The 55527-nt window shown below is 35.6% G+C and overlaps 3 protein-coding genes across 3 annotated transcripts; all 3 read left to right on the plus strand.

The window, feature by feature from the left end:
- The first annotated feature begins 26371 nt into the window (after positions 1–26371).
- LOC115960630 (12-oxophytodienoate reductase 2-like) lies at positions 26372–31764 on the plus strand. The gene is made up of 5 exons (XM_031079569.1): positions 26372–26578; positions 28897–29037; positions 29149–29279; positions 30635–30811; positions 30992–31764. Exons 1-5 carry the CDS (start codon positions 26508–26510, stop codon positions 31582–31584), a joined length of 1113 nt encoding a protein of 370 aa, XP_030935429.1. The 5' UTR covers positions 26372–26507; the 3' UTR covers positions 31585–31764.
- A 2013-nt stretch (positions 31765–33777) lies between these two features.
- Positions 33778–36585, plus strand: LOC115961387 (probable disease resistance protein At5g66900). Its single transcript, XM_031080378.1, has 5 exons — positions 33778–33967; positions 34141–34299; positions 35486–35679; positions 35953–36314; positions 36549–36585. The coding sequence occupies exons 1-5, from the start codon at positions 33778–33780 to the stop codon at positions 36583–36585; spliced, it is 942 nt and encodes a 313-aa protein (XP_030936238.1).
- A 9438-nt stretch (positions 36586–46023) lies between these two features.
- On the plus strand, positions 46024–48831 carry LOC115961388 (F-box protein At4g22390-like). The gene is made up of 3 exons (XM_031080379.1): positions 46024–46164; positions 47380–47474; positions 48363–48831. The coding sequence occupies exons 1-3, from the start codon at positions 46024–46026 to the stop codon at positions 48829–48831; spliced, it is 705 nt and encodes a 234-aa protein (XP_030936239.1).
- The last annotated feature ends 6696 nt before the right edge of the window (positions 48832–55527 follow it).

Genomic DNA, 55527 nt, shown 5'->3' on the forward strand with positions numbered 1-55527 from the left:
ATTCACATGATCATACGCCTTCTCCAAATCCAACTTACACAACACTCCTGGAATCCCAGTCTTCAATCTACTATCAATACATTCAGAAGCAATTAACACTGAATCCAAGAATTGTCTACCTTTCACAAAAGCATTCTGTGAATCTGAAATAAGCCCATGTGCTACCCTTCGAAATCGATTAGCCAACACCTTTGAAATAATCTTGTATATTCCACTAGCTAAGCTAATTGGACAGAAATCCTTAATCTCCACAGCATCTACCTTTTTAGGAATTAGGGCAAGAAAAGAAGCATTAAGGCTCTTCTCAAACACAGCTTGAGTATGAAAGTTTTGAAACACTTCCATAACTTCTTTCTTCAAAATACTCCAACAAGACTGGAAGAAAGCCATGGAATAACCATCCGGGCCAGGAGCCTTATCACCATTAAAACCATTAATCGCTCCAAACACCTCTTCCTCATCAAAAGGCCTCTCTAGCTAAACAGCATCTTCCTCTGAAATTCTAAAGAATTCCACATCATCTAGGACAAGTCTATGAGCCACATTTTCTTAATAGAGTTGCCTATAGAACCGAGAAATACACTCAGCTATATCCTCCGAATCCGAAGACAAAACTCCATCCACTATAAGACTATCGATGGAGTTAACTCTTCTGTGAGAATTGGCTACACGATGGAAGAATTTAGTATTCCTATCTCCTTCTCTAATACAAAGGATCCTAGATTTCTGCCTCCAACAAATTTCTTCCAATAGAGATGCTTTTTCCAACTCTCCTCGGATTCGATCCAACTCCAACCTTTCCTCCACCGTTAAACCACGACTTTCTTCAATATTCTCTAAATCACCAAGTTCCTTCCACAATTGTTTTCCCCGTTCTTCAACATTTCCAAAAACCTGCACATTCCATTTTTTCAAATCCATTTTCAATAGCTTTAATTTGTTTGCCAAAACAAAACTCGGAGTGCCTTGAAAATGATAAGAATCCCACCAACATCGCACCCTATCCACAAAACCCTCATCCTTAAGCCATATGTTTTCAAATCTAAAAGGCCTCCTGCCCCTTTGATGAAAGGAACCACCCTCTAGGACAATCGGAAAGTGATCCGATAGAAACCTAGACATTCTACGTTGGCAAACAGTAGGAAACTTATCCTCCTAATCTGCAGAAAACAAGAATTTGTCCAGCCTTGCCTTCGACTCAACTTCTCGAGAATTAGACCAAGTAAAAGTTCCACCTTCCAAAGGGAGATCAATCAGACCTTTCTCTGAAATAAAATCAGAAAACTCCCTCATAGCAGCAGTATAAACAGTAGAACCAGCACGTTCAGAAGGAAATCTTGCCACATTAAAGTCACCGCCCACACACCATGGAACATTCCACCAATTGCACAGACCAAATAATTCCTCCCATAAAAGCCTCCTCTCCCTCACTGAATTAGGACCATAAACTCCAGTAAACGCCCATTCGAAATGATCGACTACACTTTTAAATTTACATGACACTGTAAATCCACCCACTGCCTCCTCCACTTTGTCTACAACCCGAGTATCCCATATTAGCAATCAACATGTGGTCCACCCCACAAGCTGCCAATCACAATTCTATTTATTAACTCCATTTTAGTTTCTTGGAGACAAACTATATCTGGCCTCCAATTTCTAATCAGATTTCTAACCCGAAGCCTTTTATCCCGTTCATTCAAACCTCTAACATTCCAAGAAATAATTTTCAGATTCATTGACGCACCACAATAGCCCTCTCACTACTGGCACTCATTAACTTAGCTGACCCATAATCCACATTGAAAGAGCTTATCAAATTATTCAATTCCCATTGGCCCTTCTGCCCTGATTTAATTAGTTTCTTCGGACTACCTACCATAATCTGTTGCTTTTTATTTTTATTTTTTCTTGCCTGTAAAGCTAAAAACAGACCCGTTATTTGTTCCTCAAAACCTTCTAATGAAGTCCCCATAAATTTTTGGAAATCCTTAATCTGTTTGGTTACCCATTGTGATAATAGTTTGCTGTCAATATTTTCCTTACACCCAACCTCTTCCCCAGAATCACCCTCAATTTCCAAAGGAGCTTCTGTGGCCAATGGTTCCACAACTAAAGGCTCACCCCCTTTCTCCCAAGTCATCGATCTCTCATCAAATTCGCATATCTCATCCTCGGACCCAGTAGCAACAGACAAGGAATCAACCACCCCATTGCACTCATCTGCCTAGCTAACAATTTGCCCCTTGGTGACACAAGAAAAATTACCTGTAGTAGCTTCATTCTCCATGACTGAGTAATTCGACTCACTCCCTGGAGACCGATAGAGCGAAAGTGGAATCACAATCTGCCTACCATCCCTCAGTTGTAACATCCAATCTTTAGAATTACCCCATGATTTATCCAAATCTCCAACCAGTTCTCGAATAGTGGGGTAGCAATTCTGGACCCCCTCAAGGTATGAGCTCTCTGGACAATCAACAAGGGACATATCCATGCCTACCTTTTTCTCACCCCATCATTCTTCACAACTGGAGATACTATAGAAGCCACCGCTGGCGGTACTAGCTCGGTGGGTGATTGGGACACATCCGCTACATGCATCGACTCAGGAAGAGTGTGGGTATTCTGGTTCACACTCATTTGCACCTCGGGAAGAAGAGTCGATGCCTAGATGATCGCTGTGTCCATCGTAGGCTTCACATGCACCTCTGGTGGCAGAGAGGAATCTTCAGAACACATGGGAATCATCGCAGAAGGCACAACATCCTTTTCTTTACCTGGGCTTGAGGGGCACACAGCCAAATCACAGTTCAATTGGCTTGGGCCTAGTCCAGGGTGACTAGTCTTAGAGCAATCACCAGCCTCAAAGACACTTAGGCTGCTGTGCTTGCTTCATATCCCTTCTCTGCACAGGTCCTTTTAGCGTTTCTACAAAGGTCCGAGAAGAGTGAACCTCAGAGGAAAGCTTAAGCCTATGAGGAATGAACTTCGGATCACCCATCGCATATTGAAAAGGATTTAATAATCTACGTAATTCAATCCCAAACACCCTCCAACCTTGTTGCGTCCTTCCCGCCGGGATAATAATAGTTCTCCTAAGCCCACCGACCTTGATTTCTGTTACTGATAAGTACTGACCAAACTGATTGGAACCCCGTTGCACTGTGTATGCAGTGTCTCCTTCTCTAAACGTGAAGAAGAGCTTAGGTTTAACCCCAATCACAGAGTGTTCTACAGTGTGCATGAGCCATTGTGCAGCATGTTTGCCCATAAAAACAGATTTCATAAAGTATTTTCCCTGCTCAAAAATCTTGAGAGAGAAAAAGTTTCCCCTTCCTCAACCACCAATTGAAAGAATTTAGATTCAATAAAAAAACTGCGAAATCCACCCATGTCGATCTGAAGATACAAAAAAGCAAGGAAAAAAACAAATTTTCTGACTAGTTTGAGGTAGCCGGGCCTCCCATTGCTAGGATGACTATTCACCCATCCAAGAATAGATATTAGTACAAAAACTGACAACAAGAAGTCATATGGAATGAGATTAGTATTCAAGTTAAATATAATTTAGATGTAGCAACTTACATGGAGAGCCTTGCTTTACATGATGGCGCAAATGTGGTATCTTACTAAGAAGATGCTGCTATGTGGTATAAGAAGTGATGTCATTACAGGTATGAATGAATTGAAACCCCTCTTGCTTTTACTTATTGCAGTAGGCATGGTAACATTGTTGAAACCATATTTTTTTCCCTGGACTATATTATCCTTTTGTGGTCGGGGCTGTTATATATTAGAATTTGATATTGTTTGCCGATGCACTCACTCAAAAAAAAAAAAAAAAAAAAAAAAAACCGTAATTGGTCAACATAACCTTTTTTTTTTTTGCTTGTGTATCTCTGCTGTAGTGATAAAAAGAACTCAGTAGAGCTCTGCAGCTTTTTTTTCCCCGCCAAAAAAGAAAAAACAAAAAGAAATGACAAAAGTGATAGAGCGAAATTAATAATAAAAAAAAAAAGGAAAAAAAGAAATAGTTTAGGAAACAAGGAGGCATTCCCATTGTTGTATCGCATTGCACAAAACACCCACTTACCTTGCAAGTGCAATATTAAGATCAGGACTGACTTGAGTTTAGATGATTGCCTAGTTGCACGTCAGATTCAAATGCAAGGAAACTTCATTTGTTCTTCTGTTTTGCACATATGGAAAGGATTTTGTTTTAATAGAAATTTGAAGAGAATCTCTCTGTTAGTTGTTGAGCATGAAACTAGCATAAGTGCTTCCTTTGTTCCCAACATGTATGTTATAATCCGGACTGGGGGTAGAAATTAAATTTAAAATGTAGGAGAGCATCACAATTGAAAAGAAAGAATTTTTGCTAGAGACAGAAGCAGAGCAGGAATGCTTTGAAGAGGAAGTGGACTCAAAGATGGAAGGTGGTGAGAGCTTTAATTAGATGAATAGGGTATTTTCTACAGAAGACATTGACAATGGTGGAAGCTCACCATGAAAGTAGCAGAAACATTAGAAGGAGAAGCCTTTGCTCAGAATGTTCGGAAGCCTACTCACGAAGATGGTCACTAGCAACCATAAGTAGAGAAATAGACCTGTTTGGCTTAACTTGTTTCCTACTAGCAGGAAGGTATATATGGTATTAATTTGCACCTAAATGTCTTCGCTTTATTGTTTATGCTTCCTGAAAGCAGAATAGGCTAAAGAAGTGAAGAGGCTTGTATTAATTTTTTAGTTTTTCCTTCTATCACTTTTGTTTTTTCAATGCGATTTCTCATGTGGGACAGTATCTTGTATGTGATGGAGTTTTTTTTTCCTTCATTTTCATTTGTGGTCATTGCTCTTCTTATCTTAGATTTTTTAAGAGTGGTGATTTCTATCTGTATTTTGTTGTGCTGCTTCCCGTTCTCTATTCTAAATGGATATGTTAGTCATTGCAAAGGGCTGCAAAATTCTATCTTGATGTGTTAGATGGATATATCACACATCACTGTCAAATGTTGCAGAGTTAAAACATCATTATTGCCTGGGAAAACCGTTTGCAAAGGGAACTACACAAGTTGATGTCTTTTGCTGGAATTGAATTTCAACTGATTTGGAAACAGTCTTATAAATCTAGCCAACTTTACCATTTCATGTTATTTTATGTTTCCAAGTTCTGATGTGCCATGCATACCTTAAATCAGAGGGAAATAGCTGCCTCCTTCTGCAACTGGTTAACATTATCACAGGTAGAAAACACCCATTTACCTTGCAAGTGAAATATTGAGATCAGGACTGACTTGAGTTTAGATGATAGCCTAGTTGCATGTCAGACTCAAATGCAAGGAACCTTCATTTGTTCTTCTGTTTTGCACATATGGAAAGGATTTTTTTAATAGAAATTTGGAGAGAATCTCTCTGTTAGTTGCTGAGCACGAAACTACCATAAGTGCTTGTTCCCAGCATGTATGAGATAATCCTCGGACTTAGTCTTGTGTCAGCATTTCAATGTATTGAAATTGCTGATTGCCTATGTATTGGTGTATCAGACGGCTTATTTCATAAATTGTGGTGATTCCAAGAGCTTGCAACATTGTGAATGTTGCATTTACAGTTTGTTGTTACATTGAAATTCCTCTGCCCCCGAGTGGCTTTTTGCTGCTTGGCCGGGCGGGGGGCCACTTCACCTTCCTCAGGAACGTCAACCAGCCTTTTCTTTTTTAAGTCCGGGTTAACCTTGAGGCCAAGGTCGGAAGGAACCTGAGGGGCGGTTGGGGGAGGGTCCTGGGCCTGCGACTTAGCAGGCGCTTTCGAAGATTGACCCTTTCCTCGGCTGGACATCAATTCTCGTAAGGATTTTCCCTTGCCAGCCATGTTGTCTACTTCCTCATCCGAAGAGTCGTCCGAGCAAGCTATAATAATCGGAGCGCCAGCCACGGAGTTTCGATCCTGCTCTCCTTCAGGGTCCGAGACCTCAATTAAGGGGGCTTTATCAACCTCCTCTTCAAAATAGAACTTATCTATTTCCTCCTCAAGGAAAGACGAGATGATTCGGTCTCTCCTTCAGCTGGCGCAGCAACTTCAAGGTTGTCTAGTGGAGGCAGTTGCACGGCCGGTGGAGGATCCCGAACACCAGGTAGCACGACTGGCTTAAGATCTTCTCGGGCCAGAAACTTAGGCTTGGACACGTCAATCCTAGCCAACCTGGGACTACCAGCTCTGATGGCGTGGCCAATGGCTTGGAAAGCACAGGTTAGTGGTCGATAGCCCAAAACCAAATGACATGCGCGTAGTTGCCCGTCCTCGGCAACGTAGATTTCTGACCTTAGAAGATAGTTTAAGGCCGGAACGTTCACATGGCTCAGCCTGGGAGCAACCAAAGCTCTATCTGCAATACAGTTGAGAAGGAAATTAGAATTAAACTACAAAATTTATGTCTCAAGCAAAAAAGAGAGTAAATCCGAGGAGTTAAGCCCCTTCCCTAAAGGATTGGGCCTAAAGGTGTCGCACCTGGATTTCCTGCCCGAGTTAGACAATGAAAACCATCGCTCCATTCTCCTGAGGCAATGAGGAAGTCATCCTTCATAGTCTTATTTGATATGGGGAGACAGGAGATTAGCCTAACCACCTCGGATCGAGATTTAAGGTAATACCCTCCCTTCTCGACGTAGTGGCACTCGTACATGTGTACCACATCATGCCAGGTCAGGCCCAGACCCATTCGCTCGTTCAAGACATTTATGTAGCCTAATACCCTGAACATGTTTGGAGCGCACTGGTGTGGTGTCAACCTATGGTGGAACAAGTAGTCCCGTGTAATCCTACGCATGGGAAGTGTCATTCCCCCTTGTATAAAGGCAATCATAGGAATGACCACATAACCCACGTCTCTATCTAACAGTACTCCTTCTGGGGGACAGTACCGTAGAACCACTCCCTACGAGATATGGTATTTTGCCCTAAAGGCCTCCATGGCAGCCGGAGTGTCTACTAAGTCTTTGAATCTACCCATCTAAGCTGAACTGGAGGGATGGAAATAAAGACCGAGGAGAAAAGTAAAATCCGAGGAGAAATTCGAAGCGACGAAACGAACGGAACTTATGGGTATCTTCACAAATGACCGGTAAGATGATTGAAAATCTCTTCTAGGAAGGACGCTTCGCGGAAACGATTATGGAAATTTGAAGAACAGAGGTGCTCGTGGACTTCTGGGCGCTGAAGTTCTCTGGAGTTCTCTGAACTTCTGATGTGCAGATAAAAAAGAAAAAATGAGTCTTTCTGGCGCTTCATATAGCAGGAGGGAGAGAGAAAAAATCCCTCCCGCTCAAAAATTCAAGGAACAATGCTGGCCGTCAGATCTACATCTCGCCGTTGGATAAAGGAGACATAAAGCTACCTGGAGTAAATGGCCGCGCCTTGTAAATTGTGGCGCGTCAAAAGTAACCGCCCGCACGTGTGGACCAAGACCTCATTAATTCCATCCTTTGTAAATGTCAAAACCCCGCTTTTCTCCTCGGAAGGAGATTAAAACCGGAGTTTTGGGGGGTTATTATGGGGACCAGCCCAGAATAACAGGTTGGTTGGGCCTTGGGCCCGTCCGAGGACCATTCTGTCCGAGGAGACGTTGCAGCCTAGAATCCTTGCTTAGGCCCACGGGAGCAAGGAGAACACGTCCGAGGAGTAATTCCTCCTCGGACATTCCAAAGTCCAGGTCAACGATGCATCCCAGCTACTGTAGCCCTCACTCCAAACACGTAAAAAGAAAGGAGACCCAAAATATCCTAGTAAAGGCTGTCACCACCATATTAAATGCACCACAACTACTCTCCTGGCCGCATTAATGAAGAGAAGACCTCTGAACAGTGCTACCTTGGTCATTGCAACTCACAAAGAACTGGTAAGGGCGTCTGATGGGACAGGTGCTCAAGTAGGGGTTTGGATGATCAACAAGTGTAAGGCCCAGATGATAAAAGAGGGCCTATATAATATGTAAGAGTCCCTCAAGAGAAGGGGACGGAAGAAACTGGAAAGAGAGTGAACAGAGGAGCGAAGTTTCATTGTACGCATAGGTGCCCATGAATAAAATTCCCCCCTTCACATCCACTTTCTTGATTCGTGTTTCTATATCTCATGAGCCCATGCAACGAACCGTTTAATCCAACTGTGATCGAGTTCTTCAACCCACACTCTACAAAAATTCATTGTGTGGGACCTTTTGGGCCAAGGCCTGACCGTCCAGGACCGGGTCAACTAAAATTGTGTCCCTACAGGTATACTTTAAAGTAATTTAGTTTTTTGAATTTGGTTAGAATCGCCTATCATTACTACCCGAATCCCTCCTTTCTCCTTCAACCGCTAGGTAATAGACCATCTCAGTAGTCAACTCCTTTAGATGAAAGTAAACGTAGGCTTAAATAATAAATATGAGATCAACCAAAAAAAAAAAAATCTCCTTTATTTTACTTAAAAAATTACTTGAAGATTTATTCAACAAAAACCTAAAATCAAACATTTTAAAAATCTAATCTCCTTTATTTTCCTCAATTTTCTTAACAACCAAATAATAGGAAAACAATTCAAGATGAGATCAAAGCTCCAAAAAATTCAACCAAGTATATATATTTCTTTCCTTTCCTTTCCAACTTCCTTTTTTTTTTTCTTCGCATTTTTTTCCCTTCCACTAGTTAAGTACTCAAAGCATTATTTAGGGAAACACAATTTTTTAATGGGTGTTTGATTGTACTCATTAAGGAGGAATTGAGTATATCTGAAAAATGATTTCCTTCAATTCATAAAAACTAATGTGTCATGCATGACATTTATTTAAATTCTTAAATGGCACCATATTTAGTAAAATATGGCGCACACTGGACGAATTGAGCATACCTGGAAAATGACTTCCTTCAATACATAAAAACTAACGTGTAATGTATGATACGGTAAACATTTAGTAAAATATTAAACACATATAATACGGAAAACATATGGATGGATACAATTCGATATCTTTTAATAAAAATATATTTATAAAATTCGGCATAAAAATACAAAGAGGGTACCGTATAAAAGTTATAAAACATTTATATTTTAAAATTTTGTATGGAATCATTTACCACATATATATTTTTTTGAGATAAATACAGTAATCATTGTATTTAATTGATTCATTCGATTTAAAAAAAAAAAAAATACACGCACAAAAGGCAGCTTGAACAGTAGATATTAAACCCAAAATTAGTGTTGCTCACTGATTAAAAAACACAGTGTGTGTCTCTTCTTCCGCTGGAAAATGTCCCAAAGGAAAGAAGAACGAGGAGCGATCCTACGACGTAGGACGAAGCACGATGATGATCTCCCAGACGAAATCGTGTTGGACATTTTAGCAGAGCTACCCGTGAAATCTCTTCCATTGCCAACCCCAGTTTCATCCTCAATCATCATCACCATCACGGTTATGTCATACACATTCCTAGGAATATTCCCATACCTTTTTTTCTTGGTTCTTCACATTCTAGCGATCAAGTCTGTACTCTCGCTTGCGACCGCACCTTTGAAACCATATCCGAGTTTAGAGTTCCCTTCATATCTTTTGGGAAGAAAATATTGGTTTCATATCTAAAGTTTGTTTGAAATCAAAAAAACATGATAGAAAATCAACAGAAAGTAAAATTGTTTTTAATAATTTAAGGACCATACAAAATGTAACGCCCCAAATCATAAGTATTAAAAGTCTATTTGATCTGAATAATCCATAAAAAATATTAAATAAAAGAAACTAGCAACCTTAAATCTCATCACAAGAGTCAGAGCTCTAATTCACCAAATACAAAACATTCTCAAAATAATTCTCCAATACATTGTTTAATGCCATAAATTAAAAAAAAAAAATCCTCAGTTCTACAAAAATAGTTCATAACTTCCGTCTCCCAAGAATTTCTACTCCAGTAATCCCTCTAATGTATCTGTAATGGGAAAATAAAGGGGGGTGAGATAACTCAATAAGTGGAATTCACTAACATTGGAGTGTGGGAACAAACCTTTCAAATAAACAATTCTTTCAACAGATTGACAACTTATAACTCACCAATATTTTGTCATCAACTATTTCATGTAAAGGAAAATAATATCTTTATATTGTGAACCATCATAATATATATATTGATACCATCACATAAACAATTTCCTAGACTTTTCTCGTGATCAACGTTTACGCCCCGTTGACAGGGTTGTGCTGTCCCCTTTTAGGGACTGGAACCTCATTTCATCCCATTTCTTAAGGATGGCTCCTTTGGAACCTAAAGGTACACTCCCTTGCTAAGGAGCTTCCTTTTGGATCCTCAATAGTATGCTCCCTTGCTAAGGAGCTATCAAATGTGCACTATCCCCTTTTTGGGACCGTCCTTTGCTAAGGACTAGCTGCAGCATGATTGTCCCTTGCTAAGGACTAAATACCATACTGAGCTTCTAATCACGACTTGCCATAATTTTTCAAAACATATTCAATATGCTCACAAAATAATCCATTCATACTTCTCAAAATATAAAGACATATACACACATACAAGTTTAAATAAAATTAGGTTGTCCCACAAGTTTTTCATAAAACGAATAGCCAATGTGCACATCAAACATTTGTAAAATATTCATTTATATATAGAATATCAACATATTCTTTCATATAAAATAGTTTAATAATTAACACTGTTTTGGGAAAACCCCCAAAATTAGTAAACACCACTTACCTCTTAGTTGCAAAAATAAAGGAAATCAACCTCCCTTGAATCACAACAATTCAGTAGAATTAGAACCTAGCAATACCAAAAATAGGTTCATCAATATACAATTTCCCACTTCAAAATTTATTTTCACACTTAAACGGTTTTATCCTAAACAATATTAATATATTCAAAATCCTCCATCTATTCACTTAACTATTAAATTTACTATTGGAAACCACGTATTGTCTTAATTTGTTGCTTAGCATTCCCTCTTGATGCCACTAGATGTCCATTGACTCTAACCATTATGTATATAATTATATATATTCAACTTAACATTGAAGGCCACGCGAGATTGCTTTAATCCATCAATCTAGTGCTAGAATGCTCTCTTGATGCCGCTAGGCATCTACTGACCTTAATATTACATATATATATATATATATATATATTAAACCAAAGTGAAAGCTACGTAAACAATCAAGCTTGGACCATGCTTAGTAGGGAATAGCATGGCAATACTTGAGGTAGCATGTGTAGCATGGCAAACGGTCAGAGTTTATTTATTATTCTTAGTTTTTCAGCCACAATGTTGGACTTAGAACTACTAGATCAGTGCAGCTATGTAACCAATTGCTAATATAATATTGAAATCATCACTCCAAGGACCCAAAATCTATTACACGTTGAACTAGTGTGAATGCAAAATAACCGGTCAACAATTGTGGCTTAGTGTAACATAAGCATTCTTTTCACTTTAACATGGTGACCAAGTCCACACTTATTACTCTATTTGGCTCAATTTCAAGTCTGTATCTTTGCCTGACATATTGACCAAGTCTTTATCTAATATAATACAATTATAGGAAACCCTTTTCTATTAGTATAACTAGTCGGAAACTCGTGCAACGCACGGGAACTTACCTATTTATAATTGACTAAAATAATTTTATAAAATTTTAAATTGATTATGAAACTATACTATTGCGTGAATTGCTCCTATCTTTTTGAGTTACAATTTGATGAAATAGCCAAATTTAGATATTGAAAAAAAAAATAACTAAAAAGTTCTGATGTTAAAACGTTCGAAAGGGGAAAAAAAATCAGAAAATTTACTGGCACTGCCTAGAAATTATTGAAACAAAACAAAATATATGTGACTACCAAATAGAGAAATATAAGAGAAAGATAGGTTACCTTCAAGAGAATAATCCATAATTATAACAGTTGAAATTTGCTAAACTGTTTCAAATATTGCAAAAAATTGAACCCAAAAATTTAGATGGTCAAACTTTCAAAAGACAATAAAATTAAAAATCAAAACATTCAGAACCTACAAATTATTAAAAAAAAAAAAGTCATTATTGCGAGACAATTTCAGTAAGGATGGAAAGCTTTTCTAAGTTTTTTTTATCCAATTCTTCCTAATTAATGAAAATTTTGGTTCAAACATTGTCGAACACTTTGAAGGTGCAAATAATATAGGCTTCCAACATAATCTTTAATTAATAAACAAAGAAACATGACACCATAAGAGAAAACATAAGATAACATATAGTGCATATACCTTACTCCACAGCTGTGAGAAAATATCCACACAAAAGGAATTGAAAACTTATACATACGTCTCTATAAGGTAAAGCTTAAGCTTATAGAATCTAAAATAATATAAAATATAGCATCTTTGAACCACACAAAAAGTTAGCAAACTTACTACAATACTTGTCTATATATATATATATATTATATATTGTAAAGTACTACTCCATACAAAACAAAAGCAAAAAAAAACTAATTCACAAAAAAGAGAAAAAGCAATAGCAAGCGTACCAAAGAAATTGAAGTTTAGGGTTTTCTCTCTTAGTGGAGACGGACAGAGGAGATTGCTTTAGGGTTTTCAAAGATTTTGCCTCTTATATATATATATATATATATATATATATATATATATAAAAGAGACTCCTGTTAGGACTCTCTCACTATTTACTTTTAAAAATTAAATTTTTTTTAAATTAAAATGATGATGTGGAAAATTGTAGAAGTTTCAAAAGCTTAGGTTTTATATATATATATATAGATGATAGTCTATGTTCCAATCAATTGCAAGCTATTGACCATACAAACTTTTTAAATCTTGAGCTTGAGAAAAATCATACCTGAAAACTCCCACCAACGCCACAGTGGAGAAAGGCAGAAATTCAATTGTCGGCTGAAGCAAAAGAAATCCCATCAGAAAACACGTGTGACCTAAGAGGAAAAAGGCTAGGGTTTTCAAGGCCCATATATGTACTTATGTCACCTCACTTGGGCTTCATATTCCATAGAATTTATCTTCTTTTTAATACATTAGGCCCAAATTTATTTAATCCATTTTAATTATAGGCCACCTCCCTATCGCCTGCCCCCAACTGCCTTTCTATTGCGCCTGCCGTTAACTCCTGTTTACCTTCCTTTCGAAGAGTGCCTTACTTAGAAGTAATATACTGATTAGATTAAAGGGAGGAGATATCTTTCATAAAAGTAAATTGCAATTCTTTATTGAATTCAAAGAAGATTGCGCCAATGAAAGAGATAGAACAGCGGTATGACTAGGAGATAGAACAGCGGTATGACTAGGGCTGTCCAAACCCATCCGAGACCCGACCCACCCGGAGGATCCGACCGGAACCGATCCGAAACCGGCCGACCCGACTATTCCGGTTGTCGGCGGCGGGTTTTCTCCCCACAGAAACCGACTCCGACAGGTTGGTTTCGGTTTCTATCCCCCAAAACTCGAAAAACCCGAACCGATCGGAGAAAAACCCAGATTCCGGCAAAAACCCCAGATTCCGGCGAGAAACCCAGATTCCGACGAGAAAAATTCCAGAATCCAGCGAAAAAAACCCAGATCTCAGCCAAAAAACCCAGATTCAGGCGATATTTCACGTAGATCAGGCGAGATTTTGACCGGATCTGGTGAAATCTCATCAAATCCGATGAGATTACCGCCGGATCTGGCGAAATCTCATAGATTCCGATGAGATTTTTGCTGGATCTCGAGTTTTCTCACTGTTTTCTAGAGTTTTCTCCCCGTTTTCTCAGAACCCAGCGCCGACCGACCCGTCCGCCACCCGTTGAAGTTTGACCCGGACCGATCCGTTTACTCCGGCGGTCGGCGGCGGTTGAGATTTTTCAAGACCCGATTCCGTCGGGTCGGTTCCGGGTTGGGCACAAATCCGACCTGGACCGACCCGTGGACAGCCCTAGGTATGACAGAGCTCAACAAAGGAAAAACCCTTTTCTATTAGTATAATGATAGTCTAGGTTCCAATCAATTGCAAGCTATTGACCATACAAACTTTTTAAATCTTGAGCTTGAGAAAAATCATACCTGAAGACTCCCACCAACGCCACAGTGGAGAAAGGCAGAAATTCAATTGTTGGCTGAAACAAAAGAAATCCCATCAGAAAACACGTGTGACCTAAGAGGAAAAAGGCTAGGGTTTTCAAGGCCCATATATGTACTTATGTCACCTCACTTGGGCTTCATATTCCGTAGAATTTATCTTCTTTTTAATACATTAGGCCCAAATTTATTTAATCCATTTTAATTATAGGCCACCTCCCTATCGCCTGCCCCTAACAGCCTTTCTATTGCGCCTGCCGTTAACCCCTCTTTACCTTCCTTTCGGAGAGTGCCTTACTCAGAAGTAATATACTGATTAGATTAAAGGGAGGAGATATCTTTCATAAAAGTAAATTGCAATTCTTTACTGAATTCAAAGAAGATTGCGCCAATGAAAGAGATAGAAGAGCGGTACGACAGAGCTCAACAAAGGAAAAACCCTTTTCTATTAGTATAATGATAGTCTAGGTTCCAATCAATTGCAAGCTATTGACCATACAAACTTTTTAAATCTTGAGCTTGAGAAAAATCATACCTGAAGACTCCCATCAACGCCACAGTGGAGAAAGGCAGAAATTCAATTGTCAGCTGAAGCAAAAGAAATCCCATCAGAAAACACGTGTGACCTAAGAGGAAAAAGGCTAGGGTTTTCAAGGCCCATATATGTACTTACGTCACCTCACTTGGGCTTCATATTCCATAGAATTTATCTTCTTTTTAATACATTAGGCCCAAATTTATTTAATCCATTTTAATTATAGGCCACCTCCCTATCGCCTGCCCCCAACTGCCTTTCTATTGCGCCTGCCGTTAACTCCTGTTTACCTTCCTTTCGGAGAGTGCCTTACTCAGAAGTAATATACTGATTAGATTAAAGGGAGGAGATATCTTTCATAAAAGTAAATTGCAATTCTTTATTGAATTCAAAGAAGATTGCGCCAATGAAAGAGATAAAAGAGCGGTATGACAGAGCTCAACAAAGGAAAAACCCTTTTCTATTAGTATAATGATAGTCTAGGTTCCAATCAATTGCAAGCTATTGACCATACAAACTTTTTAAATCTTGAGCTTGAGAAAAATCATACCTGAAGACTCCCACCAACGCCACAGTGGAGAAAGGCAGAAATTCAATTGTTGGCTGAAGCAAAAGAAATCCCATCAGAAAACACGTGTGACCTAAGAGGAAAAAGGCTAGGGTTTTCAAGGCCCATATATGTACTTATGTCACCTCACTTGGGCTTCATATTCCATAGAATTTATCTTCTTTTTAATACATTAGGCCCAAATTTATTTAATCCATTTTAATTATAGGCCACCTCCCTATCGCCTGCCCCTAACAGCCTTTCTATTGCGCCTGCCGTTAACCCCTCTTTACCTTCCTTTCGGAGAGTGCCTTACTCAGAAGTAATATACTGATTAGATTAAAGGGAGGAGATATCTTTCATAAAAGTAAATTGCAATTCTTTATTGAATTCAAAGAAGATTGCGCCAATGAAAGAGATAGAAGAGCGGTATGACAGAGCTCAACAAAGGAAAAACCCTTTTCTATTAGTATAATGATAGTCTAGGTTCCAATCAATTGCAAGCTATTGACCATACAAACTTTTTAAATCTTGAGCTTGAGAAAAATCATACCTGAAGACTCCCACCAACGCCACAGTGGAGAAAGGCAGAAATTCAATTGTCGGCTGAAGCAAAAGAAATCCCATCAGAAAACACGTGTGACCTAAGAGGAAAAAGGCTAGGGTTTTCAAGGCCCATATATGTACTTACGTCACCTCACTTGGGCTTCATATTCCATAGAATTTATCTTCTTTTTAATACATTAGGCCCAAATTTATTTAATCCATTTTAATTATAGGCCACCTCCCTATCGCCTGCCCCTAACTGCCTTTCTATTGCGCCTGCCGTTAACTCCTGTTTACCTTCCTTTCGGAGAGTGCCTTACTCAGAAGTAATATACTGATTAGATTAAAGGGAGGAGATATCTTTCATAAAAGTAAATTGCAATTCTTTATTGAATTCAAAGAAGATTGCGCCAATGAAAGAGATAAAAGAGCGGTATGACAGAGCTCAACAAAGGAAAAACCCTTTTCTATTAGTATAATGATAGTCTAGGTTCCAATCAATTGCAAGCTATTGACCATACAAACTTTTTAAATCTTGAGCTTGAGAAAAATCATACCTGAAGACTCCCACCAACGCCACAGTGGAGAAAGGCAGAAATTCAATTGTCGGCTGAAGCAAAAGAAATCCCATCAGAAAACACGTGTGACCTAAGAGGAAAAAGGCTAGGGTTTTCAAGGCCCATATATGTACTTACGTCACCTCACTTGGGCTTCATATTCCATAGAATTTATCTTCTTTTTAATACATTAGGCCCAAATTTATTTAATCCATTTTAATTATAGGCCACCTCCCTATCGCCTGCCCCCAACTGCCTTTCTATTGCGCCTGCCGTTAACTCCTGTTTACCTTCCTTTCGGAGAGTGCCTTACTCAGAAGTAATATACTGATTAGATTAAAGGGAGGAGATATCTTTCATAAAAGTAAATTGCAATTCTTTATTGAATTCAAAGAAGATTGTGCCAATGAAAGAGATAAAAGAGCGGTATGACAGAGCTCAACAAAGGAAAAACCCTTTTCTATTAGTATAATGATAGTCTAGGTTCCAATCAATTGCAAGCTATTGACCATACAAACTTTTTAAATCTTGAGCTTGAGAAAAATCATACCTGAAGACTCCCACCAACGCCACAGTGGAGAAAGGCAGAAATTCAATTGTCGGGTGAAGCAAAAGAAATCCCATCAGAAAACACGTGTGACCTAAGAGGAAAAAGGCTAGGGTTTTCAAGGCCCATATGTGTACTTACGTCACCTCACTTGGGCTTCATATTCCATAGAATTTATCTTCTTTTTAATACATTAGGCCCAAATTTATTTAATCCATTTTAATTATAGGCCACCTGCCTATCGCCTGCCCCCAACTGCCTTTCTATTGCGCCTGCCGTTAACTCCTGTTTACCTTCCTTTCGGAGAGTGCCTTACTCAGAAGTAATATACTGATTAGATTAAAGGGAGGAGATATCTTTCATAAAAGTAAATTGCAATTCTTTATTGAATTCAAAGAAGATTGCGCCAATGAAAGAGATAAAAGAGCGGTATGACAGAGCTAAACAAAGGAAAAACCCTTTTCTATTAGTATAATGATAGTCTAGGTTCCAATCAATTGCAAACTATTGACCATACAAACTTTTTAAATCTTGAGCTTGAGAAAAATCATACTTGAAGACTCCCACCAACGCCACAGTGGAGAAAGGCAGAAATTGAATTGTCAGCTGAAGCAAAAGAAATCCCATCAGAAAACACGTGTGACCTAAGAGGAAAAAGACTAGGGTTTTCAAGGCCCATATATGTACTTACGTCACCTCACTTGGGCTTCATATTCCATAGAATTTATCTTCTTTTTAATACATTAGGCCCAAATTTATTTAATCCATTTTAATTATAGGCCACCTCCCTATCGCCTGCCTGCAACTGCCTTTTTATTGCGCCTGCCGTTAACTCCTGTTTACCTTCCTTTCGGAGAGTGTCTTACTCAGAAGTAATATACTGATTAGATTAAAGGGAGGAGATATCTTTCATAAAAGTAAATTGCAATTCTTTATTGAATTCAAAGAAGATTGCGCCAATGAAAGAAATAGAAGAGCGGTATGACAAAGCTCAACAAAGGAAAAACCCTTTTCTATTAGTATAATGATAGTCTAGGTTCCAATCAATTGCAAGCTATTGACCATACAAACTTTTTAAATCTTGAGCTTGAGAAAAATCATACCTGAAGACTCCCACCAACGCCACAGTGGAGAAAGGCAGAAATTCAATTGTCGGCTGAAGCAAAAGAAATCCCATCAGAAAACACGTGTGACCTAAGAGGAAAAAGGCTAGGGTTTTCAAGGCCCATATATGTACTTAGGTCACCTCACTTAGGCTTCATATTCCATAGAATTTATCTTCTTTTTAATACATTAGGCCCAAATTTATTTAATCCATTTTAATTATAGGCCACCTCCCTATCGCCTGCCCCTAACAGCCTTTCTATTGCGCCTGCCGTTATGCTCGCATGCTGATGTTGCGCTTCTGTCGCGGAGGAGATGCCTTACTCAGAAGTAATATACTGATTAGATTAAAGGGAGGAGATATCTTTCATAAAAGTAAATTGCAATTCTTTATTGAATTCAAAGAAGATTGCGCCAATGAAAGAGATAAAAGAGCGGTATGACAGAGCTCAACAAAGGAAAAACCCTTTTCTATTAGTATAATGATAGTCTAGGTTCCAATCAATTGCAAGCTATTGACCATACAAACTTTTTAAATCTTGAGCTTGAGAAAATCATACCTGAAGAACTCCCACCAACGCCACAGTGGAGAAGGCAGAAATTCAATTGTCGGCTGAAGCAAAAGAAATCCCATCAGAAAACACGTGTGACCTAAGAGGAAAAAGGCTAGGGTTTCAAGGCCCATATATGTACTTACGTCACCTCACTTGGGCTTCATATTCCTAGAATTTATCTTCTTTTTAATACATTAGGCCCAAATTTATTTAATCCATTTTAATTATAGGCCACCTCCCTATCGCCTGCCCCAACGCCTTTCTATTGCGCCTGCCGTTAACCCCTCTTTACCTTCCTTTCGGAGAGTGCCTTACTCAGAAGTAATATACTGATTAGATTAAAGGGAGGAGATATCTTTCATAAAAGTAAATTGCAATTCTTTATTGAATTCAAAGAAGATTGCGCCAATGAAAGAGATAAAAGAGCGGTATGACAGAGCTCAACAAAGGAAAAACCCTTTTCTATTAGTATAATGATAGTCTAGGTTCCAATCAATTGCAAGCTATTGACCATACAAACTTTTTAAATCTTGAGCTTGAGAAAAATCATACCTGAAGACTCCCACCAACGCCACAGTGGAGAAAGGCAGAAATTCAATTGTCGGCTGAAGCAAAAGAAATCCCATCAGAAAACACGTGTGACCTAAGAGGAAAAAGGCTAGGGTTTTCAAGGCCCATATATGTACTTACGTCACCTCACTTGGGCTTCATATTCCATAGAATTTATCTTCTTTTTAATACATTAGGCCCAAATTTATTTAATCCATTTTAATTATAGGCCACCTCCCTATCGCCTGCCCCAACTGCCTTTCTATTGCGCCTGCCGTTAACTCCTGTTTACCTTCCTTTCGGAGAGTGCCTTACTCAGAAGTAATATACTGATTAGATTAAAGGGAGGAGATATCTTTCATAAAAGTAAATTGCAATTCTTTATTGAATTCAAAGAAGATTGCGCCAATGAAAGAGATAGAAGAGCGGTATGACAGAGCTCAACAAAGGAAAAACCCTTTTCTATTAGTATAATGATAGTCTAGGTTCCAATCAATTGCAAGCTATTGACCATACAAACTTTTTAAATCTTGAGCTTGAGAAAAATCATACCTGAAGACTCCCACCAACGCCACAGTGGAGAAAGGCAAAAATTCAATTGTCGGCTGAAGCAAAAGAAATCCCATCAGAAAACACGTGTGACCTAAGAGGAAAAAGGCTAGGGTTTTCAAGGCCCATATATGTACTTAGGTCACCTCACTTGGGCTTCATATTCCATAGAATTTATCTTCTTTTTAATACATTAGGCCCAAATTTATTTAATCCATTTTAATTATAGGCCACCTCCCTATCGCCTGCCCCCAACTGCCTTTCTATTGCGCCTGCCGTTAACTCCTGTTTACCTTCTTTTCGGAGAGTGCCTTACTCAGAAGTAATATACTGATTAGATTAAAGGGAGGAGATATCTTTCATAAAAGTAAATTGCAATTCTTTATTGAATTCAAAGAAGATTGCGCCAATGAAAGAGATAGAAGAGTGGTATGACAGAGCTAAACAAAGGAAAAACCCTTTTCTATTAGTATAATGATAGTCTAGGTTCCAATCAATTGCAAACTATTGACCATACAAACTTTTTAAATCTTGAGCTTGAGAAAAATCATACCTGAAGACTCCCACCAACGCCACAGTGGAGAAAGGCAGAAATTGAATTGTCAGCTGAAGCAAAAGAAATCCCATCAGAAAACACGTGTGACCTAAGAGGAAAAAGACTAGGGTTTTCAAGGCCCATATATGTACTTACGTCACCTCACTTGGGCTTCATATTCCATAGAATTTATCTTCTTTTTAATACATTAGTCCCAAATTTATTTAATCCATTTTAATTATAGGCCACCTCCCTATCGCCTGCCTGCAACTGCCTTTTTATTGCGCCTGCCGTTAACTCCTGTTTACCTTCCTTTCGGAGAGTGCCTTACTCAGAAGTAATATACTGATTAGATTAAAGGGAGGAGATATCTTTCATAAAAGTAAATTGCAATTCTTTATTGAATTCAAAGAAGATTGCGCCAATGAAAGAAATAGAAGAGCGGTATGACAAAGCTCAACAAAGGAAAAACCCTTTTCTATTAGTATAATGATAGTCTAGGTTCCAATCAATTGCAAACTGTTGACCATACAAACTTTTTAAATCTTGAGCTTGAGAAAAATCATACCTGAAGACTCCCACCAACGCCACAGTGGAGAAAGGCAGAAATTGAATTGTCAGCTGAAGCAAAAGAAATCCCATCAGAAAACACGTGTGACCTAAGAGGAAAAAGGCTAGGGTTTTCAAGGCCCATATATGTACTTACGTCACCTCACTTGGGCTTCATATTCCATAGAATTTATCTTCTTTTTAATACATTAGGCCCAAATTTATTTAATCCATTTTAATTATAGGCCACCTCCCTATCGCCTGCCCCCAACTGCCTTTCTATTGCGCCTGCCGTTAACTCCTGTTTACCTTCCTTTCGAAGAGTGCCTTACTTAGAAGTAATATACTGATTAGATTAAAGGGAGGAGATATCTTTCATAAAAGTAAATTGCAATTCTTTATTGAATTCAAAGAAGATTGCGCCAATGAAAGAGATAGAACAGCGGTATGACTAGGAGATAGAACAGCGGTATGACTAGGGCTGTCCAAACCCATCCGAGACCCGACCCACCCGGAGGATCCGACCGGAACCGATCCGAAACCGGCCGACCCGACTATTCCGGTTGTCGGCGGCGGGTTTTCTCCCCACAGAAACCGACTCCGGCAGGTTGGTTTTGGTTTCTATCCCCCAAAACCCGAAAAACCCGAACCGATCGGAGAAAAACCCAGATTCCGGCAAAAATCCCAGATTCCGGCGAGAAGCCCAGATTCCGGCCAGAAAAATTCCAGAATCCAGCGAAAAAAACCCAGATCTCAGCCAAAAAACCCAGATTCAGGCGATATTTCACGTAGATCAGGCGAGATTTTGACCGGATCTGGTGAAATCTCATCAAATCCGATGAGATTACCACCGGATCTGGCGAAATCTCATAGATTCCGATGAGATTTTTGCTGGATCTCGAGTTTTCTCACTGTTTTCTAGAGTTTTCTCCCCGTTTTCTCAGAACCCAGCGCCGACCGACCCGTCCGCCACCCGTTGAAGTTTGACCCGGACCGATCCGTTTACTCCGGCGGTCGGCGGCGGTTGAGATTTTTCAAGACCCGATTCCGTCGGGTCGGTTCCGGGTTAGGCACAAATCCGACCCGGACCGACCCGTGGACAGCCCGAGGTATGACAGAGCTCAACAAAGGAAAAACCCTTTTCTATTAGTATAATGATAGTCTAGGTTCCAATCAATTGCAAGCTATTGACCATACAAACTTTTTAAATCTTGAGCTTGAGAAAAATCATACCTGAAGACTCCCACCAACGCCACAGTGGAGAAAGGCAGAAATTCAATTGTCGGCTGAAGCAAAAGAAATCCCATCAGAAAACACGTGTGACCTAAGAGGAAAAGGCTAGGGTTTTCAAGGCCCATATATGAACTTACGTCACCTCACTTGGGCTTCATATTCCATAGAATTTATCTTCTTTTTAATACATTAGGCCCAAATTTATTTAATCCATTTTAATTATAGGCCACCTCCCTATCGCCTGCCCCCAACTGCCTTTCTATTGCGCCTGCCGTTAACTCCTGTTTACCTTCCTTTCGGAGAGTGCCTTACTCAGAAGTAATATACTGATTAGATTAAAGGGAGGAGATATCTTTCATAAAAGTAAATTGCAATTCTTTATTGAATTCAAAGAAGATTGCGCCAATGAAAGAGATAAAAGAGCGGTATGACAGAGCTCAACAAAGGAAAAACCCTTTTCTATTAGTATAATGATAGTCTAGGTTCCAATCAATTGCAAGCTATTGACCATACAAACTTTTTAAATCTTGAGCTTGAGAAAAATCATACCTGAAGACTCCCACCAACGCCACAGTGGAGAAAGGCAGAAATTCAATTGTTGGCTGAAACAAAAGAAATCCCATCAGAAAACACGTGTGACCTAAGAGGAAAAAGGCTAGGGTTTTCAAGGCCCATATATGTACTTATGTCACCTCACTTGGGCTTCATATTCCGTAGAATTTATCTTCTTTTTAATACATTAGGCCCAAATTTATTTAATCCATTTTAATTATAGGCCACCTCCCTATCGCCTGCCCCTCACTGCCTTTCTATTGCGCCTGCCGTTAACCCCTCTTTACCTTCCTTTCGGAGAGTGCCTTACTCAGAAGTAATATACTGATTAGATTAAAGGGAGGAGATATCTTTCATAAAAGTAAATTGCAATTCTTTATTGAATTCAAAGAAGATTGCGCCAATGAAAGAGATAAAAGAGCGGTATGACAGAGCTCAACAAAGGAAAAACCCTTTTCTATTAGTATAATGATAGTCTAGGTTCCAATCAATTGCAAGCTATTGACCATACAAACTTTTTAAATCTTGAGCTTGAGAAAAATCATACCTGAAGACTCCCACCAACGCCACAGTGGAGAAAGGCAGAAATTCAATTGTTGGCTGAAGCAAAAGAAATCCCATCAGAAAACACGTGTGACCTAAGAGGAAAAAGGCTAGGGTTTTCAAGGCCCATATATGTACTTACGTCACCTCACTTGGGCTTCATATTCCATAGAATTTATCTTCTTTTTAATACATTAGGCCCAAATTTATTTAATCCATTTTAATTATAGGCCACCTCCCTATCGCCTGCCCCCAACTGCCTTTCTATTGCGCCTGCCGTTAACTCCTGTTTACCTTCCTTTCGGAGAGTGCCTTACTCAGAAGTAATATACTGATTAGATTAAAGGGAGGAGATATCTTTCATAAAAGTAAATTGCAATTCTTTATTGAATTCAAAGAAGATTGCGCCAATGAAAGAGATAAAAGAGCGGTATGACAGAGCTCAACAAAGGAAAAACCCTTTTCTATTAGTATAATGATAGTCTAGGTTCCAATCAATTGCAAGCTATTGACCATACAAACTTTTTAAATCTTGAGCTTGAGAAAAATCATACCTGAAGACTCCCACCAACGCCACAGTGGAGAAAGGCAGAAATTCAATTGTCGGCTGAAGCAAAAGAAATCCCATCAGAAAACACGTGTGACCTAAGAGGAAAAAGGCTAGGGTTTTCAAGGCCCATATATGTACTTACGTCACCTCACTTGGGCTTCATATTCCATAGAATTTATCTTCTTTTTAATACATTAGGCCCAAATTTATTTAATCCATTTTAATTATAGGCCACCTCCCTATCGCCTGCCCCCAACTGCCTTTCTATTGCGCCTGCCGTTAACTCCTGTTTACCTTCCTTTCGGAGAGTGCCTTACTCAGAAGTAATATACTGATTAGATTAAAGGGAGGAGATATCTTTCATAAAAGTAAATTGCAATTCTTTATTGAATTCAAAGAAGATTGCGCCAATGAAAGAGATAAAAGAGCGGTATGACAGAGCTCAACAAAGGAAAAACCCTTTTCTATTAGTATAATGATAGTCTAGGTTCCAATCAATTGCAAGCTATTGACCATACAAACTTTTTAAATCTTGAGCTTGAGAAAAATCATACCTGAAGACTCCCACCAACGCCACAGTGGAGAAAGGCAGAAATTCAATTGTCGGCTGAAGCAAAAGAAATCCCATCAGAAAACACGTGTGACCTAAGAGGAAAAAGGCTAGGGTTTTCAAGGCCCATATATGTAGTTACGTCACCTCACTTGGGCTTCATATTCCATAGAATTTATCTTCTTTTTAATACATTAGGCCCAAATTTATTTAATCCATTTTAATTATAGGCCACCTCCCTATCGCCTGCCTGCAACTGCCTTTTTATTGCGCCCGCCGTTAACTCCTGTTTACCTTCCTTTCGGAGAGTGCCTTACTCAGAAGTAATATACTGATTAGATTAAAGGGAGGAGATATCTTTCATAAAAGTAAATTGCAATTCTTTATTGAATTCAAAGAAGATTGCGCCAATGAAAGAAATAGAAGAGCGGTATGACAAAGCTCAACAAAGGAAAAACCCTTTTCTATTAGTATAATGATAGTCTAGGTTCCAATCAATTGCAAGCTATTGACCATACAAACTTTTTAAATCTTGAGTTTGAGAAAAATCATACCTGAAGACTCCCACCAACGCCACAGTGGAGAAAGGCAAAAATTCAATTGTCGGCTGAAGCAAAAGAAATCCCATCAGAAAACACGTGTGACCTAAGAGGAAAAAGGCTAGGGTTTTCAAGGCCCATATATGTACTTAGGTTACCTCACTTGGGCTTCATATTCCATAGAATTTATCTTCTTTTTAATACGTTAGGCCCAAATTTATTTAATCCATTTTAATTATAGGCCTCTATTAAAAATTAACGTATAGTCATCTAATTGGTATCAAATTATGGGGTGTTACACAAAAACTAATAGTTTATAAGAATAAAAATTCAAATTCCATGCAAACTTTAATAATGAGACAAACTTAGTTACTTTGTGCTGGTCTTTGTTTTAAATTTTTCATTCTTTGACCGCCCATTGATTTTTTCTTGGTGAAGAAGAAGAAGAAGAAGAAGAAGCTCTTTTCTATACTACTTCCTTTCTAATCCGAATTTCGACAGCCATTCGTCTAAATTCATATCATATGAAAACAGATTATCCATCCACATCACCGGAGTCCACTGTAGTCTGTATATACATAATTATGAGTTTTTTTTTTTTTTTGGTGTCGTTCTCATAAGTCATAATGAGTTAATGAGTTGCCTTTCTTGACAACTCTTAACTTTAAAAATAAAAATCTAGACGAATGGGCCCCCTTGGGTGGCTCATAAGTCATAAATATATACTCTTAACTTTAAAAATAAATTTGACCAAAAAAAAAAAAAAAAAACTTTAAAAAAAAAATCTAGAGGGGCCATGGCCTCCTTGGGTGGCACTATCCCTACCTTCCAAATATATATATCCTCAAAAGAGTTGGCAAATTCTAGTTTTCTTTCAAAATTAAAATATATATATATATATATATATATGTGGTTCATATTAAGAAAAATATTTATAATTTTTTTGGCTATAAATATTAATTTACCGCCTTAAGAAGCTATAAAAAAAATTAAAAAAAAATTGAACTCTTTTATGTCTCAAAGATTGCTCTTTTTTTAAGTAGAACAATTGATGACATGACAAATCTAACTATATTTTCATGATTTTTGAGGACATAAATTATGAGTAGTATATTATAAAAATGTTTTTTCTTTAAATAAAAAATAAAACAGTGGTGATCTCATATAAAAATAATTGGACAAAACTTAGGTATAATACCTTAGATGCTGTTCCCTAGATTCTCTTTTTAAGATTCAACCATGTAGCTTTTTAATTAAAAAATACACTTTCATCCTATAAGAAAAAATCCAAATGGCATAATTTTAAAAAGAGAACCTAAACAATAAAACCTAAATATTGTACCTAAGTTTTACTCAAAATAATATACAAAAATCTAAACACAATCTATATTCTCAAAAAAATTATTTTAAAAAATTATGAAATTGATTGTGGACTTAAAGTGGTTCTGTTCATAGAAGCAGAACATATAGTTAAATAAAAGGTGGTATATCACGCATCCAGTATACATGGTATTTTCTAGTTAAATAGGCCAATGGTCCACGTTGGTGGCCAAATTTTCTTGAGGGTTCAACGTATAGTGTAGACCCATTCCCGCCACGTGTTTGCTTCCAAACGTCACCACAGACATCAGGCGCTGTGAAAAAAGTCATGAATACCATTTTAAAAGGAAACATCATTGTCCAAATGGAACCATCCTGCTAGCTTATAGGAGACTTTTTTTTTTTGGGACACAAATCTTTAATGCTTTTTTCATTTCTATAAATACCCATTTGTGTAACAAGTATTTCATTCCCACTTTTGTCTGAAATCAGGAACAGAAGTAAAGTACTAGCATTCAACAGGAAAGAATAGAATAGAATCATTATAAATGGCTGCTGAAGCTCCCACCATTCCTCTTCTTACTCCTTACAAACTTGGCAAGTTCAACCTTTCCCATAGGTATACCAATACACCTTGCAAAATTCTTTCTTTTTTTGTCTTTGTTGTTTAGTATGATCCGAATTGTTAATATGTGTGATGTGTTTTTATTTTTTATTTTTTTGGGTTTTCTTTTTTTTTAAGAATCACGTTATGTTTTTTTTTGGTTTGACTTTGACTTTGTAAAAAAAAAAAAAAGTTGTTTGTGACATATCCCAGTTGGGATAATGAATTGTTTTGTTTACAAAGGTTTCAACTTTCAAGAAATCGTAGTTGATTATTTATATATGTCGTTTTCATTATGTAACACTATTGCCCTTTTAAGCATTTTCTTGTCAGTTCACATTTGTGTTTGTTTTGTGTTTTGACCAAGAAATTACACATTTTTTTTCAAGAATTCTCAATATTAATCTGCTAAAAGTCTGAGACTATGCTAATTTTTCTAATGTTAAGATTGATGGATTTTGTTGGAACTGTATTAGCTGTCTTGCTGAGCTTTACTCAGTTCATGAGTTGTTAGTGATGATTTTGTTTACTTGATCTCAAAGGAAAATCAAGCTGTCATTTGGTTTACCTGAATCTTGTACGGCATCTCTGTTGTGTAAATTGGTTTCAGATTTGCAGATTAAGGTATCTGATCACCTTGGCCGTCAGGATTCTTTGTGTTTTCAGAACCTCTAAGTAATGTATTTGTAGCTTCATCATGAGAGATTGAGAGTGCTTACATTTATTTACAGTTGCTTTGATTATATAAGATATCAATCTATAGTTATAAAACCAGTTCTCAACAATTTTGGTCTGACTTTTTTGGGGCTGGGGAGGGGGGATGAAATCCTTCTATTTATCAGTTTTGTGTTGATACCTATGACTACACATTCTGTATGATGAAGAGCAATCCAGTTTGGCTCCCTTATCTATATCCTGCCATAGTACCCAAGTCATTCTTCAAATGCTGTATGTTATCATCTTCAACCTACATGTGATTAACAGAACTAATTCACCCTATTCTGTGCATAAAAATTCATCAAATTAATTGTTCCAAGTTTTTACATGCTTCATTTTGTTTCTTACTTATCTTTTCTAGTATTTTCTCAAAGTAACACGTGGCCATGCATGTATTGCACAAGCCACTGGCCCCTCACCAGCAAATTTACAGTACTCATGGGATTGTACTCAAGGGTGTTTAAACTAGACAACTGGGAAGTACAAACTTCCTTTTGGATCTGCCAAAATATGATTTTCTACCTCAGAAAAGCAGCGACTGTGATTCTGTTGAAATAAGAAATATCAGAGGTCAACTGCTGCATTCGGTTTGGTCTGCTTGTACAGGGGTTGGACCAGGAGTGGAAGCGACTTGACCAATTTAACTTATTGTACACTAAGTCTAGGCTAGGTTTGGATACTATAAGAGTTGAAATGTCATAAGCAGTCACTTTTGAAGTCCATACTACACAAATATATACTTGCCTTCTTTCCAAAATGCTCTCATTAGAATTGTTAAGTTTTATGTTTGAAAACAGTCCTAAACTAAGTGCCACTCCTTTTAAAAAAAAAAAAAAAAAAAAAAAAAAAAAAAAAAAAAAAAAAAAAAAAACTTAGTGCTTTTTGCTGCAGCTTTATAGGTGTTGGAAAAAGGTAAGCTTATGATATAAACATAGGTTGAAAAGAGAGGTACATGAATTAAGAACAACGTAGGCCCTGAACTTGAAACTAAGTATTTTCAAATTTCAAGTGCATGGCAAATTTGCTATGAATGATATAGAAATTGTCATAATTGAAGGGCCTATAGGATCTTTGAGGTACTCCTACCCCACTCCAGTACAGCATTTTGTGAAATCTATCTTTAATACTTGACAATATGGTTGTACTTTAACGATGAACAAACTCTAAAGGAAAAAAAGAAATTATAGATCAAGTCAAACATTCTGTCTCTGTCTCTGTCTCTATCATTCTCTCATTTAGGTTTTTATTTGTCTACTCAAAAGGAAAAGCATTATATTATAGGCAGAGTTTTTCTGATTTTGCGTTTTTCTTCAGCTTCTCAAACCTTATTTAAAAGTTTATATTTTAGCAATCCACAGGTGAAGTTGTGAAGCTGTCCTTATCTCCACCATAAGCATTCAAGAATGAATTGTTTGATTTGGTTTCATTTATTACTTGCCTTATTTTATTTTATTTTTTAGCATCTAGTATAACATATAGAAAGGGGCTTAATCATATTATTCTTCCCGACTTTGCTACAAGAAATATATATTTGATTCTTATAGGGTACTATTTTCTTCAATTAGAAAGATTTCTTACTTGATTTACTCAAGTTATCATTTAATTTGTATTTTCAGAGTTGTTTTGGCACCATTGACCAGACAGAGATCTTATGGCAATGTTCCTCAGCCACATGCTATCTTATATTATTCTCAGAGAACCTCCAAAGGTGGTCTACTGATAACTGAAGCCACTGGAGTTTCTAACACTGCTCAAGGGTAATCAATTTCTTACCATGTTTCACACTGAAAGACAATCTCCATTTTGAGGGTTCCCTTTCTTGCCTTCAAAATTTTTATGACTTCTTAGGTTTCTTTGCTATTGTAAAGGTATCCAGACACACCTGGAATATGGACAAAAGAGCAAGTTGAAGCCTGGAAACCCATTGTAGATGCTGTTCATGCCAAAGGTGGAGTTTTCTTTTGTCAAATTTGGCATACGGGGAGGGTTTCAAATCAAGGTTTGTCTTTGACTGAGACCACCTTTATATCTTCTCTTCTAATATTGCTTGTTGACAATTAAACTTTTGTAATGGATGGAGAGAGTTGAATGTTTTGTAATATCCTAAATTACAAAGACTATGTGGTAAATGATTCATGAATTGAGTAGATTTGGGTTTTCTATACCACATTGTGCTATTTAACTATTGATTGCTGTTGATCCTGAAGGAAGTATTTCATGTGAACCTATTTGGTAGAGAATCAAATTGGATTGAAGTTTTTATTGACCGCTGAAATAACCATCCGTTGGTGCTGTAGAATGCTATTCCCTGCATAATAAGTGTCACATTTGAAATAGAAACATACTTTTTGAGGAAGAGCATTAATTGGATTGACTCTCATTTTGGAGAAAGTAAAATTAACAAAAGTGATGATCATTGTTGGATTAAGGGAGTAAAGGAAATTTATGCAACAATATAATTATTTTGTTGCATTATCTTCTCTACTATAAATGGTTTTTTTTATTACAGGGGGGCTTTTATCATGATCATTGCCTCAATGGAAGGGGCATCTTCTATTATAAGTCTGACATGTTAATGTAATTTTGTTTTTAGGATACGAATAAGGTGACACCCACTGCTTGAACAAAATCAAATCACTGTGGTTGGTTGGACAAAAAGCTAATGTTGTTGCCATTTCAGCTAAAAAGGATGTTTTATATCACTATTGAATAGAATATTATTTAGTCATTTTAGTAGAAAAGGCCAAAGTGGTGGTTGCATGCCACTTTTTCAAAAGCATGGTTCTTTCAGTTGATTGGTCTTTCAAAATCTTCGTAGTTTTGTTTTAGATTTGCAGACACCACTTGTTCTAAATCAGTTGTCAAAATCATTATTGAGTCCTATATCTATGGTAGTCACAGACAACCAACCACCACTTTTTGGCGTGTTAGACAACCTTAAGATCATGAGCTTTCCTTTTTTTAAAATGTAATAAGATCTTGAAATTTCCTTTTTTGGAGTGGAATATTTATGGAGCCCCATCCTTACTGTACAATCATGTGAAACACATAATGGAGCTATTATACCTTCATGATCCAAAAGAAGTATTAGTTTTGTCTCACTTTTTTTTGTGGTTTTCAAATCAATGAAGGTCTTATCAATTACCTCTTTAGATATATATATATATATATATATATATATTTTTTTTTTTTTTAAAATAAAAATTAAATCTTTGTGAAGAAACATCTTTTTCAAAGTAATTTAACAGATCATAACACTCATTTTTCTAATTCTTTAAGTGGTGATTGATGATTTCTTATCAAACTCATTTGAATTAATTGGATATTTATTTTTCTTTGTATTGTTGTCTATAGGTTTTCAGCCAAATGGTCAAGCCCCATTTTCTTCCTCTGACAGGCCTTTGACCCCTCAAGATCGAGCTAGTGGATTTAATGTTTCAGACTTCACTCCTCCAAGGCGGCTGAGGATAGAGGAAATTCCTCAAATTGTCAATGATTTTAGACTTGCTGCAAGGAATGCTATTGAAGCTGGTAAGTTCTTTTCATGTGTTTATATAAGATAAATGATATTTGATTGGTCAAACGTACAAGGGAGTGAAGAATTGTACTTTGTACTTGATTAAAGAAAACTGAAAGAACAACGGGGCTCATGGTTACCTTTGTTATTACATAGTACCTTCATTAAAATGTCATTATTTGTCTTATACACAGGCTTTGATGGAGTAGAGATCCATGGGGCTCATGGTTACCTAATTGACCAGTTTATGAAGGATCAAGTGAATGATCGAACGGATCAATATGGTGGATCCCTTGAAAATCGTTGTCGGTTTGCTCTAGAAATAGTTGAAGCTATTTCTAATGAGATAGGAGCAGACAGGGTTGGAATAAGGCTATCTCCTTTTGCAAACTACATGGAATCCGGAGACTCAAATCCAGACTCTTTGGGCCTTTACATGGCTGAATCCTTAAACAAATATGAGATTCTTTATTGCCACATGGTTGAGCCAAGAATGAAGACAGTTGGAGAAAAGAGTGAAAGTCCCCATAGTCTTGTGCCAATGAGAAAGGCTTTTAAGGGTAGCTTTTTAGTTGCTGGGGGTTATGACAGGGAAGATGGGAACAAAGCTATTGCTAAAAACCGTGCAGATCTTGTTGTTTTTGGTCGTCTGTTTTTAGCCAATCCGGATTTGCCTAAGAGATTTAAGCTTAATGCTCCTCTCAACAAGTACAACAGAGACACATTCTACACCTCTGACCCTGTCCTTGGATACAGTGATTATCCACTCCTTGTAGACATTGCTTAGGTTTTTAAGGAGAGGAGTGAAAATAAATTGTCCAAAAACATTGCCCTATGTAATTCCTTTCTTGCTTTTAGTGTTTTCATTGTACTGTACAAGTGCAACAAAAAGATTTGATAGATCTAAATAATTTTGAAGTGGTTATTCTCTTCTAGAGATAATATTGTTGGTGCTGATTTGCTTCTGTGCCAGACTAATCATGATTTTGAAGAATAATTTGGCTAATACAAGCAATGATTCTTTACTTAAATTGACAAATGTGCATATAGGATTTTGCTTTCAGCTTTAGCTGCAATGGACTCAGTCTCCTTTAATTTTTGGCATACATAAGGTTTGCATTGAACCATTATAAGTGGCTACTCAATTACTTGTGATATTATCCATATTTAGGGCATTCAGGCTTGTTTTCTCACTTCCATTCATAATAAAGTGACTAAATTTCAAGCTAGCTGTCAACCTTATCTTTCTAAGCTAGAGACCGGTTGTGTACAAAATATGTGACATTAAGCACAAACACAAGTGGAGTTTACAAATGGAATTATACGCGCACACATGATTAGCAAATAGCATTTCCTCAATTCCTTGGCAACCAAGAGGAGTCTAAGAAAAGTTATTTATTATTTACAATTGGCATCATAAGGTTAGCTCCAATGTTTATACTTGAAAAGCGAAGAAAGTCAGGAGGATTATCTCTGGATTTAAGAGAACATGTACATAACACTTATGGGTATGTGTGTTGAATCTATTGTTGACATGATAGCGTGGTTTAAGTAGAACTGTAATGGGTTCTACTTACTCTATTTACTTATTCTTTACTAAATGAAAGGGTGAATATACTCTGCAAAGATCAGTGAAAGCTAACTCCAGAGCTAGCAACATCTTCAGGAACCAATATATCAAAATCACTGACAGACCATTCTGCAGTCATCCCTGTGCTGCTAACATATATCTCTGTACCAACATTAATTGAAGACCATACACGCTTTGCTGGTTCAGTTCCTGGATCCTGGGCAATAGTAATATGTTTCCCATTAGTGCCCTATAACTATGTTGTTCATCTTCAAGCAGAGGGACAAACTCAATAGCACTAATCAAGTTAAAGTAGACTAAACTACAAAAGTTCACTAATGTGAATTAGCAAAGCAATTGCTCTGAATTCTAATGGGTTCAGGTCCTTCGGGATGCCGGGAGCAGGTCTAGATAAATGATAAATCCAAAGAAAACCTATGATATTTTTCAATTGCACCCAATCTAAATATTGAAAGCTGCATAGAGTTAGGGTTAGAATTTTTGGACAAAGCTGTAGCATCTTAAGGATGAGTATGGAAGAAAGGACAGATATACAGATGACAAGTTTGCACAGTAGTGCAGAAATTAAGAGTAAGTTAGAGAGGATCAGACAGGAGATAGAGGAAGAATTGAAAATTCTTAAGTCTCATGAGGCCTCTGGGAAGTCTCATCTCAAAGATAACATATAGAAACTTACAGTTAGCAGTAAGGACTTATAATTAGTTGAATTTTCTATGCATAGAAGTACATGATAAAAATTTTGAATGCTCCTAGGTGCATAGCACACAAACATCCATTTACTATGAACATGAACTTAGCATTTAGCCAAATTTTAAGTCCACATTCGCATATCATTCCTTTGTGTGTGTGTGTGTGTGTGTGTGTGAATTCAACCAGGATTCCATAACAAATTTGATAACGGCTAAGTTACTAAAAATAACATAATTACCTGATAGAAGTATAACCGACTAGAGAGAGCACCCACATCAAGCACCCAAGTCCTAGAGTCTCCAACCCATCCATCTCCTTGCTTTTCAGGATATCCATGCACAACCCATTCAGGATGTGGCAGAATTTGCACCAGTTCCTGTGCCTGTGGATTGCTATATGGATCACAGATATCATATGGTTTCTCTAGATAATTGGCATTTCCTGGGCTGCAGTAGAGATGATGAGCAGAATACAGAAACTGAGATGTCTCATTTCTGTATATTTGGCCTATTCCTTGATATGACATGCGTGTTAACGTAGTGTGTTTGTTTCTTTAACTGGTTTCCGAAGATCTTGGATACAGAATCTTTGGTTTCTTTTCTTGTGTCATAATGGAGGTTTGAGTTAGTTTGCAAAGCAAAGCTATTGCATCATTGGTTGGAGGGGCTGCTCTGGGGGCAGTGTTTGGAGAGGTGTTTAATGACACAGTTAAAGAGTGTTGGAAGCTATGCCCTTATGTTCAAGCCAATTCTTAAAAGCCTCCAATTCAATCTAAATCTTTTAGCTCCAGTGGTTGAGGAGATAAGACAATTAAACAAAAAGCTTGATCACCCAGAAGGGGAAACAATGAGCTTGATCGAAGATATGAGGAAGGCCCAGGAGCTCGTTGGCAATTTGGGGCGCCAAAAGTGGGACTACCCTTTACAAGCCTACTAAGGGAGACAACTTACAGAGTTGAATGAGGCCATTGTGATGTTCTTCCAGATTCATATGCAAGTACAAAACAAAAGGATATTTTGCAGATTTTGGAGCAGTTGAAGATTGGTTAGTTGTCGTGCTCAGTTCCTGGACCCCCGGATATTACTGCTGGGATGGATGAACCTTTGAAGGTCTTGAAGATGAAGCTGCTAGAGGAGAAGCAGCGGCTTCTACTGACTACTCTTGGAGGATGTAGAAATACCACATTGGTGAAAATGCTTGGTTATGACCAGGAAATTAAAGGTATTTGATCCCTCTCTTTTTCTTTTTTTTTTCTTTTTTTTTTTTTTGTGTGTATGTAATTGTAATGCATAATTGGCATGAGTTTGCATATTCTTTAAGTTATTTATAGTGCTAGTATGTGGATCTTAGTAAACTGTTAGGAACTACCTAAAACAAAATACATATACAATTTTTTTTTTTAAATGTTATAAACAAGAATTACAATGCTGTGTTATGTTTTTATACATCAAGAACAGGGTTACAAAACTTATTAACTGACTGTATTAGCCATTATACTGTATTAACCAAAGGGTGGTGTTTATTTCACACCACTTGAAGTCATGATTTCAGTGCAATAAGTGTGTACATTTGTGTGAAATAAGCGGTGTATACTAGTATTAACCCTTAACAAAAATAAATGACTCCACTAGTGAAATCTAAGAACCAATGTGTCCTGGTCTGCTGGTGGTATAATGAGACGCACATGTAAAAACATTACATAGAATACATAGAACGACTTGCAGTAAAATACTTGATAGTCTTAAGCTAAAATCATTTATATCACAACCAGCAAAATCAAATTTCTTCAAATCAACTGGTTCATCAGTTGAATTCTTGACAAATTTCATTGTTGAACCTTAAATTGAACTATTGCTTTAAATTTGAATATCATATGCATGACTATAATGGGAATAAATGGGATTGCAATGCATTCACACATGAAGATTTGTATTTCTGCAAGTGAAATTAAAATACAGTTTGAAACAAATTTATGTCTCATTAGGATTAGGTAAGATACGATAGGCCTTTACTAATTATGTTCATTATTTTTTTTAGCCCTTTCAAAAGTCTAGCACTGTTCATTATTTTTTTTTAGGATTTATTGCCTTAGAAGAGTAGTAAGATATATATAATTTCTTAATAATTGGTGGTGTTTCTCAAAAACTGTTTTTTTTTTTTTTTTTGCTCACCTCTTAATCTTTGCTGCGATTGAAATTGTGTGTAATTCACTTCATCAGATCGCCATTATTATCTATGTTTTCAGTTTAAAATGTTATACGTTAGCGAAGACTATATCAATGTATAAGTGGTTAGGTGCCCCAGTTCCGAAGTGATGAAGATGCAATCAACCAGCTACAAGATTGACTAACCCAAATTGGATCAAATCCTATATTATTGATCTTGGATGATGTCTAGTCTGGATCAGAATTCCATCTTGAGAAGTTTAAGTTTGATATGCCAAATTACAATATTCTGGTGACCTCAAGAACTACACTTCCAGGATATAGCTTTACATATAACTTAAAACCGTTAAATGATGAAGATGCAACGACTCTACTACATCACTCAGCATCACTGCAAGATGGGAGTTCTCACATTTCAGTTGAAGTTATCAAAAAAGTTCTATGTAAATGTGATACATACGGATGCAATGTGCCTTTTTATTTACACTTTTTGCCATTTGGTAAAGTAAGTATTTATGTTATGCATATGAATGAGGAAATACATTCTAGTCTTGGTGTTGATTAGTACATATACAATATCATTTGTACCTGCCAAAATCAAGCTTTTAAACTAATACTTAGAATTGAACTTGCTTGTTTTGTTTTGAATTCATGTGGTTTGAATTTTGAATGACTATAACTGAATTTTATTTGGTTCCTTAAATTGCAGATAGTGAGAGGCTGTGGGAGGTTCCCACTAGCCCCCAAAGTGAATGGCAAATCACTCCGTGGGAAGCCTGTAGAGGCTTGGCGCAGTAGAGGTAGAAAATGGTCTAGTGGTCATTCTATCTTCAATTCTAGTTCAGATCTGATTCATTGTCTTCAAAAAAGCCTAGAACTTTCAGTTGATGAGGACAATTTAAAAGAGTGTTTTATGGATCTAGGTTCATTTCGTGAAGACCAAAGGATCCCTGTTCTTGCCCTCATTGATGTGTGGCAAGAATTATATAAACACGATGAAGATGGCATTGATGCCATTGCCATTTTACATGAACTCACCTCTCGAAATCTGGCTAATCTTGTGATGACAAGGTACGCATGCTGACTCTTAGCGTGTATTTTTTTCAAGTAACCATTGCTAGTTAGTAGTCATAATATGTTATCACTCTGTACACAGCCTAAGGAACAAATTTTTGTAATGTCTTATAACTTAATTAACTTCTTATGGCAATAATATTTTTGTTATAGATTTTTTGGGAAGTACTTTTTGCATTTGAAGAAAAAAATTGAATCTTTTCTTACTTATAATTTTTGCTCATTCTCCAGGAAAAATGCAAGTGAGATCAACGATTATTATAACTAGTCGCAGACCCGCGCATTGCGCGAGATAATTTTTTTTTAGGGTGATCTTATTAAATATATTTGGGGTAATAAGTAATAACACTCTCCCATTCTATTTATATTAATAACAAAATATTTTAACTTTATTTAAGAATCTGTTTATAAATGTTTAACCATGGCTAGTAAAGACATTACTCATAATTTTAGAATTAAAATACAAATTTATAAAATACCAAAACATTTGAAATGACAAATCTCTCCATAACTCATTGGGAAAAGAGAAGGAAAAAGAAAAAGAAAAAGGAAAAGACATTACTTAATATTTTGAAATACACTTTAATTTAAAATTTTAAAATAAGAGAATTTAATTTTAAAATTAAGGTTAATTTTGGAACCTACCTTAAGCACATGCAAGTTAGTACACAATATATTAATATTAATTTAACAAAGTTTGGTCAAACAAATGTAAAGGGTGAAAATATTTTTTCCTTTCAAGTTTGAGGTAGAGTGTCATTTCTTCAAACCTCAAGAAATGGGAATGTAATTACCTCTATATTATTATTGTTGTTGTTGTTGTTGTTGTTGCTGTTATTAATAGTTGTTTTTTCATTTTCTTCTAAGTTAATAAAAACCTTACATATACCTTTTTATTTATTTATGGAATATAAATTTTTTTAACCTTTACATATCTTTTTTTTAATGTCAATCTTTATATATACCTTAAGTAAACTCTATATATTCCACTTCTTTAGATGTGCAAAATCATAGACTACTACTTCATAATGATAGTAGCTAATTAGTTTTATCACTTTTTTTTTCATAATTTCATTTATAACTTTTTTTTACTATTATCATAATTTTATTTCTTATGTAATTTCTATTATTACATGAGAACATCTCCTTTTAGTTATGAATTAGAGTTTGATTAGTTTTAAGTTTAAATATATTGCTATGATTGTGTTTAATTATTGATTCAATTTTTTAAGTGAATGTAACAATTGATTTTATTGCACTGTAAAGTTTTTAATGTTCTTCATATTGGTCATATTTATTTTTTATTTTTACTTCTCCTTACAACCTCTTTGTTTTCCAATTAATAGTTACTAATTGACATTTGATTTTTTTTTCTTTACCATCTCTCTATCTCTCTCTCCATAGGCAACCTATTGTTTTCCAAAACTTGATGATTATTTTATAGCATTAAATATGCATTGTAGTTTTTTTTTTTTTTTTTCATTTAATTTTGCTACCCTTAAGTTAGTATATCCATAACTATTAGTTTCTTTATATTATATTTGGTTTGATATCCTCATTATTATTATTATTATTATTAATTTAGTGTTTCCCAATTGGCATTTGTTTTGTATTATATTTTTTCTTTGATATATTGGGTTTGAGAATGAGTGTGTCCCTAGTATTACTCCACTTTATGAGGACAATTTTATTTATTGAATTTAAGTAAAATTTTAAAATTTTATAAAGGTAAGGAAAAAGCTTTGGACAAAGTGTAGATGAAAAAAAAAAGAGTACAATTTTTTAAGGATAATTTTATTGATTTAAATTTAAATAAAATATTCCATGTTTAATTATTAAATATATATATATATATATATAGATGTGACTGAATTTAACTGTTGAATAACATAAGATGAGAAGAAAAAAAAGTAAAAATAAAATATATAACAATAAATACCAATAAAGAGAACAATTGCACATAAAAGATTTTTATTCTTTCTTATAACTCTAATTAAGATTGATGGTTTTTTTTTTTTAATATGTGTTTTAGTATTGTATTTTTTTAATTTCCCATTAGAAAGTCTTTTCTTTCCCTTTTATAATTTTCATTGAATTTTGGTTTGGATTAATACTTAGTTGTTTTTGGAAATAGGAATTTGAATATGCCTACCAATTTTTTGACTAATAAATTATTATAAAATCTATTTTTTATTTCTTTAGTTTTATTTTAATTTTGGTTAAGTTAACCTTGTAATTTTGTGATGATTTTTTATTATTATGGTAATTTCCTTATTCCAAAGAGATGAGTTGTATATTAAGCAAATGTAACACACTACAACAAAGTTAGAAGAATATGGTTCACCTTAAAAAATATTAATGAAATACACCAAAAAAAAATATTAAAATGATATCCACCCCAAATGTTTTCCTATAATGACAAGCTTTATCTTTTAACCTCTAAGAAATGCAATGCAATGACCAAAGGATATGCCCCTTTAATATATTGTCTCTAATCAAATAAACAAAGGCTCTTGTCTCCTTTAGGTACAGGTTTATATGGAATTCAATTGTTTTCAATTTCTTCTTTCCTCTGTAAGAAAGAACCATCAACATTAATTAGAGTTATAAGAAAGAACAAAAATAGGATAACATTTAACAATTAAAGAGAAAAAAAAAATTTAAAAAACAAATCTAAATGGCATTAACCAATGTGGAGTTTTAATGAACTCTTGGTCTACCTAGAATATAATAGATAAAATAAAAATGAGACTAATACTAATTCTAGGAAACATATATAGAGAAATTGAAATTAGGATGCTAATTAAAGAACATTGGCAATACCATCAATACCATTTAAAGCTTAATCATAGCTCCACTAATTTGCTGACTTTCAACTTTTGGCTAGTATATATTCAGGCGTTCTCCAATGCCATAAAATTCTTTATTGTTTGGTTTTACTTGAATTCCGGCAAACTACCCAATCAAATTAAGGAGAAAATAAGAATAATGATTCTTGTGTAGAAAAAAAAATCCCAAAGATTAGTAATTTGGCATAAATAAAAGAATGTATAAAAAATTCATCGAAAAATTAAAAGAGAAAGAGAGAGAACCTTTTTTTGAATTATGGCAAACTACCCGATTAAATTAAGTGAGAAAATGAGCATAATGATTCTACTGTAGAAAAAAAAAAAAAGGATTCCCAAAGATTAGTAATTTGGCATAAATAGAAGAATGTATAAAAAAATTCATCGAAAAATTGAGAGAGAGAGAGAGAGAGAGAGAGAGAGAGAGAGAGAGAACCTCTTTTTTGTGAGAGAAAACCATGCATAGAATAGAATAGATAGTTACAAATTTATAGTAAGAGAATGTGAATAAGAAGAGACAAAATAAAGGAAGATGAAGAGAAAGAAGAAGAAAAAATTTATGTAGAGGGTAGTGGGGAGATGAAAAGAAGAAGAATAATATTTATGTAGAAGGTAGTGGGGAGATGAAAAGGTAAGGGTGGAGAAAGTGTGGAAAAAGTGTAAATATTAAAATAAAATAAAAATTAAATGTTAAAAACAATTATAGGAAAATTGGAAAGAAAATGATAATGAGATGGACGATGATGTGGCTCAACTGGAGCGTAGCAACAATAAATGCTACGCTTCAGCTTTTAGATATATATAGATGAAGACTATGTCACACAACATGATCTTCTTAGAGAGATAGCTATGTTTGAAAGCTGCCAAGGGCTAGAAGGACAAAGGCAAAGATGGATTATGGATGCAAGTGAAAACACTCAGGATCAGCAACCCATCAATGCCTGCTTGTTATCTATCTCAACTGGTTTGTTCATGTTTTCTCTTATCACACATATGCATGGACACACACACACACAATCACACGCCCCATACATATTGAGTGCCTTCTCACATGGTCTATAATTCTTTTTGCAGATGAATCATTCTCGTCAACTTGGTGCGACATTCATGCACCCAAAGTTGAGGTTTTAGTTCTGAATTTTCAGAAAAAGCATACAAGTTACCTGATTTTGTGGATACAATGGATAAACTCAAGGTTTTGGTAATTTCTAATTATGGTTTCTTTCCTGCTGAAATAATAAATTTTCAACTACTCAACTCTACCCAATTTAAAGAGAATCAGATTGGAGAAGGTTTCAATCCCTTCCCTTTGCAAGGCCATGTACTATTGAAGAGTTTGAAGAAAATATCCTTGTTCAATTGTAATATTGGTCAGGATTTTGGGTATTGTACCATCCAAGTTTTAGATGCATTGCCAAATCTAATAGAGATAAACATTGACTATTGCAATGATCTTGTGGAATTTGTTGTATACATAGGTATATATAAGGATAGGTTGTAATAATGATATAAGGTTGGAGAGTATTCATTTGTAAAATGAATAAAATGGAATTTCGAGATCTGGAATTTTCTTTGTGAAAATTCAAGTTTTAGGATGTTCGATCGGTCGAAACTTTTGCTCGATTGATCAAATTGATCAAGAAAATTGATTTGAAGCTTCTGCCTGACTCAATTGATGTTCGATTCCTATTCGATCGATCGAAAAGAGCCTTCGATCAATGCTCAATTCCTCTCAATCGATCGAGCCTCGTAAAAACTGTTTTTGCAAAATCTTCTACAAAATTGTGGTAACCATTCTAAACTTTGAGAAAGGTTTTAAATCTTGTAAATAGTTTTATGAGGCATCGTAACTCTCCATACTTACCTTTTGAAGGGTTATAACCCTATGGGTATAAATAGAGGTTATTGTTCACTTGAAAGATAGACTTGATAGTAAGTTACAAAGAAACACAAAAAATCTTATGGGTATTCTCCAAAATTGCTATTTGTAGAACCCAATAAACTTGGTTGTATCCTGAGAACAAGTTTGTAGAAATCCTTTAACAACTTGGGTATGGGGACAAATATTGTCTAAGGATAACATTCAATTGTGCCTCCAAGTCAATCACTAATTTCTATTTACTTGATGTGCTCATTTGTTCTTTCATTATTACTCCTTAATTTGGTGAAATCCCTAACGGAATTGCCTGCAGTGCTGTGTGATGTTATCCTCCTAAAAAAACTTGTGATCACTAATTGTCATCAACTGTCTTCACTTCCCAAAGGAATTGGAAAGCTAGTGAATTTAGAAGTGCTCAGGCTTAGGTACTGTACTGATTTATCTGAGTTGCCAAAATCAATCAAAAGCCTCGATATATTAAGACTTCTCGACATATCTGATTGCCTAAGCATTAGACACTTGCCAAAAGAAATTGGTGAGTTATGTAAACTAGTCGCTAACCCGTATGATGCATAGGAAAATTCAGATAAATGTTCAAGAAATTCATTTTTTTTTTTAATTCATCTTCCTCTAGATTGATGAAAGTTATAAGATTAATTCCTAATATTCATGTACTTAAACAGCAAATTTAAATGGTTTAATGTTGCAAGTTTGATGAATCCATAATCATAACCTTTAAAAATACTTCATTCCAAACTTACAAAAGTAAATTTATGAATCTTTACTCCTCCTTCAGCAAGCACAATTATTTTCCATTTAAATCTCCTTTCAAATAGTGTTTCTCAGTATTGGTACATTTTGTAGTCGGAAAAGAGATATGCAAGTCTAATGCTTAGTTCATATTGCAAAGTTACATGCTACTTATAATTTGTTTCTAAATATTTGAAGATTAATCTATTTAATGAGGCATGTTATATAAAGTAAAAAAAAATGTCAAATGTTTCTTGATATTCAATTGGTTGAAAACACAATCGGTGCTATCCAACAAATTTCCACTTTGAATTCATTAAATTTTATTAAAATGCAAAACCCCATTAAAGACTAACAGGTATTTGCTAAACTATCTAGCCATGCAACTATATAAGTTGATAGTGTATATATTGTGTGCAGGAATGTGGATATGCATACACAAAAACACACAAAATTAAAATACAAATTATGTGTTCCTACTTCTCTATAAAATCTAAAAGGGAATAAAAACCAACATCGAAGTTGAATAAAAATCGTATTTGAAAGCATAATTTAAAAGACATTTCTTATTAACTTATATCCCAAAATTTTAAGGAACATCTCAAATAATTTAGTAGCTAAACATAGCTTTTAGTAACTATAGCATTCAGTGAGAACTTTCAATATCTAGCCTAATTTACAATTTTTTTTCTTCAATAAGTAACCTAATTTACATACATGACAGCTTAGCAACTGAGAGAAGACTTCCACTAAAACTTCTATGGCACCATCAAACCCCAAACTTGTCAACATGTGCTAATCCAAAATGGTTCCTCTTTCCTTTAGATTCAATTTTTCCACCATGTTCTATAATAAGTTACATGCAATTATCATAGAACTCCTAATCATAACTTGAGGCAAGTTTTCAAGAACTCCATAAAACTCCAATTTATGGTTTTCTTCCACTCTATCTATGTGTGGGAGTGCACCATTAGGTACACATCAATGTAAACATTCGTCTCTAGCCTAGAAAAAAAAGGATAAATAATCATCAGTTGAATTATTTCCATTTAAAAAAGATTTTGGATTTGGATGCATGTTTGATTCAATAACTCAGTAAAAAAATAATTAATAGGAGTTTCTTTGAATATATTATGTTGAAACTATGACTATAAATAGAATCTATATAAGATTTCAAATAAACTATTACGCATTTACTACTTAATATAAAGGAAAAACAAAAATCTTGAGATAGAAGACAAGTAGCTCATTATCTTCATCTAAGTCCCCCCACATCACCATTCACATCCAACAAATCAATACGAACTACAAAACACAAACATAGAAAACTCATCAAATTTTCCCCACAAGTAAAACAATAGTACAATAACAAAATAAGTTTGTCACTGAATCCTTAACATTGAAACAGTAAGCAACGGAAATTAATAAATCAGAGAGCGCTTTAAAAAAGAGCATCAAGAACTCTCATTTCCACCTTCATGTTTGTGTATTGAATTGATATTAGTTGCATTGAAAACTATACATAAAATAAAAACCCATTAACAATATCATCTAGAATAAGAAAATTGTGTTATTTCAATACAGACTACCTGGATGTTCATGGCCTTCATGTTGGACTTAAGTTGTTCATGGCTTTCTTGTTAGACTCAAGTTGGCTTCCTAGGCAGTAAAAGTTTATAAAATTTTCACATTATTACATTCCCCAAAATTCACCAAATTTGAAACAATATTCTAATTGTAGAATTTATGAACTAAAACCCCAATAACTTGCTCAAAATTTAAAAATTAACAAAATCAAAATTCTTTCATTTAAAAAAAAAAAAAAAAACTTTTTGGGTAAACTCTATAAAATAAGCAAATTTAACAGGAAGAGAGAGAGATTTATCATGCAAAAAATCCCTAAGAAACTCGAGCCCTACGGAACTTACAGCTAAAAATTATAAAAATTGAAACCCAAAAAAAAAAAAAAATAGAAGTAGAAATCTCATTTAACCAAGCATAACATAATATTTCACTTCTCCAACTAACATACTACATATATAGAGTACATTCTTTTGAAGCAAAAAAAAAAAAAAAAAAACATAAGAAAGAACGAAGGAGGAAAAAAACTTCAAATGCAGTAATTAAATTAAGCTTACTACCAAAAAAAAAAGGGAAAAAAAATGAATAAAAAATCATATGTAACCCTTGCTTAATGATGTACAGCTACAAACATGAAAAAAAAAAAATGCAAGCATTTGCAACGAAAGAAGAAGTTATTAAGGTGTTCATCTCTTCTTTGAATAACTCTTTGCCTTTTCTGTTAGTTTATCAACTCTATTATCAATTTGTCATAGCTGAATGTGGCAATACCTAATTACGTGACAATTAAATCAATTAGACATTTAAATACATCCAATCAATGCACAATCATCTATATAAAACAGGAAATTAGTATTATTGATTAAGGTATGGATAAAGGCTTTAGTACAATCCATAATGACACTCCCACACAACTTAGCAAGTAGCAAAACTACCAAATTGACACAGAAGATAGACGTGCATATAACAAAGTCACATGTATTATGGCTACAATCTAAGGTTCACATATGGAGATTGACCTGCAGGCTGTAGCTATTCTAAAACAATGAATCTTGATATGTTCCTTCTTCACAATGCCAGCCTGCACAAGGAAGGTGGAAACATTCTTCCTCTGATCTCCCTGAAGTTGTATAACCTCAACTTGATATAAGCCTAATAAAAATAATCACAGATTGGGGTAATTTTCCTTACCCTAATTTTTGAGCTTTTCTCTACAGCCAACGGCAACAACTAAAAATACAAAAAATTGCAGACCATAATAAACTCAATACCCAAACAGGAAAACATAGAAGAATTAACCCTAAAAATTTTAAATATACATAGAAAATAAAATTTAAGTATACCTTGACAGCTCGTATAGAGGAGGAAGTTAACAACTCCTTACCATTAAAGTTGATGGTGGCCTTGAACCTAGGCCTATGGTCGGACTAATTTGCCTCTTGCAAAAGGATGCGGATAGGAAACCGAGTGTTGATTGAATTACTGAAATACAAAAGAGAGAGCAATGCGTCCAATAATTGAAATTAGCAAAACCCACTATAGGGCTCCAAACTCATCAACTTAAGCAAATCATTTAGAAGAAACACTCCCAAACGAAACATGAACAAAGGTGAAATACCTGAAGTGAATCATCCATATTCTGTCTGAATTTCTGAGCTCTTCTTCAAATATGCTGTTTTCTGATTCAATTAAATGAGGGGTTTTGAAACCGTGAAAGATAGGAAGAGCAAAAGGAGGGGAGATAGTGATGAGGTGTGAAGGAGTTATTCGCTTAAATAAGGAGAGGAAGAGACGAAGAAGGGAAGAGAGAGGTTGGAGTTAGAAAGCCGAAGGTCTGAAGTATTGAATCTGTCTTTTGAAGAGAGAGAGGTTGGCGTTAGTCACGCTGAAGGTCTGAAGAAAAAGAAGAAGAAGAAGGGTTGGGATTTGGGCTTAATGGTGGACAACAACGTAATATTCTTTTTTTTGGGCTTTACGGTGAACATAGTTGAAACTATAAAGATTGGGCTTTATGGTGGTGATATGGCTGGAAATCATTTTCTTTTTTTTATAGTATTTTAAAGGAAAAAAATTAGTAAAAGTATTTTAAAATTATAGGAAAAATTCAGGGAAAGAAAATTAGAAATGACATGATGGTTGATGTGGGGACAAAATTGCCTTATGCCATTTTCACCCAAATTATATAGTCTTTTGCCCTTCTTCCCAAACTAATTAGGGAAATGCCTTTCTTTTGAAATTCGACTTTTTCAAAATCGAGTTAAGCCCTATAGTGACGTTTTCAAGGACCTAGAGTGACGTTTTATAAGGACTTATAGTGGCGTTTTGTAACTTGATATCCATGAAATCGAGTTATTGGCAATTTTATAGTGTCGTTTTGTAACTTGATATCCATGAAATCGAGTTATAGGCAATAAACATGGATATCAAGTTATAAAACCGTCACTATAGGTCCTTAAAAACGTCACTATAGGGCTCTGGATTTTTTTTTTTTTTTTTTTCTAATTAGTTTGAGAAGGGGGGCATAAGACTATATAATTTGGATGAAAAGGGCATAAGGCCATTTTGTCCGTTGATGTGGTTCAACGGGAACGTAGCAACATTAAATGCTACACTTCAAATTTTAGTAATATATAGATTAGAGGAGATCCACATGAAAGAGTGCTTGAACTTGCGTAATGGGTTGCCACCATCAACTACAAATCTTGAGCAATTGAAGCTGGTGATATGTGATGAAGAGAGGGCCAAGTTTTGGGAACCTATCAAGGAAGTTCTCACCATTCTAGAGGTCAAGGTGGGCGAAAAAGATATCAACTTGACTTCTCAAACCATGATTTATGAGGATTGTTTCTTTTTGGAAAATTTTGTAGGCTTTGTCAAGTTATCATCATTATCTTCCACTCTTTGTTTCTTTTTCCTTACATTTCGGACATATTGAACACACGAAAAAATATATATCAATAGAAAATATGATTGTTGTAAATCCTAGAATTATGTAGATTTTTGTGTTTCCTTAATTTTATGATTTTTTTTTTGGGTATATTATAAGAACAAAAATCAAAATTCCATGCAAACTTTAATAATGAGACAAACGCTGTTAATTTGTGCTGGTCTTTGTTTTAAATTTTTTATTCTTTGCCCATTGGATTTTTCTTGGTCAAGAACAAGAAGCTCTTTTCTATATTATCTCCTGTCTAATCTGAATTTCGACGACCATACGTCTAAATTCATAATCATATATTTCTTGGTGCTTATATCAAGGAAAATCGGTGCTCCATCCACATCATTGATTCTACTGTACATACATAATAATAAGGTTTTTTTAAATATTTTTTTGTCGTTCTCATAAGTCATAATGCTTAATTAATGAATTGCCTTTCTTGAGCAAGATTCAAAGAGTGTTTATGAACTTAATAAATAAAAAATCAGTTGCCATTAACAAGGGTAAAAATAACATGTTTGGTTCTCAATTTGTCAATTGATTTCATCACTTACATATGGATCAACTAGTTATGGAAAAAAAAATATTTATGTACCATAAGATGACACTCTCAAGCTTGTGAAATCAAATATTGATTTAAGTGTGTCCGTAAAAATTTTCAAATTGAAAAGGCAAATGTGGTCTACTAAAACCACAATTACTCGATCTAGTACAGGAAATCCGATGGAAAAAATGCCAAAACTAAAATAATAATAAAAAATAAATAAACAAGTGAGAATTATATTGAGTAAGCCTAACAATGCCAAAGTGCTCAAAACACACACACACACACACACACACACACACACAAAAAAAAAAAAAAAAAATTCACAAACTTGACTAAAAAAAATAATAGTGGACCGCCCAATAAAATAGATAAAATAGACTAAAGTATTAAGGTAGTAAGTTAAAAAATAATGATTCCAACCCATCCAACAACAATCACTAATTATAAATTTAGAAATTATCATTATGATATTAATTAATTGTGTTAGGACTCTGATTGGGGTGCATTGCTATATGGTGCAGCTATGGCTAGGTGGTGCAGTGAAGGGTGCTTGTGTGGTGCAGGGAAGTGTGTTGCTGTGTGGGCAGGGTAGTAGAAGGCTTGAACATACAAAGAGGTAGGGGATGCTTTTACAGAGTTAGTTACAAGTAGTTGGTTAATTGTTGATGCATTAAGAGTTGTACTTAGTTAGTTAGTTAGTTAGTTAGTTAGTTAAGGCTAAGATGTGTTGTACCTTGTTAGTTAGTCAGTAGGATGGAAAGTTCACTTCAGATTGTAATATGTTTTCCATTGATGAATAATACAATTGAATAGCTATTCTTGAAATGCTATTGGAGGTTGATTCCCTCAAAGAATCCATGGAGGCCTAGCTGCTCTCCCATATTTGAAGCCCACCAAGAATTTAAAGAGGGAGCACTATTCTTCAAGCTTCGGTGTAGGGATAACAATTTTTCCTCGCCTCATTTGACCTGCCCCTCCCCACTTTGCCTTACACAGGTTTTGCCCGCCCTGCAAAGGTGGTGGGGGTGGGATGGGGCGAGATTTTAGCTTGGTACCATGGAGTAGGACAAAGATGAATTTAGAATTTTTAGACCCACTTCGCCTTATCCACCCTGTGTTGATAAGGGCTATATTCTCCGTAAAACCCTACTATTTAAAGAAATATATCATCACCTTATTTTATTCTACCCAATGTGACTCTCGGCCTCTTTTTTCTCTTTAGGTTGGAAATAAGGTACCAATTTTAAGTTTTTAACGTTTTCTTTTGTCTTTATTAGAAACAATTTTTTTTTTTTAATATTAGAAACAAATTTATATACTATTGAATCATTGATTTTGTATTATAAGATTTTCTTTTTTTTTTTTTTGGTGTGATTTTTTTTTTGTTAAACACTTGGATAGTATTGTTCATTAATTTCATCTCCACCCACTTGCTGTGCTACAATCATGATGATGGTTATGTCATACACATGCCTCGTTCTACTTCTTTACATCGTTTTCACAGTCAAATCTGTACGGTCGCTTCCGACCGTACATTTGAAACTATATCAGAGTTTAGAATTCCTTTCAATTTTCAATCTGGATATCCCGAATTAGTGGGTTCATGTAATGGCATATTGCGTGTCGCTGATCATAGGAAATTTGCGATTATGGATGTGTACTTGTGGAACCCTAGTATTAGAAAATTTAAGAGGTTACCCGATACTTGCTTGACCCAGTTACGTACTGTGAGACTAGGATTTGGGTATGATTCCCAAAATAATGATTACAAGGTTGTCAGGATTTCATGGACTTGTGCCAAACCTATGCCTCCCCCTGAGGTTGAGGTGTACTCATTAAGTTCGGCTTCATGGAAAAGAGTTGAACTTGGAATCTCATGTCGGCCCAAATTTAATTTTACTTTGACATTCCCATTTGTGAGTGGACATTTGCATTGGATGATAACAAAGATAGAAGGAGGAGGTGGGCAATAGAGGCGTTTTACTGATATGATTTTGTCACTTGATGTCAATAGTGAGAAATTCAAAGAATCACCACTGCCTGGTGATGGAAAATGTACTAAGAAAGGTCTTGCATCATTCAAGGGGAAACTGGCTTTGATTAAATATGGAAGTGGTGTACAACCATATAGCACGCTATGCTCCATTTGGGTGATGACAGAGTATGGTGTGCTTGATTCCTGGAATAAACTCTGTGTTCTTCCAATAGAAAATCCTTTCGATTTCATTGGTACATTCACCAACTATTGAAAGTTCAAAAACGTGTACAAAAACACCTTTGAACGTTTAGACCCCCAAATTACAACTTAATCAATTCAAGCAATATGTCAAACAACTAGTGTGCGGAAACTTAACATATGCTATCATACGAAATTGATTAAATACTATCTAAGCCATAACAGATTAAAATCCACAGCAGATAAATAAAAGGCAAAGATAGAGAGGAAGGAAGATGCAAACACAAAGACAACACGCGATGTGTTATCGAAGAGGAAACCGAAGCCCTCGGCGAAAAACCTCTCCGCCGCCCTCCAAGCGGTAATCAATCCACTAGAAAATATAGTTAGGATACAAGGACAGCAATAGACCCTCCAAGCCTAATCTACCCAGTGCACCTAAGCCCACCAAGCTTCTTGCTCCAACGAGGTTGCGCCGAACCTTTTTCTTTTCTAGCTTTCCGGATTCCGCTACTAGACCGTAGCATCAACCAATGAAGATTGGCTCCTTCCTAACTGCTTCCCAGAAATCCAAACAGCAGTCTCACAATGATGATGATGGTGAGAACCTGGTTTGGTATAATGCCTCTCAAGGATTTAACAATGGAGAGGAAGAGAGTTGAGGAATTTGAAGAGTCTCTAAGGTATAGATTGTGTGTGAATCAATCTAGTTTTTCTTTAGGGTTTCTCTCTCAAAATTCTCTCTGGAAGCTCTCTTTCAATCGTGGGTAATAGGGGTATTTATATTGGAGTGGAGAGGAATGTGAAATGTCAGGTTTTTACAAAACAGGGGTGGCTCGTGGCTTGACCTCGCGGCTTGACTAAGTCGCGAGATCCAGTCGCGAGATAACCGTATGGCCAGTTGTCCTGTTTTGTCCTGTAGTGCTCCAGCTAGCATGACTGTTCATCTTCCAGCATGCTTGGCACGTGTGTGCTTCTGGCGGCTTGAAGCCGCGAGACACCCGCGAGTCCCAGCCGCGACTCTCTGTTTTCTTGCACACTCTTGAGCAAACTTCACTCTATCTCACTCTCTACCCTTACATCAATCCCACCTAAATACAGGGTTACTAAATGCTGAATTACAAGCAAATTTGGCACGGAATAAAGCCAATTAGATGGTTGAATAAATTCAACCTTACAACTATGGTTTACTTCTAGTTCAAAAATGGTCTCGGCTGGTCTCTACCAACAGTGAATTAGGGAGGAATTATAAGTCTGTTTTGATTGACCCTGAAACTCTACATGAGAAGGAGATTAGTAATCAAGTTGATTTTCGTTTAGATTTAGCTGCTTTCATGGAGAGCCTTGCTTTACTTGATGGAGCAAATGTGGTATCTTACTGAGAGGATGGTGCTGTGTATAATAAGTGATGTCATCACAGGTATGGATGAATTGAAACCCTTGTCATGCTTTTACTGGTTGCAGTAGGCATGTTAGTATTGTTAAAACCGTAATTTTTGCTCCAGATTTATGTGATCCTGTTGTGGTTGTGACTGTTATATGTTAGTATTTTATATTGTTGTTGTTGTTGATTTTTTTTTTTTGGGTGTGACCAGAAGTATTTGATATTGTTTGTGATTGATTGTTGCACACATCGTGAATCAATAAAAAGGAAAAAAAATGGTACATGAAATGTTGTCTTTTTGGAGGGGGAGGTTTGGTGGGAGAAGTAGCAAGGGGCTTGGAACGCGATCCCCTGGTCTCTCATGTGGTGTTTATCGAGAGAAAGGAGTGGTTGTTGTTTTGATGGGTAGGAGTTAAGAGTGGCGAAGTTGAAATATTTATTGTTAAATTCTCTAGGTCTACATTAATCATTTGTAGTAGTTTTTATTTCCTATTTTTCTAAAATCTTCGTTTTTCAGTTTGTACCTATGCCCTATGTACACTTCCTGTCATCCCGTGTACTTGGGTAGTTACATTTATGCTACTCTTAATCAAGTATTTACTTTAGAACTTTATTAGACCTTTACCTCAAGCTTTTTTTCTTTAGTACTTTTTTAGATTGGTTGACTACTTTGCGAAACCAATCATTCTCTTCCTTTCTTGATTTTCTTGATTTTTGTTGACTCCCTGTACACTCCATGTGTACTAGGGTGTCCCTTTTTTGATATCAATAAAACTTATTATTCACACAAAAAAAAAAGTATTTACTTTATAGATATATATATATATATATATATAGAGAGAGAGAGAGAGAGAGAGTCAAAGCTAAACCTTGTGGTCTGTCTTTGTGGAAACATAATTAGAATGAATGTTAGAGGTTTTCTAAACTTGCCAAGTTTGAGGTGGGTTGTGTTTCTCATATTCGCTTTTGGCTTGATCCCCAGGTGATCCTTAAGGGGACCTTTCTGGCACCGTTTTGAATTGCACTAAATAAGGACACTAATCAATTAAATGGCACTGTTCCAATATCATTGGATAATTTGAGCAACTTAGAAGTGTTATTTCTCTGCAATAACCAATTTTCTGGTCCAGTTCCTCAAGAGATAGGAAATTTGCTAAAGTTAGTAGTGCTACAAGTGGATACAAACCACTTCACTGGCTCTTTGCCTCAAAACTTATGTCAAAGTGGATCTCTTCAAAACTTGACTGCTTTCAACAACCAGTTTATAGGTCCAATACCCAAAACCTTGAGAAATTGCACAAACTTATTCAGAGTTCGCCTTGAAAGAAACCATTTCTTTGGAAATATATCTGAAGATTTTGGTGTCTACAACAACTTGCAGTATATGGACCTAAGTTACAATAGATTTTATGGTGAAATCTCACAAAACTGGAGTAGGTGCCCACAACTAACCACCTTACGAATTGCTGGAAACAATATTACAGGTGGCATACCACTTGAAATTGGAGACTCAATTCAACTCAAATTGCTTGATCTTTCTTCTAACCAGATTCCAAAGAAATTTGGAAAGTCGACATCTCTGTTGAAGTTGATGTTGAATAGAATCAACTTTCAGGTGATCATATACCTCCAGAGCTTGGTTCATTAACAAATCTTGAATATCTGGATCTATCCACTAATAAATTCAACAATTTGATACCAAATATTGGGGGCTGTTTGAGGGATTTTTTAGAAAATAACTACAAAACCCAAACAATATCGTTAGTTAGGAAACGTTTCAAACTAATTTGGTATCTAGCAATTCGAGTTCAGAGGACTCAATTTCTGGGTTTGTTATTTATTATTTTGCCAGCAGCTGAGGTGGCCAGATTGTCCACATAGGCGAGAAATCAAGTTCATTGGACTCGGTTTCTAAGCCTGGAAAACGAGTTCATTGGACTAGGTTTCAAAGCCTAGAAACTGAGTTCATTGGACTCGGTTTCTAAGCTTAGAAACCAAGTCCATTGGACTCAATTTTTATACATATAAATCAAGTCCTCTGAACTCGGTTTCTTTGTATAAAAAACGAGTCCGAGCATCAGTTCCATCAGTTCTTAGTCCCATCACTCCCATCCCACAGCAGCATCAGTTCCCCACAGCAGCAACATCACATGGGCGTATCAGTCCCCCTACAGCAGCATCAGTCCCCAGCCCTCCACGTGTCCGTGGGTCCCAGTTGGACCTAGAAGCATCAGTCCCCAGCCCTCCATGTGTTTGTGGGTCCCAGCTGGACCTGTCCCTCCTTTCCGTGGGGTTTCACAGCTTCTCTATACTCAGCTCTTCTCTTCAGAAACTCAGCTCTATGAAACAACTTTCCTAAACTCACTTGCACTCACAGAACACTCATCTCACACAACACTCTTAGGTAATGTTTTTACAATATTGTGATTATTTGCTAGTTTTTTTTTTTAAGAAAAATGTAGAACATATTAGGAAAAGTTTTGTTTTTCTTATTTGTTAGTGTAAATATTGTGATTAATTTATTTGTTAGTATATTGTGATTATTTGCTAGGTTTTTTTTTAAGAAAAATTTAGAACATATTAGGAAAAGTTTTGTTTTTCTTATTTGTTAGTGTAAATATTGTGATTAATTTATTTGTTAGTATATTATGATTATTTGCAAGGTTTTTTTTAAAGAAAAATTTAGAACATATTAGGAAAAGTTTTGTTTTTCTTATTTGTTAGTGTAAATATTGTGATTAATTTATTTGTTAGTATATTGTGATTATTTGCTAGTTTTTTTAAAAAAAAAAAATTAATATTAGGACACATTTATATAAGATCATGAATCTACTTAAGAAAAAATATCTATAATGACTAGTAATATTATGATTAATTATTGGGAATATTTAGTAAATAATTGTGATTAAATTACAACATATTGGGAAATTTTTTTTTTTTTGTTAGTGTAAATATTGTGATTAAATTATTTGCTAAGTTTTTTTTAAGAAAATTAATATTGTGATTATTGGGAATATTTAGTACCAAATATTGTGATTATTATGTGAAAATTTGAGTACTCTAGATATGCAATTTTTTCCTTTTATTAGTTTTTATTTTAATTTTTTTATTTAAGAGAATGTATAAGACTTTTTTGGCTAAAGGTTCCGAGCTCAAAATCTTATAAATCCATTTTTTTTTTTAAGGAAGTTGCAACAGTAAAATTGTAACATGAATCTGTCTGTGTGATAGACACATGGTCATGACCATGACCATGAATGAATGAATGAGTAAGGATGGTGCAGCACGAGCACGTATAGTTTGTGAAAAAGTTACAAATATTTGGTGTTGTTACCGTTTGTAACATTCCAAGTTAGGAAAAAAGGAGCAGATATTAAAAATAAAAAGAGAGCAAAAGCTGTCCATTTCCATAGCCCTTTAGGCTTTTAGGGGATTAGAAGAAGGCAAAAAGAATGGAGTCATTGGGGATTTTTTAGAAAATAACTACAAATATTGTGATTATTGGGAATATTTAGTACCAAATATTGTGATTATTATGCTATTACAACATATGGGAATATTTTTTTTGTTTGTTAGTGTAAATATTGTGATAATATGCTAAGTTTTAAAAAAAAATTAATATTGTGATTAATTATTGGGAATATTTAGTACTAAATATTGTGATCAATTGTTAGGAATATTTAGTACTTTTAGGTCTTTATCATGAATATGAAATGGATTATGAGTTTGATACCTAAGATAGTAGTCTTTTTACCATAAATTATTTCAAGATATATTTGTTTAAGATTTGTAATAGAGATTTCAATGATAACTAGTTGGTATATAATATTTTTGTTCATCATAACTTATTTGAATGGGTTTTGAAAGTCATGCCCCTATAATGATTTGGAATTTTTAAAGAATATGAAATTGGTAATGACTATTTTTGTAAGATTACTAAAGGTGAGTATATGCAAATTTGGTTGAGGTTAGTATTGTTGGCATTTCATATGCAAAGTTTTGTGATTGATGTTGATTGAGCGTTATAAATTTGTCACTAACACAATTGCACTTGATGATCTATAGGTTGACAATGATCCATATAAATATATACTACAGTGGACCCTTTAGCAATGCCAACCCTTATGATGGAGTCTCATTTCAAGGCCTGGGTATCCAGTGCTGCTATATGATGATATGTCGTAAGCTAAAGACCCTGAATGAGCTGAAAGTAAAAATTATGGAAGAGTTGCAAGTGAACCCTGCTTTGCATGAAATACATATTACTTTCCGTTCTCCATATGAAGTCCTCAATCAATGCATTAATTACAGATATATGGCGATAACAGAGGACAAACATGTGAAATTCATGTTTAGTAAGATGGAGAAATGGGAACAAGCAGCAGATTTTGAGTTGCATGTCACTTTAGAGCCGCGTGCGAAAGTCGGCGTAGAGGAAGAAATTGTACAAACAACTACATCTCTACAGTTTGCAGTTCTAGATGATCGATGCACCACATTGGGAGGCTATACACCCCTTTTTCAAGAGACACCAGCAACAATTGAGAGCGAACCTGGAAATAGATATGAAGATCAATTTTGTACACATCGAGGTGAATCCTCTACAGTTCCAATAGTTGAAGATGAAGATGAAGACGAAGACTGTTTTGGGGAAGATGTTGACGATAGAGATTAGTACGAAGAGAGGATTGACGATGGCGACTTTGATAGGGGTGTTGATGACCATGAAATTACTCTCATTCCTTATGTTGATGATATGGCTGAATGTGATGAAGATGATGCGGACGCTAATGTTAGAGTTCAGCATATATGTCACAAATACGACCCCTGTTTATGAACCTCATGCCTCATCATTTTATGAAAATACTTGGGAAAATATGGTTGATCCTGAAGTTGTTCAGCAAGCATTTGGTTCTTCTTGGAATGCAGACATGAATTTTACGAAATGGTTGATTTTTGCTAATAAAGAGGTGGTGAGATGTGCATTAACAATTTATGCCGCAAAGCATAACAGAAACTTTGTGACTAGTAGGTCGACCACAAGTAGACTATCTGTGAAATGCAGCGATGAATCATGCATGTGGTACGTTGGGGCAGTTGTGAAGCCTA

This window comes from Quercus lobata, chromosome 9, assembly GCF_001633185.2.
Source record: "Quercus lobata isolate SW786 chromosome 9, ValleyOak3.0 Primary Assembly, whole genome shotgun sequence".
In the NCBI taxonomy this organism is placed as follows: Eukaryota; Viridiplantae; Streptophyta; class Magnoliopsida; order Fagales; family Fagaceae; genus Quercus; species Quercus lobata.

Bases quoted from the DNA above. Each gene is read 5' to 3' on its own strand.
- LOC115961387 (XM_031080378.1), top strand. From the start codon at position 33,778: ATGACACAGTTAAAGAGTGTTGGAAGCTATGCCCTTATGTTCAAGCCA. The intron at 34,300-35,485 runs GTATTTGATCCC...AGTCTGGATCAG, and splicing joins TTATGACCAGGAAATTAAAG to AATTCCATCTTGAGAAGTTT. The intron at 36,315-36,548 runs GTACGCATGCTG...CTCATTCTCCAG, and splicing joins GCTAATCTTGTGATGACAAG to GAAAAATGCAAGTGAGATCA.
- LOC115960630 (XM_031079569.1), top strand. From the start codon at position 26,508: ATGGCTGCTGAAGCTCCCACCATTCCTCTTCTTACTCCTTACAAACTT. The intron at 26,579-28,896 runs GTATACCAATAC...TTGTATTTTCAG, and splicing joins AAGTTCAACCTTTCCCATAG to AGTTGTTTTGGCACCATTGA. The intron at 29,038-29,148 runs GTAATCAATTTC...GCTATTGTAAAG, and splicing joins GTTTCTAACACTGCTCAAGG to GTATCCAGACACACCTGGAA.
- LOC115961388 (XM_031080379.1), top strand. From the start codon at position 46,024: ATGAAAGAGTGCTTGAACTTGCGTAATGGGTTGCCACCATCAACTACA. The intron at 46,165-47,379 runs GTGGGCGAAAAA...TATATGGTGCAG, and splicing joins TCACCATTCTAGAGGTCAAG to CTATGGCTAGGTGGTGCAGT. The intron at 47,475-48,362 runs GTAGGGGATGCT...TCGTTTTCACAG, and splicing joins AGGCTTGAACATACAAAGAG to TCAAATCTGTACGGTCGCTT.